Source organism: Hemibagrus wyckioides, linkage group LG04 (assembly GCF_019097595.1).
Source record: "Hemibagrus wyckioides isolate EC202008001 linkage group LG04, SWU_Hwy_1.0, whole genome shotgun sequence".
Lineage (NCBI taxonomy): Eukaryota > Metazoa > Chordata > Actinopteri > Siluriformes > Bagridae > Hemibagrus > Hemibagrus wyckioides.
Genome location: NC_080713.1, coordinates 15069601 through 15141689, shown reverse-complemented (window position 1 = coordinate 15141689; position 72089 = coordinate 15069601). Strand labels below are relative to the sequence as shown.

Below are 72089 nucleotides of genomic sequence, written 5' to 3'. Positions count from 1 at the left end.
ATCCATTAGTAAAATGCGTTTTTTAACCAACAAGTTACATGACAATATGATGAAAAATAGAGACTCATACTATTGAATTTGAAATTTGTGTTTTAAAGGTGATGTTTTCCAAAGAATCCTTTATGGAGACTTGTGGCCTTATGACTGTCAGGGCACTATAATTAGGGCCACTAAAGTAGGGGTGTCAAGCTCAGAAAAAAAAGTCTATTATAAGAACTTGTGCCACTCAAATGAGAGGGCTATCCTAAAATGTTTAAAGCCTTTTTCTAGCATTAACAACAACAACAAAAAAACTTCCCTGCTTAACCCCCCCTACCCCCACCACCATCACCAACACACCCCTGCCCACAAGTAGCTGAAATTAAGTAGATTACCTTTATATGTAATTTATTTTGTGGATCTATTCTCAAACATGAGATTTGTGTGTATATATATGTTTGTTTGTTTGTTTGTTTTATTCAACTTCTTTGGAGTTTTGAACTGTTGGTTGGTTGTTTGGACAAAACAAACCTTGCAATTAAACAAACCTTTCCTTAAATTGTTTTGACAGACCAAACAATAAAAAATCATGACAATAATCAGAAAATTACTAATGTATAAAAAGAATCGGTAATTTTAAGTCCAATACAAATCAGTCATATAATATATAACATTCACATGATGACAGTCATCTTACCTGTTTTTGCTGGAGTCTTCTATATTTTGTTGTTCTAGGAATTGGTTCTGGGTCATCATCATTCAAATGATTTTTCAGCTTTCGTTTTGATGCTATGACTCTAAATTAAATTTAAACTTTTGAATTGCTCGGTCCTTCGACCAATCAAGTGTGTTCTGATTTTCCTTGTCTGCCAATCAGAGCTGGGGACGAAATTTATACCGCACGCGCTTGCTTGTTTCACTTGAATGCAGGTGCGCAGTGCTAGCAGTCGAAATGTTGTTCCAGTTCGCTATTTATTACCTCTTTAATAAAACGGTAAAGGTGGAAAGTACATCGCTCATTGTTTGTTATTCTGACCAACAAATTAACCAAGTGACGTCCGAGCAAGACCTTGACAGCGACGATAATTGGCTTGAAATAAAATGGCCCAGCAGAAAAGAACCTGAGAAGACAGTGCCAGCTAAAGTCCTGCTATTTGGGGGTTTGTGTTTTTTTAGCTAACCTATTAGCAATTTGTTTAATTGTATAAAAAGTTTGCATAAAGGTTGTTTTGCTCTTTTATATTAGATTATTTATATTAGAACTTGTCACAAAGAAGAATTTGTATATTCTGGGTAAAGATATTTGGACCGAGGAGGAAAGCAGAGGTGCACGCATGAAAAAACAAAAATAGACCAAGCGAACAACATGGTGGAGCCTAAAAAGCAAGACTGGTGAGTGGATATGAATAATTTTGAAAAACGCCATGTTTTCAACTTGACAGTCCAGTTTTAGACATGTTTTATGTACAATATGTGTGGTACATGCTAGCTAGCAAAAAGTTAATGCTTTCTTGTACTCTAGAAGTTGGAGTCCAGTATGAGTAAGGCGTTTTTCTCTATGGGACAAACACATAAGGATTTTGAATAATCACATCCACCAAGCACGCACGCCTCTCCAAAACGCATGAGGATTTCTTTCACATTGTGAATATATTCTTGTCCATATTCTCTCTCTTTTTGTAAACTATACACATTTTCTGGCAGGCAGTGCAAGCTTAAAGATTAAAGAGTTTGAGAATTTAAATTCTTTTTTACTTTATAAAATTTTTTATCCAGGCAATGCACGCAACAGCAGCTAGAAAAGTTGTTACCCGTGGCATCATCACCTGATCATCACCACAGTTCCGATGACACCACAAACATAAGGAGTCCACAACATCCTGACATTGTAAGTTATACTTCTGCATATCATAGCTGTTTGCTGTGTACTTTCTCAGACATGTTTTCTTTGTGTATTATTGTCATTCACAGCTCTGTGTCCTTTTCACTTTTCAAAATTTCAGGGAGATGTTAATATGGTTTAATGTGATTAATCTTATTCAAAAAAAAAAGCCTGGTATTCGATTGTTCTTTATGTTGCAGAAGTTATATGATAATACTGGTCATGGCATGCCACCACGAGTAGATGAGATCATGGCATCCCTTCATGGTAGGTGTTCAGATGGGCATGGTTTGGTGACAAAATACATTGTGTTTATTTAACTATTTAGGGTTTTTTCACATTATACACAAACTCAAGTACCATTATCCCTCTACCACTGGCCAGCTTACGTTTGATCCATTTGTGCCATGCAACAGACACACTAATAAAATCAACAAGTTTGCTCTTTCCCCTTTTTACATTAACTTAGAACTACCAGAAATGATGAAATTAATGAAGGAGTGTATAGAGTGTGTTCTGACACTGATGCCTTCACCCAGTGGGACCCCCTATCATGGGACCACCCCATGTCATCTTTCTCAGAGAACTATGAAACTGAAATGGTACGTTACAATTAACTGGTGAAAGCATCTATTTATTAGTAGTCATTGTTCATTCATGTATGTATAGAATGCTGAATTTGCACCACTTTGGCCTCATAGCTTGGTGCTTTGCATGGTAAAATGGTAAAGCTTGTGGCAAGCTCATAGAGACTTATCCAAAGTGACTTGCAGCTGTAATTGCCACAAAAGGTGGCTCTATAAAGTACTGACTTTAGGGGGGTGAATAGTTATGCACGCTGAAGTTTTCTGTTATTTTGTCCTATTTGTTGTTTGCTTCCCTAAAAAAAAAAATCACATCTTCAAAGTTGTAGGCATGTTCTGTAAATGAAATGATGCAAACCTTCAAACAATCCATTTTATTTCCAGGTTGTGAGGCAACAAAACATGAAAAATGCCAAGGGGGGGGTGAATGCTTTTGCAAGGCACTGTAGGTCAGTATTAAAGTTATATGGTTTAATAGGTTATGTGTATCATATCTTGCATTCATCTTACACCCATATCCCACCACTGTAAATTTAGCACATTGTTTTTATATTTGGATAATGTCCATTTCTCATAGGTAGGTGGAAAGCACCCATATTCATATGAATTTAATTGACTCTCGCTCTCTCTCTCTCTTTCTCTCTTATCTGACTCTCTCATATTCATCACCCATTGGCTGGCAGCACAGTTGGAGTTCCTAAGAGGGCCTTTTTGTAGCTGAACTGCACACGCATGACCATTTTTGCCCAAGCGCTATCTGTGTTGGTGTTCACAAAGGAGGTCCTTGACTGGCAAATCTGGGAAGGGGGGAACGCCAAAAAGACAGCTGGACATTGCCAAAGTGCAGGCCATAACAGGTAGGTACTTGTTATCAGTTGCATTTTGTCTACTTAAAAAGCCCCTGTGGTTTTAATAGCAGTACGATTACATACACATGGAAAACAAATGACCAGCAATTGTCATAATTCCTATAATTCTGACAGTTTAAAAAATAAGTGCAATGCATTTAAATGAACATAATTTTTTTAAGTTTCTATATTGTAAATACTTTATTATTGATCATAAGAAATCCATGAGTTTTTCATGAGCTGTGAGTTGTAATCATTGAAATGTTTTGTTTTTTTAAAGGCTTGAAATATTTCACTGTACATCCAATGAATCTAGAATATGCAGGAAAGTTTTTACTTTTTAAATTAAATTAAAAAAGAAAATGAACATTTTCACAATGTTTTAATTTTTGAGAGCACTCTACTGGTTAACTCTAGTACTTCCCTGACAGTCGGTTCTTAAAATATAACTTCTATTTATTAATTAATGGTATTTTCAACAATCCCCATTGACAGTGAAACCAACAATGATCTCCTTGTAGTCACAGTTTGAAGTCTGTCAGTCTGCAACCTGGATTAGCTTATGTGGGAAATATTAAGACAGATTCGATTCAGGTTTAATCATTAAAACATAACCAAAGAGATGTTACTAGGTAAATCGTTTAATCATAAATAATGATTAATGATAAATTCTTTAATCATTACTCACTCACTTATGTTTAATCATATGATGATTTTAATTTTGACAACTAAGTTACGTTAATCAGTACTTACACTCATTGTTATACACATGTTGCCTATCTAATTATCGTCTCTAATTTACTGATTATTTGATCATCAATAAATTATTTGATAATCCTTTCAGTATTAAGCACCTGTCATAATCATTAGTCAACAGCTAAACTTATGATAAATAGATGAAATTTGCACAAACATAGACATAGAATCTGAGTAGGGAACCAGTTGGTTCGTTATAGGGGACCCAAAAAAATATATAAAATCACAAAAATAGAGATGAGCAAAACTGGCTGAGTCATCGTTAGTGGGCTATTATTCTAGAACTTTCTGGCTTTGGCGTAAACATCACAAGGGCATAGGCTAGCACATCGTACCATATCATGGAGTTGGCTCCACTGAGACTGAAAAAACGTTGATGAAATTCAGAATCCTTGAGCTTAGGGGCGAGAACACTATAACAGTCTTATTTGACCTGACTCTGATGCAAACGTTTAATTTAGAAAAAATAAAGTTAAATCCACCTTTATATAATGTATAGGTATTATATTACACCACCTATGCAAATAAGAAGTAGAGGGTGTTTGGAGAAGATGTTATTGAAGCGCCAGCAAAATATTATTGCAGTGACGGATGTTAATGTAAACGTAGGGACACAACACACCGAGTAAATGTAATGGAAAAACACAGACCTTGAAGCAATAGAGAGGATTTAGGAATTTTAATTAAACTAAAACTAAAGTAAACTGACTACTTCTAGCCTAAATAAATAAATAAACTCAACATAAATCAAACTAAACTACACTTTACTAAACACAGCCATTTTATCCCTTTTACTTTTACCATATTATCATCACATAGGCAATGAGTGAAAACTGAAGTAAAATAAGGGTAGCATCCATTCCCTAAATAGTGGCAAAGAAGTGATGATAAAAGTGGTAAATTCCTCAGGATTCTAAGTAAATGCCAGGCAGTCACCATGAACCACACAGGAACAACAAACAAATACACAAACATATGGAACATGTGGGTTATGTAGGTTAAATTATAAGTGTTGAATTAAAGGTGTAATGGGTGTAATGAAATAAATGTGGTTTTGGGCTAAATAAGTTTAGAAGGTTAGACAGATCAACAACTAATACGTGTCAGTATTAAAACTTGTGACCCATAGGCTGTATGAAGGCAACAGAAAGGTGGGGTTTTCTAAAAAAATCATCCAATCATTTCTCATCCAAGCCTGGAGGAGTTCTTTATTTCTTTGTTTCTCCTGCAATTTTTGATATGAACTGTAAGACTTTTGATAATATTGGTAATTGAAGAAGGCTCTAGGACCACCCTGAAGTATCCACCCGGAGAGGGGCTCTGGGTTCCGACACTTATCCATCTGTGCCATAGACCTCCACTGTTCCCAGATGCACTGCTCCACTGGGTGACATGTTCCTTCATTCCAAAGCAGGATGGTTAAGAAGATTTTTTTTTAAATATTGATCAAAAAGACAAATGACCTGATTCAGGTTGCAGGCTTACAGACTTCCAGTTGTAAGTAGAAGAAAATCATTGCTGTCTTTAGCATGTGTATGAAAATAAGATGCATTTAGAAAATGACCACAGTTTTCCTTTAATGTAGTTAAAACAGAAGAAAGTGTTGCATAAATATGCCCTGTGACATGATCTCTTATGCATTTTGTTAACAGATGCTGTTCTTCAGGAGTTTCCACGGACAAGTGCCTCTGATGTAGCCTAAAAAAGGCTGCTAATGTGTAGTGTCTGTGTCTGGGGCCTAGGTGTTCATTGCAGCAAATCATCGTGTAAGAAATGTTATTTATGTTCATTCATGTGCAACAGTTTTCAAGTTCTTCTTTTGTTTAGAAACATCGTCAGCTTGCTTTTTTTTTAAACCATGTGAATTAAAATTTTTGAACTCCAATGTAATCTGCTTTGTCACTATTAATGTAATGTTTCAAAATACATTCAGCATATGTAAAAGGTTGTAAAACCCTTTAGTGTACCAGTAGCACATTTGCAATACAGTAGTTGTATAGAAGGTTGTGTGTACTACATATAACAAATGATATAACAAAGTATATTTTTATTAACCAAAAAGTGTATTTGGAATTGGCCAGAAGTATTACAGCATGCTACTTCTGCAATAAGAATATATTAGTGGTATATTACTTGTGTATTTGTAACACAGTAAAAAGTCGCACTAATGTCCTTATAATACATTAAAGATATACTTTAATTTCATTAATTACTGTGTCAGGTATGTACATTAGTACATACACAGCCATATACTTTAAGTGTACTAAGTATACTTGAAGTTGTTCCACTTTAGCACATAAATGTATACTTAATAAACTTAAAATTGTGCTTTTGTACAATTTAATTACAACTTATACACTTAGTACAAAATTAGTTGTTGCAAAATCGCAAACTTTAAGTATACTAGTCATTAGTCTGGCTGCTTGGCATGCTTGGATTTAATATATACTGAACAAAATTATAAACGCAACACTTGTTTTTGCCCCCATTTTTCATGAGCTGAACTCAAAGATCTAAGATTTTTTCTATGTACACAAAAGGCCTATTTCTCTCAAATATTGTTCACAATCTGTCTAAATTTGTGTTAGTGAGCACATCTCCTTTGCCGAGATAATTCATCCACCTCACAGGTGTGGCATATCAAGATGCTGATTAGACAGCATGATTATTGCACAGGTGTGCCTTAGGCTGGCCACAATAAAAGGCCACTCTAAAATGTGCAGTTTTATCACACAGCACAATGCCGCAGATTGCAATTGGCATGATGACTGCAGGAATGTCCACCAGAGCTGTTGCCCGTGATTTGAATGTTCATTTCTCTACCATAAGCCATCTCCAAAGGCGTTTCAGAGAATTTGGCAGTACATCCAACCGGCCTCACAACCGCAGACCACGTGTAACCACACCAGCCCAGGACTTCCACATCCAGCATCTTCACCTCCAAGATCGTCTGAGACCAGCCACCCGGACAGCTGCTGCAATCAGTTTGCATAACCAAAGAATTTCTGCACAAACTGTCAGAAACCGTCTCGGGGAAGCTCATCTGCATGCTCGTCGTCCTCATCGGGGTCTCGACCTGACTGCAGTTCGTCGTCGTAACCGTCTAATTCTGATCCTAACCCTAAAACCAAGCATTAACCCACAAAAAACCCTTTGAAGATGTAAGGACCTCACCTCACAAAAGAGTCTTCACTTTGTTAGGAAAATATTTCATAAAACACACACACAAAAAAATGCTGGGCTTAAGCCAAACTTGTATGCTACAACCAAACACCAAGTACGATGTAACAAAATGCCAGAGGCAGATGAAATAGGGTCCATGAGCAGATTTTTTAAATAATCCAAAATGCAAGGCAAACTCAGAAATGGGGACAGGTGAAAGAAATCAAATACTTGGCGAGGATTTAGTCTCTTGGTTGCGTAGATATTCAAGATTCCTGTGGACTGTTAATACGGGCCCCCTTCTAGCCAGTGGTGCCACTCCTCCAGAGCTTCCTTAATAGACAGCAACTCGTGATTCCCGATGTCATAATTGGCTTCAGCCAGGGTCAACTTTTGCGAAATGTAAGCACATAGATATATATTGCTGGGGTCCCCTAGCATTGTCACAGTACTGCCCCAATTCCGCAACTGGATTGGGGCTGTGGTTAGGCTAGCCTTCAGGTGAGTGAAAGTGGCGCAAGCCTGTTCGGTCCAGCGTAGCAGTCTTGGTTTGCCCCGAAATAGAGATGTCAGTGGACTGGCTATGCTGCTGTATTCACATATAAATCGCCAGTAAAAGTTGGCAAACCCCAAGAATCACTGCAGTTCTTTGATAGTAGTTGTTTCTGGCCAGTCCACGAATGCCTTTACTTTACTAGCATCCATCTCTCCTCCTCGTCATGAGATAATGTACCCCAGCAACATGGTCATGTCTCAGTGTAACTCACACTTTTCTGCCTTAACATAAAGGTTGTGTTGTCGCAGGTGGGTGAGAACTGTTTGGACATGGCGGATGTGGTCGTCATAAGAGGAAGAGTAGATGAGGATGTCGTCAATGTACGTATTTCCATAGTGGTTGAGAAGATTTCGAAATATTTCATTGTATTTGGATTGGAATGCTGCTGGGGCATTGGTCAGACCGTAGGCCATTACCAGGTACTCATAGTACCCTCGCATGGTGTGGAAGGCCGTTTTCCACTCGTCATCCTCCTTGATCCGCACCAAGTTGTATGCGCTGCGCAGATCGAGTTTGGTGAAGATCCGGGCCTCCCTCAGCTGTTCCAGTGCTGACGGGACGAGTGGTAAGGGGTAGTGGTAACGTATGGTGATGCCGTTCAACCCCCGATAGTCAATACATGGCCGGAGGACCCCATCCTTTTTCTCCACAAAGAAGAATCCAGCAGCAGCTGGGGATGTAGAGGGACGAATATAACCCATAGGCTAGAGCCTTCTCTACAAATTCCTCCATGGCTTTAGTTTCAGGAAGTGAGTGCAGGTACACTCTACACCGTGGTGGCATGGCATTGGAAGTAGTTAAATGGCACAGTCCCATGGTCAATGTGGAGGCAGCTGTGCCGCACTTTCTATGCTGAATGCCTGAATGATCACCTCTCAGAGTCAGTGGCATAGACAGTGTGGTGACCACCGAACCGGATCATGGTGATGCAGCCACGGGCAAAGCCCAGGATGATCAGGTTAGTAGGGGAGGAGATGATGAAGAAGCAAATCTCCTCAAAGTGCAGTAATCCAAATTTGACAAATTGGCTGGTTTGTCATGAAATGAGGCCCTTCCCAACAGGGCAGTTGTCGACATAAGTCCTCGGCGAGCTGGTGATTGATCAGGTTGATAGCCACCCTTGAGTAGTGGCAGAAGAGCGGTGGCCAAATGTGGCAGCTCAGTATCTGGAGGGAGAGATGAAGTATGAAGAGATGGGGAAGGCACCAGAACCTAGAAACCAGAAGAGAAATGAAATTCTAATCCAACCACAGATGCCAGACCCAGAACTGGAGCAACCTGTATTGTCATCCCAGCAAATAGGGCCATTCACCATTCATGCATGATGATCAGTGCCAGTGGAATGTGACAAGGGAAGGGCTGATAAGAACGACATCTGATCCGGAAGACAAATCTGAAATGGTAGATAACAGAAGAAGCGAGAGGTCCAGTTAGAAGTAAGGATCTTCCCACTGCTTCCAGAAGAGAAGGAGAGAAGGAAAAGCTACAGGAAGAGATGCGTCAAGTGCTTGAGAACAGTCAAGGAGTGGTGGATCGAAAGCAGTCAGCGAGTGGTGGATCAGGTGCAAGCAATGGCAGAAGTGGCTAAAAATGCAGCAGAAATTATCACTGTGTTGGGTGAGAAACAAGCAAAATGCAGAGGAAATGATGGATAAAATGGAGCAGAGCTGTAATTCACAGATTGAGTTCCTGGAGCAAGCTGAACAGAGGATACAGGGTATGAAAGGACAGGCAGAGGCATCAGATGTTGAACAAAGTCATGATGACATTGCTATGGAGTTCACTAGAGTAGATGTACTCAGCAGAGAATTAGGTTGATGGAGTGGGACAGAGCAGAACCAGACCGGGACTGCATAACAGGAATTCACTCAAACCTCTTGTTCGCTATGGAAAAGACAGTGTGAGGACCAAGACAGATACTCCAATGCCCATGCAGGGTGCAGGGAATGGAAGAGGAAGGCAAAAACAAGCTGAACATGTACTTCAGTGCCCCTTGTCAGTAAAAGGGAAAGAGCTACATTATGTATCGTGAACGTTTATGGACCTCAAGGGGTTGGTCAAGCGACTGCCTAACCTCTGTGATGGAGGACAAAGATGGAAAACGAAGTCTGAGGAAAAGATGGCTGGACAACAGCTGGTTATAGGAGACATAAAGGTGATTTTGACAAAGGTCACGAAAAAAGCATAAAAATGAGTGAGGTAATAGAATGTCATATGAGCGATGACCCTCATTTGGGCCATGTCAAAATGCAATGTGGAGAGCATTGAGAGAAATGTACCCAACAAAGATGGTTCCCAAGAAGCTGGAAGTAGTGAAGTAAAAGGAGGATGAGAATGTGACTACATTTGTGCAAGAGTTCCAGGATAAGTGCATAAGACCAGCAGAACTTGGGATGAATCTCACACAAGTAAAGGTCTTTTTACGATGATGGTGAAGAAGGCTCTTCCTGATGGAGTCCAGGGGAAACTGGAAGAGATGCTAGCACTGGGTACAATAGAGTTGGGCATAATTTTGGCCCATGTGACACACCATGTGTGGAATATAGGAAAAAGAAAAAAGCAGCATAGGAAGCAGCTGAAGCTTTGTTGACCCTGCTTTATAAACTAGGGTAGATAGAACAGCTAAAACAGGATGAACAGGAGAAGAAAAAGGAAAAGAACGAAGCAGCTAAGCAGGCTGCCCTGATTATAGCACTGCAAACCACTCAGATATAAGAGCCTCCAGCAGCACCTTAAATGCACTGGTACAGATACCATCAATATAGCTGGCACTCGTAGAATATATGAATACAGGAGGACTGTAGGGTTCTGAGAATCATCATATTCTTGGACAACCATTCCAAAACAGAGGTCATGGAAGAAGAGTCCCAAGAGGAGGTCCAGTGCTGGGTATAAGTGGGTAAAACCAGCTGGCCAGTGGATGTTGGAAATGTGGGGATCCTAACCATCTTAGAAGGAACAGGCCCACAGGCCCAGGTCAAATACACATTGGGAGACGGTGTGGACAGAGCTGAGATGAGAGGCCAGGTTTTGGGGCTGAGGGGACCCATGCCTGACCAAGGAGCCAATGTATGGGACAACAACAGTGGCAACCCTGGATTCCACCTGAAGGACAGTTGAGTGGTCCTCCGATGGGGCCAGCCTTCAATCAAAGTTGAAGATGCCCAGAGAAGCCAGAGGGGGAACTGATGTCACCTCACTGCACTCAGAACAAGATCCAACCTTCATGTTGTCAGATGGTCGGGACTTGGAGGTTCCCTTCATGATCGACACTGAGGCTATATATTCGAGTATTGGAAAGGAAGATTCATAGGTTCCCATCACCCGTAAGGCAATACAAACAATTGGGATCTCAGGGAAAGTACCTTATGATTTACAGAGCCTCAAGAACTTACACTAGATGGACTAACAATTGAGGAAATGTAAGGAATGGAAAATGTGGCTAAAATACATGCATCTCAACTGCCAAGAAAAAGACGTGTCAGAGTGCCTCTCTGAGTGGACACATAACAGGGTGATCCAGGGTCTTTTCCAATTACCTATTATTTACTAAACAAACTGATAAATAATAAAACTTCTTCAGGCTTGGATGAGTAGGCCAAAGTTCTAACACAAAATGTACTTAATTGCAATTTACTTTTATATGTTATCTAATCTAATTGATTAATACCCAAAAAGTGTGATAGAGCTTCATGACTTATGAAAATTTCTGCTTCTGTGATTCTCTTTTGCTCCATGTACATAAAATCTTTTTTTTTATTTGGCTTCGAATCTTTTATTCAGCCTCTGCTAAAAAAAACGTCCATATATACACCTTATTTCCTTAGTCTTTGCACATTCACAAAAATATATACATTTTCCCCTTACGATAACTTATACTCTTAAGCTTCAGCCCATGCTTAATTTTGCTTGCTAATTAATGCCATTTATACGCCATGCCCTTTTGACTAACATCTGCATCTGTTGCTATGGTTATTTATAGCATAAATTCTTCCTATTTTCGCATCTGCTGGCTACTGCAGTTAGGGCCCTTAACATACCCTCAAGGCTGCTTTGGTTAAAGTTCCCGGCATGCTGCTGCTGTAACAATCTTCTGCACTTTCTTCTATTTAGCATTTTTGCAAGGACTCAAAAAGAACAGAATGTGAATGAGGCAGGATACGCAGTGGTTGAAGCCAAGGGGGATCCAGTTTCATTTGATACAATAGCAGGGGTCTCACTTGCTCAGCCGTGCTTTGCTCAGTTAGCTGAGATTAAAGCTTTAACAGCTGCATGAAACTTAGGGATGAGTAAAAACTGTACAATTTATACTGATCGGCTTACGCTTATAGGGTATGCCATGTGTTCGGCCCAATATGGGCACAGAGGGGATTTCAAAGGGCAGATGGTTCAAGAATCATTCATGGGACAGCTATCTCAGATTTGTTACATGCAATGATTTTACCTGCCAAGCTAGCTATTGTGAAGGGTCAGGATGCATAAAACTGTGCTTTTGTCACTAGGGGCAACACTGTAGTAAACAAGGATCAGGTGTGCCAGGACTAATCACTCAAAACACTTCATGATTATGGGTGTAAGTGCTACAGGGCAGTAGACATTCAGGCACTCTGGCTTGGACTGCTGAGGCATCGGTAGGTGGTTTTGAAGCAAGTTGGTACATTTGCTTGGGATAGAGACAGATTGAAGATACCAGTAAAAACCTCAGACAGCTGTCCAGCACTGGCCATGAGTACACATCTGGGTATGCCAGCAGCTTGGTATACATTGATCTGACTCAGAGTGGCACAGACCTAGGTGGTGGAAAGTGTAAGGTGCTAGTAGTTTGCAGTGTGTTTTGGTGGTTATCTCCTGGTTGTCATTTAGCTCATTAAAGAAGGAGACATCAGTGGATGGGGGAGCAGAGTAGGTGAGCTTGTAATCACTGATGGTCTGGATGCCCTGTCATGTGCACCGGGGATTGGAGTTGGAGAAATGATCCTCAGTCTTTATCTTGTAGCTTTGCATTGCCTTCTTGCCTTCCCAAGTCATACATTAACAAAATATTAAAATGTTTTCTTAATCTTTACAGAAGTCTTTTAATTAGGGCTGGGCAAGTTAATGCATTGTTATCGCATTAACTCATGAATTAATTAATGTCAACAATTATTTTATAACGCATTAACACAGTTTTTTTTTTATTATTATTATTTTGAAAGTCTGTTGCTCACTAGTTCTGAATACACATACAGACAAACCGTGGGTGATGGGAGGGGTGGCATCTTGATCTGTATTGGCTTGGGATGAACGTCATCACGCGTCTCAACCAATGAGAGCATTTGGGATGACCGCAAGACTGCTGCGGTGCTCACAGGAACCAGAGAAGAAAATAACTGGCAGATAAACAAACATGGAGAAAGGCAGAGAACTTTTACAAGGACATTTTCATTTTAAAGTTCTTCCAGATGGCGGATGGATGGATGGATGGATGGATGGAGTTGAAGTTGTCCTGTAGTTGGTGATCGTCTGGGCGTGCGCACGCTTCGCCTCTCTGATGGCTCGGGACAGTTTGGCCCTTGCTATTTTTAAGGCCGCCCTGTCCCCTGATCTGAAGGCAGAGTCTCTCGACTTCAGGAGAGCACGCACATTCGCAATCATCCACGGCTTCTGATTGGAGCGTGTGGTGATGGTCTTGGAGACGGTCATGTCATCAATGTATTTCCCGATGTAGCCGGTCATTGATGCCATGTACTCCTCCAAGTCAATAGAGTCGCAGATGGTTTTAACCTGTTTCAGAACCGGTTTAGAGCGTCTGACGAGTGGCCTGTATGCTAGAATCAACATAACAGAGATGTGGTCTGAGTAGCTGAGGTGGGGGTGGGCTCCGCATGATACGCGCCGGGAATGTTTGTGTAAACAAGATCCAGCGTGTTCGCCCCTCTTGTAGCAAAGTCCACATACTGATGGAATTTAGGGAGCACTGTTCTGAGATTTGCATGAATGAAATCTCCAGCGATGATAAACAGTCTGTCAGGGTGAGCATTCTGCAGCTCACTAATAGCTCCGTACAGCTCACACAGAGCCTCCTTAGCATTAACGCTGGGTGGAATGTACACTCCAATAATGAAAGTGGTGGTGAATTCCCGGGGTAAATAAAAAGGTCTGCATCTAACAGTCACAAACTCCACTAGCGATGAGCAATAATTAGACACAAGCACAGAGTCCTTACACCATTCCGTGTTGATGTAAACACACACGCCACCACCGCGAGTCTTACCGCACAGATCTGCATTCCTGTCGGAAACACGGTTAGCCCGGCTAGCTGAATGGCGGCGTCCGGAACTCTGTCGCTGAGCCACGTCTCTGTGAAAACAAAGACGCAGCAGTCTCTGAACTCACGCCGTGTAGTTCGCTGGAGTCAGTTGTAGTCCAGTTTATTATCCAGGGAGCAGACGTTGGACAAGATGATGGAAGGGAGTGCCGGCCGGCTAGGGTTTGTTGTTAGCCTAGCACGGACACCCGCCCGTTTTCCGCACTTCCGCTTCCTCGAACACCGCCATCAGGCAACACCGAGGACTGAAGGCCTGGTCTTCTCAGCAAGCCGAGGTCACGAAGTTGCAGAGTACATCATCATGCAAGTTAGTAACTGCATGAGTTCTGTACTGTAATATCGTCTGGCGGTCGAGGGTTTTGGTTCCGGAATGGCCACTGCGTGCTACTGCCACGCCGCCATCTTCAAAAATAGCAGATAGATAGATCTGCTACCTGTTCAATTTTGTGTCTAACAATGCGATTAATCGCGATTAAAAATTTTAATCGTTGCCCAGCCCTACTTTTAATCTTTTGTTTTTGGCGATACAAAGTCAAAGTTCATCCATTTTGTTCAGCAAAGACGACACATTCACAAGAAAAATAAGGATAACCGGTGTGGTCTTAGCCTTAGCTTAGCTCTCAACCCCCCGTCTTTGTTGATGGTCTCATCACTGTCTGTGAGCACTTCCTCCATGCCAGGAAGAGCTCAGCAGGGATGAGTCGAATGTCGACAATGTCACTGTTGGTGTGTTTTAATTGGAAGTTCCTGCTGAATGAATGAAATGAATGAAAATGAAACAGCCTTTATTTGTCACATATACATTACAGCACAGTGAAATTCTTTCTTCGCATATCCCATCCTTGGAGGTTGGGGTCAGAGCGCAGGGTCAGCCATGATACGGCACCCCTGGAGCAGAGAGGGTTAAGGGCCTTGCTCAAGGGCCCAACAGTGGCAACTTGACAGTGCTGGGGCTTGAACCCATGATCTTCTGGTCAATGACCCAGAGCCTTAACCACTTGAGCCACCACTGCCCCCATCATATAGCCAACTGCCCCTTGTTGGCTATATGATGTTAAACTTAGACTGTTCTGTATGAACAGATAATAATAATAATAATCTGCAGATTCTGGGTAGACGCTGAGCTTCGATTGTGCATGTACTGCCACAATATGTTATCAGTAAAATTATCAAAATGTTATCAATCTGAATGTTAGAATAAGATCAAGAATGGGACCTCCATTTTGAGTGGGCCCGATTACATTCTGATTAACACCTACTGAATCTAAGATGGACACATCTGCTGTTCTCAGAGTATCTTTTGACTTATCTAAATGAATATTAATGTCTCCCACAGATGCTTTGTGGCAGACATTAATGTCTAAAGTAACAACTAGATTTTAAATGATATCAGCATATTTCACAGAGCAGTTCAGAATATGTGCTTATTAGAGAAAATATGGGGAAGAGAGGGACAATAAGATATTTAGGAAAACTATTGGCAATAGTTTAACTAATTATTCAATTGTATCAATAATTATGGTAACACATTGGTATGTCTGCCAAGCATTTACCAATTGGTGTCTGATGAGGATAGGGTTTGTAAGGCAATGTTTGAGTAGAGTGAGGCTTCTAAAGCCTCAAAGAGGGTAATGTGGTAATTTAATGTGGAAAATTGAAATAAAACACACTCAGCACAGGATTTAGGTGCCTAGGTCCCAGCTGAGGCTGACTAGATTTAACCTGAGGCTGATGGTTAAAGTGAGGAGGTGTGACAGGACAGCCAGGATTGTATCAGTGGGACTGGCACAAGGCTGTAGTAGGCTGTAGTCAGATGCGGTAGAATGGAGGTGGGGGAAAGTCTGGAGGAACTGGAGAAGCACAGAGCTGTTCCAGCAGGGTCATTGGGTTGACCAAGTGAGCTAGCTGGTGGCATAAAAGGCATCCCAGATTAGAATGATTGAGCCTGTGAGGTGATGACTTAGTGAAAGAAGCTGAAAGCAGACAAACAATGGGACATTTTAATAACTCACAAAGAATGAATGGGGTGCGGGGGTTGTCACAGACTGCAGGACAGTTCCCTGCCAATACACCAGAGGGTGATCATGCAGGGCTTTCTTTATTGTTGTTATGTTCCGCTTAGTTACATTTTGTGTTTGTGCATGTGTTTGCCCCACCCAATCCTTTTACTCCTTCTCACCTCTGCACACCTGTTCCATATGTCTCACTATATCCCTCCCTATGTAGTCCTGCTGTCTTGTGCTTTTTTTTTGCTGAATCCTTGTGTTGGTACCTGGTACAAGGTTTATGTTACGGGGATAGAAGGACTCTGTACTAAAGAAGTGTGGAGTCCCAAGCCTTGCCTGTTATCCAGATAGATGGAGGATGGCAAAAGGGTTTAATCAGGGAGTCGGGTGGAATAACTGGCAGAATTAGGCGAAAAGGAACACAACCTTAAGAAACTGTCTGGATTTTCCGACGCGCTAACCCATGCAACGTATACGTAGAAGAGCACACAAATGTGGCTAGAAACATGTCGGGATGCATACAAACACCGTGAGGTGAGGGGAAGAGCCCTGCTTGACATAAGCAAGCCTTTGGTGGCTCGAACAATACCCTCTCTGAGTCAGGATCAAAGTTTTTTATGATAAATTCAATTCAATTTATTTAGCACAGACTCTATGTCCGCACGCCGACTGATAAAAACCTATGGTTTATATAGCGATGTGCACAGGTGCCGCGCATCAGCTCTAATTGCCTGTGCTGGGCTGAACACTATAAAGAGACATGTCAGTAACTGCAGATTTACCTAAGCAGGCACCCGCAATGTTACAGTACCCCCGCCCGAAGGATTGGCCCCTGACATTCCAGGACTCACACCCCGACTCCTATGATAATCCCTGATGAGATGGTTTATGATGTGCCACACCGGCATACCCCTCCCAGTTGACCAAATACTGTACACCCCAGCGGTGGCGACAGGAGTCCAAGATCCAACGTACTGTAAAGGCCAGACACCCATCAAAGATGTGTGGGGGTGAGGGAGCTGGCTCAGTGGTAGGTGCCAGGGAACTACAGAGAACCAGCTTCAGCCTAGACACGTGAAAACTGGGGTTAATCCTCATGGAGCAAGGAATCTCCAGGCGGAAGGCCACCGGATTTATCCGCCTCAGGACCTTAAATGGACCAATATAGCGAGGGGCCAATTTCTTGGACTCCACTCGCAGTGGCAGATTTCTAGTTGCCAGCCAGACCCGCTGGCCAGGACAGAATGTGGGGGCCATGCATCTCTTGCAGTTGGCCGCATGGGTGCTTCTCTGGACAGCAGCTTGCTGTGCTGCCCTGGACCTCTGCCAGATCCTGCGACACTGGCCCACCAGTTCTTCTGTTGCCTGGACCCCCAGTTCCTCTTCCTGCTCGTCAAACATGGCTGGAGGATAGCCAAACTGGCACTCAAATAGCTGTGTGCCAAGTGCCAGAGTGTGTTTTGGGCATACTCCACCCACATTAAGTGTTTAGCCCAGGTGGAAGGAATGGAGGAGGCCAAGCACCAGAGGGACCATTCCAGGTCCTGGTTGACCCTCTCAGTTTGGCCATTCAATTCGGGATGAAACCCCGATGACACGCTGGCTGTGGCACCCACCAGACGGCAAAAGGCTTTCCAAAAGCAAGCTGGGAGCCACGATCCGAGACCAAGTCAGAAGGGAAGCCATGGGTCCTGACGACATGCTGCAGGATGAGCTCCACGGTCTCTATGGCTGAGGGAAGTTTGGGAAGGTGAATAAATTTACTGGCCTTCGAGAATCAGTCCACCACCACAAGGATAACTGTCCTTTCTTGAGACACTGGCAGGCCGGTGACAAAGTCCAAAGAGAGGTGAGACCAAGGCCAAGATGGTAAAGGAGAGGGTGAAGCAGGCCCTGTGGACAGGTCCAAGGCTCTGTATTATGCCCGCAGGTTTGGCAGGCTGCCACATAGGCCCAGACATCCCTGTCCATAACAGGCCACCAGAACCGAGGCCGTCCAGACTGCCCCCAGGTGCCCCACAGAGGGAAAGATATGACCCCAGGAGAAAACATGCAGCCGAGCAGACCGAGGAACATAAAGCTTGCCAGATGGGCCTACCCCTGGATCTGGCTCCTGTTGGGGCACCCGGCGGACCACCTACCTCCAAACCCCACCATAAAGTTGAACCTATCTTGTAAGATGGAATTATGGGCTGGGGGGGTGGGGTCAGGGGATGGAGGGTTCCACTGATGTGAAAGTGCATCTGGCAAAAGATTCTTCAACCCTGGTTTAAAAGACAATTAGAAGTCAAAGCGGGTGAAGAACAAGGACCATCTGGCCTGTCGCAGATTCAGACACTTGGCCTGTTGGATGTAGGTCAGGTTTTTGTGATCAGTGAGGATGAGGAATGGCTGCCTAGCCTCCTCCAGCCAGTGTCTCCATTCCTCCAAGGCCAATTTAATGGCCAGGAGCTCACGGTCCCCCACACCATAGTTTCTCTCAGGGGCAGTCAGCCAGAGGGAGAAGTATGCACAGGGATGCAGTTCTCCTTTAGGGCCTTAGCATTGGGACAGGACTGCTCCCACCCCAATGTTAGAGGTATAATAAACTGGGTTCCAGATGTCATCTAGGTAGATGAACATGTAGTGGTTCAAGGTCTTGTGGAGGGCTTCGTTTATGAAGCGTTGGAAGACCGCCAGGGCATTCATGAGGGTGTAATAAATGCGTTCTTCCATTCATCCCCTGCCCTGATTCAGATAAGATGATAGACAAACCTTGGCTTGTTAAAGGAGGTCAAATGCTAAGTTCATCAAGGGCAGGGGGTATCTGTCCTTTTGAGTGATGGAATTTAAGCCACGATAATCAATGCAGGAATGCAGGCTGCCATCTTTCTTCTTGATGAAGAAGCCTGCGCCTGCTGGTGCGGTGGATGGGTGGATTAACCCTAAGGATAGGGCCTCCTGGATATTTTCATCCATAGCTTTTTGCTCTGGAGGAGAAAGGGAAAACATCAAAGGGCCTATGAGGTGGCATGGTTTGGGCCCATTGCATGGAAAAGACCATTTGAAGGTTCCAATAATCTTCCAGTAGCCTGGCCAGGTCCTCTGATTCCTCTGTGGTGGGAGGTGAGGTTCAGAAACCCCTGAGGCAGTTCTGAGGGCATTGAGGCCCCCAAATGGACCCCGTGGACCAATCTATATGGGGGTTATGTAACTGCAGCCAGGGGAAACCTAGGACAAGACTGAGCTCTGGAACCTTAGTGACAAATAGGGTAATGAGCTCTGTGTGATGCCCAATATGCAGGGATCGTGGGGCTGTCTGGGAGATTACTGGTCCAGATGTCAGGGGCCGCCCTTCCAGGGCGGAAACCAGCAATGGATGTGATAGACCCTCTAGTGGAAAGCCCAGCCAGCAGGCCAGTTCTTTGGTAAAGAAATTACCTGCAGCCCCCGATTCAATAAAGACTTGGAGGCCAGCTTGTCTGCCCTTGCCCCAACAAAGGGTGGCCTATAGAAACAGGCCTGATGTGTGAGGGGCTGCATTTAGGGCCAACCCAAACTCGTCTATTTGGGTGGACCCTTGCCTTTTAACGAATTGTGTGGGTGGCCAGCCTGCCTCTGGCTTGAGCCCTGGGGCCAGAGTGGTTCTTGGTTAGCAGACCTCTCATGCCCTGGTAAGCTGGTGGCCCCTAACTTCATAGGTTCTAAAGGGGTATCTGGTGGTTCAAGAATCCCAGAGGAGGCTAGGCATCGCCGCCTGTAGGCATGCCTATGTTGAGCTTCCCTGCGTGTCTGTTGCTCTTACCTTCTCTCTTGAAGACGATTGTCCAAGCATATTACGAGCTCATACAGGGCTTCCAGGTCATTGGTAGGGTCCCAAGCTGCCAGCTCGTCTTTTAACTCCTCTGAATGTCCCTGTACATAAGCTGCCTGGAGGGCTTTCTCATTCCAATCCAAGCTAGCTGTCACAGTCCGAAACTCGATGGTATATGCAGCCATGGAGTGGATGCCTTGACGCATCTGGGCTGCGATAAAAGTGTGTGTACGGGGATAGAAGGACTTGGTACCAAAGAAGTGTGGAGCACCAAGCCTGGCCCTTTATCCAGATAGATGGAGGATGATAAAAGAGTTTAATCAGGGAGTCAGGTGGAATAATGGGCAGAATTAGGCAAAAAGGAACACAATCTTAGGAAACTGTCTGAAGCAGGGCACAAACCAGGGAGGTTAGGCACTGTGTTGGATTTTCTGACACGTTAACCACTGTGCTATCAACCCATGTAATGTATATGGAGAAGAACACACAAATGTGGCATCAGGATGCACACAAACACTGTGAGGTGAAGGGAAGGGCCCCGCTTGACACAAGCAGGCCTTTGGTGGCTCAAACAATACTCTCCCCAAGTCGGGATCAAAGTTCTCTATGATAAATGCAGAGGAGCTGATCCTCAGTCTACCATGCCAGTAAATAACTTTCTCAAGACTCTTTAGACATAAAGCCTTTTAAAAAGTAAACCTAATACCAAATTCTATGTCCCCACGCCGACTGACAAAAACCTAAAGTATATATAACGGCATGCACAGGTGCCGCACATCAGCCCTAATTGCCTGTGCTAGGCTGAGCACTATAAAGAGTCATGCCAGTAACCACAGATTTAGAACAGTTTAGTTCTCTGTTTTATCTTTTTGGTTTCTGTTTCCCTGGTTTGTATTTTTGTTGCTTGTTTGATCTTCAATGTAAATACACTTAATAAAACCAGTTTATTTCTTTACATTCTCTTTTATGATGTATTATTATTTTTTTATACATTATTTGTTATTTATAAAGTACATTTTTCTTATTTAAAAAAACGTAACAAAAAAAATTGGTGTGGTTTTTGTGGGTCTGGAACGGATTAATAGCATTTCAATTCATTTTAATGGAGAAATTTAATTTGATATACGAGCAAATTGAGTTACGAGCTCGGTCACAGAATGAATTAAACTCGTAAGTCAAGGTATTATTGTACTTTGATCTAAACCATTCCATTCTAGCTTTGGCTGTGTGTTTAGAGTCATTGTCTTGCTGGAAGGTGAACCTCTGCCCCAGTCTCAAGTCTTTTGCAAACTCTACAGTTTTGTTCTAAGATTGCCCTGTCTTGCCTTGGCTCCATCCATCTTCCTATTAACTCTGACTGGCTTTCCTGTCCCTGCTGAAGAAAGGCAACCCCACAACATGATTCTTCCACCACCATATTTCATGGTGGGGATGGTGTGTACAGGGTAATGTGCACTGTTAGTTTTCCACCAGACATCATGTTTTGCATTTAGGCCAAAAAGTTTAATTTTGGTCTTATCTGAGCACAGGACCTTCTTTTAAGCTTTCCATTTTTAGATGATGGATTGAACAGTGCTTTGTGAGATGTTCAAAGCTTCTGATCTTTTATTTATAACCTAACCCTTCTTTAAACTTCACAACTTTATCCCTGACCTGTATGGCGTGTTCCTTGGGCTTCATGATGCCATTTCTTCACTAATGTTCTCTAACAAACTTCTGAGGGCTTCACAGAACAGCTATATTTATACTGACTACACAAAGACTCTACTAGATAGGTGACTTCTGAAAGAAATTGGATCTACTGGATTTTAGTTAGGTTTAGTTTAGCATCAGATTAAAGGAGGCTTAATACAAATGCACACCACACTTTTCAAAATTTTGAAAACCATTTATCATTTTCCTTTCACTTCAGAATTATGTGCCACTTTGTGTTGGTCTATCACATAAAATCCCAATTTACATTGATTGATAATGAGTCTGAAGCTCTATGTAAAATCACACCCATCTATTTGCTAAGGAGGTCATGTGACCAGCAAGACCAGGAAGGTTGTCGGCATAGGTCATGGAGATTGCAGGTTGAGTTAGCAGAAATGGAATGAGAGAAGGATGAGTCACTTCTTTCATCCTCTCCGCTGACTCTAATACTTCTGCTATGGCTCTGGGAGTTCGCTTTGTGATTTCTCCTGACCCAAATGAGGTATTATTATTATTGTCAACATCAGACTCTGAGGAGCTCGATGTGGGTAACGAGGATCAAGCAGCAGCCGAATTGCCACTGCATTCTGTAGTGTTCAAAAAGCTCCTAGAGGGGATTACATATGATTTTGTAAAGCTTAGCTTAGATTTGCCTGATAAAAGGTTAGCATTGTTAACTCTGAGCTTGAGACTGCTACCTGATGACATGCCACCTTCCAGCTTCATGCAGGTGTCTCGCATTTTTCACAGAAATCCACACTGAGGTGTCGAGCTTGTGGAATAATCCTTAATCTGCCAGTTTGTTTTCCTCAGCCACTGCTAACTATTCAGCCTAACTATTGGGCCTAGATGAACATGTTTATGTGGTGATGCCTCGGGATAAAGAAACACTTGTGAGCTGTTTCTCCTCTTCATCGGCTGCATGGAGAAAGTCTGCACTCTCATTGAAGCCCTGTCAGGCCAGGTCAACCCTTATAGGCCTACATGGCCACAGGTTAAGCCGGCAGCACACAATAGTGGTTTTACAGGTCTACCAGGCTGACCTGCTAAAGGAGCTTGTCTGCTGTGAGGGGCTCACTAATAAGATTCAAACTATGCCAAGCCACAGATTTAGCCCTCCATGCCACAAAGCAGACAGCCCACACCTTTCCATGGCTGCATTGGTTGCCAGCGAGGCGCTAGGGCTGTCAACCAGTAGCCAGTGGAACCAGCTTGGCCTGCTGAGGCACGAAAAAAGGTGAACATTGCAGTCTGAACCACCCAGTGTAAAATCTTGATGGCCGGCCAGCACTTAGGGGCAGGTCCGCCAGGCAAGAGAGAACTTGATCTGCCATAAAGGTCATCTGGCTAGGTTAATGCCTCTCGGAAGTGGCATCTTTCATCTCTGAAGAGTTGTCCCACTGTCCCCTCTGGGACTGAATGTCATGGTGCAAATATAGCCGAGGCTTCATCTGTACGTTTTCCACAATAGCTCTGCTCACGGTAGTCCTAGCCAGGGTATGCCATGTGTCCACCTGTTACTGATGGCTCCTCATCCTAAGTCTGGCTTGTGGAATATTACTTCTGGATGGTGCTTCTTGGTAAATTCCTGTGAGGAGGAGCCTGCTCTCTCAGATGCAGGGGGTGATTCTTCACACCTGCCTTGAGATTTGGAACCTCTTTGTCTAGTTTCTGAGGGGGACCAGATCCTTGACTCTGGTCTCTCAACCAAGGTTGTGGAGAGTGTTGGTCTTTCAGGTCTGGTGTAATTGGCATCATCAGAATCTAGTTCACTGCACTGTTAATACAGTTCCTGCAGAAATGCCTCTTTGAGGGCCTATCACCCTCTACATTAAGATATATGTGGCAGCCATTGTTATGAGTCACATGCCTGTTCTGTGGTCTCTCATTTTTTGCATGTTGTCAGGTGCCTGAGGCTTTTCTGCAGACCACATCTCCCTTCCTGAGAACTCTCAGTGGTCCTATAGGGGCTGCTCTAAACCCCCTTTGAGCCAGTGGTGTCAGCCTCAAAGGGGTTTCTGACCCTGGAAATGGCTTGGCTATTAGCCTTGGTCACCCTAAGAATGGTAGGAGTTCTGCAGGCCCTATCATTCACCCCCCATCTTGTCTGCTCCTAGCATGGTCATGGCTGCCCTGCATCTCAGGATGGAGGCCTTCATGGTGTATTGCCTTGTCCAGCACTCTGGCTAGGGGCATAATTCCTCCTCCAGGATATTTGCACTGCAGCGTGTTTGGTCCTCTCTGTACACTATGGAAAAATATTCTGTTCAGCACAAAAAGCTCTCTATCTAACACTACTCTGCTAACACTCTGTAATTATCTGACTCCAACTCCACATTGATCTGACAGCTCAGTTTGAGCAAGACTCTAACTAAAGAAGACGAATCATGCAGACTGGATGAATGCAGATACAAGGTTTTATTTGCAATCAGCGCTGTTTACAAGAATTGAGTTGCTCGCGAATAAACATCCCAACAACCTCTAACAAAACATCTCAAAACACAGGCCTTTTATTCATTTTTCTTATCTTTTCATACATTTCAAGCCAACACCTCTTTGCTGAGAAAGTCCCACCTATTTTCTTTTTGGAACATCAGGTTCTTTTTGGATTCAAGATTCAAGATTCAAGATTCAAGAAGCTTTATTGTCATTTCAACCACATATAGCTGACGCAGTACATAGTGAAATGAAACAACGTTTCTCCAGGACCTGGTGCTACATAAACATACAACAACAAAGAGGTCAACACAAAAAAACAACACCACAGAGCTCGGACAGAAGTCTGTCTTAGCCACATAAAGTGCACAGTGTGCAGCTAGATGCAAACAGAGCATAGACAAGACAGTGCAAAAGACAATAAATACAAGAAAGACAACACAAAAAACACAGGACACTTAGCGCCGAAAAAGAAAGAAAAGAATATGTGTAATGGAATGTATGTGAAATAAAATAAGATAAATAAGATTGTGCAAAAATACAACAGCAGCGGTTGAGGTAGTACAAATAGAAATAAACATAAATACAACTATAGCAGCAGATGACAGGTTGAGGTAGTGCAAATAGAAATAACATAAATATAACTATAGCAGCAGATGACAGGTTGAGGTAGTGCAATAAGTAATGAACAATATAAATTGTGTGTGTGTGTGCGTCCACACAGTCAAGAGAGAGAGTGTGTGTGTGTATATGTGTGTGAGAGAGACAGAGAATTGTATACAGTTGGATACCATTATCTTTTACTTTGTAACTTTTTCGAATACTATTATAATCAAATTTTCGAGAATTATTATATAAAAAATATGGGCATTTTCACCCTTATCAGTTGGACTTTGTCCAGCTCACTTTCATCAAGTAGCCTATTTGAACACAGAGGACAGCATGAGTAAGTTCTCAGGGCCACGGCTCCATCTTTTGTTGCTTAATTTTAATTATCACTATTCTTTCTATTAGATTTTGTACTAACTGTTCTCTTATGTATCTTTCTGCATATTTTAATCCCAGCTATCTCCCCTGCAACTATCACTTCCATTCGGCACGCTCTATTTGCACTCAGGGACGAGCTCTATTCTTCTCGAGGTAACTGTCTGTAGCTGGGCACGATGGCCTTGGGCACAGCTCCAACCCTGGCTGTACCAAATTTGGCACTTCTGTCCGAGTTTCACCTACTGCTGAGAAGGCCTGTCAGACTGACGTCACTACCACAGTCACTCGCTCTACACAGGTCTTTCAGACTCAGTACAAAGTTAATAAACTTTGGAAGGGACAGAGATGCTGCATTGATGGCCACACTCCAGGCATCCACTCACACTTCCTTAAGATAAGTAGAACCTGGAGTGACTTAAATGCCTTTTATGGTGTTGCTGGTGAGCTTCACTTTGTCACATGACCTCCGTAGCCAATATATTTCACACAGAGATTCACACACCGCTTCTGCCATTATGCAGAGTCTCATTCCCATCTCAGGGAACTGGGTTACATACAGTATATAACATGGTGTACATTTTTGCTTCACTGTGTTATTTCTATAACCACAATGTTATATGATAATTCTATAAGTGAGAGTATGTGTGCAGAGTGGTTGCATAAGATGATAGGAAATCACCCTCTTAAGCTGTCATTACAGCTTAAGTAGAAGTAAAATATTGTATATGCTCTGTTTTTCCAATCACTGGCTTACTTCTGTGGTATAACTGATGTGAAGGTCTGAAGGTCTGCTTCTCCTGCAAAAACTTGTTTTGTAGGAAAGTTGTTTAACTCTGATCTATATTATTGTCTGCTGATTTTATGTGGGGAATAAGGAATAGGGAATTTCCGTTTTCTTCCCAAAGAGACACCTTTATCTTAAATGGCTCTACTAACCATTTTCAGTTTTTGTTTTAAAACAGTACCTGCCTACAAAGTGGTCATGTAACCATGTGACACCATAATGAGAGTGCACATATCATTTAGAAGAAACTGTCGCAATGAATTTAAATATAGAGGATTACTTTTAAAGAAAACTCATGCTCTGTAATTCTGTCCAGTATTCTTTATATATTCATCAAGTATGACTTATTAATAAATTAATTGGTTAAGAGGAGCTTCTTAATAGAAATCATGTAATAATGTCAAAGCCCTTATGGCTGTAGTATTTATAATATTTAAGCAACACAGCATTTACACTCTCCTTTTTCCCATCTACAATCAAAGTAACATTACAATGGGAACTATGTTGTAGCACAGCATTTAAAAAATACAATAATGAGGATTACATACAATAATGAGCAGCACAGTTCAATCCATCTGAGACTTTATTTAGCCCTTTTGTCCTGTCCAAGTTTTGTCTGAGTTTAGATCAGTCTGTGCTCCTCCCTAGGGATGACAGTAATGTCACACTGCCTCAGGGAACATAGATTTCAGCAGCAGGCCTAAATCTATTATGGGTGAGTAGTTACCATGAAAAAGATGTGTCCTTCACATGGTCAACCTTATCATATTTTCTGCATGTGTTTCTCTGAGCACAGATACAGAGATAATATAAAAGGTAGCATATGGTGGAAAACAAAAGGAAACTAAATTATTATTGTGTGTGCTTTTTTGCCTATCAGCATGTTGCAAATGTCTTGTGTAATCTTTTATAGCACACGTGTTGGAGGATGATTCATTGTGGTTCCATGAACTCCACCAAGTTACCAGCCTGAATTTAACTAACTTTTGTTGGTGTGGATGGCCAAAGAACAGTTTATGTCCAAGTGCAACCTTTATTTCAAGTGGAAAATCTCATCTTTGTATTTGAACTGTACATACTGAACTGCGCGGCAGTGGCACAGAGAAGACGGAGTACATGGAGTGCGGCCCCCAAACCAACAGAATCATCTGCATCGGCGGAGCGGACCTGAAGAAAGTGCAGCAATTCAAGTACCTTGGCTCTGTCATCTGCAGTGACGGCGAGTCCCTTCCTGCAGCCCGTGCCAACACCACCTGGGCAAAATGGTGCCAAGTAACTGGTGTCATGTGCGACTGCCGGATGTCTCAAGTCAAAGATTTACCAGACCATAGTCCACCTAGTCGCCTTGTATGGATCCAAATGCTGGCCAGAGACAGCGAAGCACGAGCAAGCTCTCCATGTCATGGAAATGCGAATGCTTCATTGGAGTCTTCAGCTAACACGACTCAACCATGCCATGAATGAAGATGTATGACAACAATTGGGCATCGGTCCAATCACAGCCAAGATGATGGAAGAATGGTGCCGATGGCACGGCCATGTCATGTGCAGAGACGAAAATTCGGTAGTGCAGACTGCCATGCGTTTCGAGACTGATGGCCAGAGGCCAGAGACAAATTAACCTTGTCCCAGAAGACACCTTGGATCATGCCAGATGGAGACAGGCGTGCCGACAAGTGGACCCTGCCATTGCGCGGGACAAATGCTAGGATGAAGAAGAAGAAGAGGATCTGAACTGTACATCATTTAATCCAGAACTCTTATTCACAGTATGCTCATGCTCATACATCTGTTCAAAACACTTACTGTGATTTGCATTTAATCTTCTACAATTGTATATTGATCTTTTTAATAATATCATTATCTGGTGTCAGCAGGAACAGGATGGGTTCCCTTATTAAGTGTGGTTCCTCGAGGTTGAAGGACTCTTGAGAGTTCTTCTACATTTTGTATTAATTTTTACCTGGCATGCTCATTAGGAAACTAAAATTAAATCTATATTTAACCAACTTTAATAGGTCATGCACAGATTAAAACCAGTGCTAACATGTCAGAGTAGTTGGCCTTTATTGGGGAAGAAGACATAAAAGATAGAAGAGAGAATGTAGAGGTGGTAAGATTCTCACAAGTCCTGACATACGTGGAAGACAGGATTGAGTAGGTTAGTAATACAGAATCTATGCATGAAAAGGGTTGGAGTTGCTTTTACATCCTAAAATGTTAATATGATGCCCCTGCAGGTCTTCTACCAGTTTGTTATTTTCAGAGCATAATCTATCCAGCATTGTGCTTGTAAACTCAAGGGGACGTTCCCATGCTATTTTGACTCACAAGCACATTTTTAACCCAAGAATAACAACTGTAAAGCCATGAACTTTAACAAATCTCATCCACCTGCACACATGAATATTTCAAGTTAATATGTAATCTGTTTGTGTGTTTATATAACCAGTGAGAATCCATGAAGTATATAAGACATTCCAGAATTAGAGGACAATTTAGGCACCAGAACAATTTAAATTTGTAACCTTTATTTTATCATTTCTGTTATGTATTAAAGAAAAACAAGTAACAATCTGTCAAATAATTTGATTCGTCCTGCTCAAACATCAAAGGCACACTTTTTATGAGATATTTAATTTGTTGTGTGCTCTGCTTGGCGCAACCCTTTTACAAATACTCAGGAACCTGAAAAAAGTATATTTTAAAATATTGCTTAATAAATCTTTTACCCTTAAGTAAAGAAAGTCACAATTTTTGGTAATCACACATTTATTTTTACTCATTTAATTATTTATTTTCAAATATTTGCTCAAACACAATATGCATGTAATCATTGAAACATTGAAACATTGAAACCCTAACAAGCTTAGAAAAGCATTTAAGATTATTTTATGAAAACATTATATGATAACAGGGTTGAAATTAAAGTAAATGGTAAATGTATTGAATGGATACATTTCTTTTGATTTTAGATCATGACATAAATATGACAAAGAACGGATGTTATTTAATAATATTCAAGAGAATGAATTCTGTATGAATGAATGATAACAATCAACAAGACCACAAACTGGATCTGATCAAATATTCTGACATATGGACATACATAAAAAATAGCCATGTTACACTAGGCTTACAACCTAGCATTAAAATGAATTATCAAAAACAGGACTGAACAGTACGAACTGATCCGTATTTTAGAAAGCATATGTTAAAATATTCATGTTTAATTTTTGTGGCTGGCCAGCGTATCCCATATCTCTCTTGCGATGGCCATATGGCGTGAGGTAACATTCTCTGGGGGAGGAATGAGGGTCAGCACATCCTCAAAGGGATACCAAAGAAGATCGTCCCTTAAAGGCCAGAAAAAACGGTTTACCCCCACTCTGTGCATACATTTCACCTGACAGTGGGTCTCATTCTCCTCTTGGATGATCCCTGGGTAGATAGTGTGGTCATATACCAGGGCACACCATTTCCCCACAACCTCTGGACTGTGCCATTGCACTTCTTCTGTTGTGCTGTACATGGGGCCTTGTGTGTGGTCATCTGTCAGTTTAAAACTGAAGCAGTTGTTTCTTTCTTTCACTGCATGCTCCACTGCTTGCTCCTGAATGTAAAACAATTTCACCTTCGATTGTCCCTCACTAAGAGCTTGGTACAGTGACAGTGGCGTGGGGATATCAACTCCTTGGCTGACAAGTCTGTCGGCCCTCCTTTTCAATGTGCCACCCACACCATCTGGGGCACCTTTACCATGGTTGGCTTCGAAGTAGTTCCAGGTTCCTTGTATAAACCCCTTCTTGAAAAGTTCAGTACAAAAGAGGTAAAAATTACCACGCTGCTTGTACTGCGTGCAGGGGCCATCGCTAAAAAATGGACAGTTGTCACATTTGGGAATTTCTCTCTGATTTGAGGATGGGTTCCAGGTGTTCCCATATGGCAGATGGCCCCTTCAGTCTGGATGCCGATACAGTGCAGAAGGAGGTAGGGGCAGATGCCCCCCCAAATAGTAAACCCCAGTGTGTAATGTGGCCTGTTGGTGTGATGCACCAAAATGAACAGCTTGTACTTCAGCGCTATACTTGCAGTTGTAGTTCTCCAAGAAGTCAATATGGACTGCATATTAATTTGCAGGGAGATTTAGCTTCAGGGCTCGTGAGAAAGCATATTGATGTCTGATGTTATAGAGATGGTGTCTGAACTTCTGGAGCAAAATGTTAAACTTTTTCACCAGCTCTTCTTGGGAGCATTCAAATTCTTTTTTCAAAGTTATCTTTGAGGCTGCTCCAGGATTGTTTTTGTGCTCTTTGTCCACAGTGGCTCACTGAAGGTAGGAGACATGATCAGTGGCGCTGTAGTGGCTTGTGAGTATATAGGTATTATTGCTGCATTCCTCACATTCCCCATACATACATTGCTTGTTTGTGGTGTCACATGTGATGGTTTGTGTCAGGCTCTCCAAATTGGATGTGTTGATGATGTGCATCTGGTGAAGCTTTTTGGCAATAAAGCTTAGATTTTCATGTTGTTTGCAAATGCATGTTTCACGATCTGCCAATGTTGGATGCACAACCCAGTAGGGGCGAAGTGTGTAGAACAGTGAATATGATAGACGAAGTAATCTTTTCTTCATTTTCTTCTTTTCTTTTGTTACAGTTTGCTTTTTTCCAGTTGTGATCCTGCTGACATCATCACGTAAAAAGAATAATCTCACCGATGATCTCAGTGTGGCAGCAATACCATTGCATTTCTTCCTCTGGTACCTTCAGACATTTTCATTTCCTAGTTTTGTCCACCTCCTCCTTGAAAATCCAAAAACCTCCTCAGCCAATCGCTGCAGCCTGTACTTCTTCAGGATTTTTCTGGTGACCATTCCTGCAATGACTTGTCTGTCACTCTCTCTCTTTGCTTGTGCATACTTGGTACATACATCCTCAGCTACTGCCGTATGGAACAACAGGGTTCTCCTTAGGGATGTTCCTGAGATTTTCTGAACCAACTTGTTGACTTTGGATCTTGGAGATGGATTGTCCTTTTTCAACCGCTAGAGACGCTTTCTGTATTTTTCTGCTCGCTGTTCAACTTTCCTCAAATGATCCTGTAGTTTCTGCAACTCTCTTTTTAATTTTGCTTTGGCAGCCCTCCTTTTTCTTCTCCCAAGTGCATGTTGCTTAAAAGAAACATATAAACATAATTATATTGTCACTTAACTATTTCATCTGCATCAAAATAGACATTCAATCCATCAACTGTAACCATATAATTACTTTTGTTGTACAGACACAGTTCCTTTACCTTTCTTTACATAAATATGTAATCAGTAATATGATCAGTACTCATACTAACTTTCATTCCTCAAGAACCTAAACTTCTGTTCTGATCTTGAAGTCCCTGTTTGAGAGCTGACTGGAGAATCAGGGCTGACTGGAGGGGTGTTTAATCCTTCAAGTACATTTTTCCTGGCCTTATTCCTCTTATGAGCCTCTGACTCTTTTCGCTGGGCACGCTGCTCACTCCGGTCTTTTTGCCTTTTCTTCTTCCCTGTTTCTACATCTTTCCTCCACTTCTCTCTCTCTCTTTTTCTAAATATTGCTGTCTCCTCTGTTCATCAGCATCACATCTGGTACGGTAGCGCATCTGCTTTTCAGCAGCACACAGTGGTGTGCCAGACAACTAGAGAAATCAATTAATTTTTTTAAAAACCATGAGTTAACAGTTGAGTTAATTTTGAATTAATAATAACATCCAGGTAATTGTTGTAACCTTATCATGCAACTGGTGGAAACAGAAGGGAAAAAAGGCAAATTATATTCATGAAAATACCGTAATAAATTTAAAACGTAGATCATGCCAAATGAAATTACACATCTTACACATCTCACATTTTACTATAGAAAATACATTTCCCTTTCTGAATGAACTCAGTAACATTCAACCCTGTTACTGTAGTGCAACCCTGTTACTCTAATTACAGTAACAGGGTTGCAAGTAACAGGGTTGCAAATCAATGCTAATTTTAATTGCAAGAGATGTATATCAACAAAATCATACAAAAAAAGGAGATTTAAAATTTATTTTAACTGTTATATTTGAAATGCAATTTGGTTATCAGGAAGTTGGGACAAAAGAAAAAAGCCATTTTAGGGGGTGCTTGAAGGCTATTTGATATTTTATATACTATTTTGGAAACAAAAATTGTGTACAATTTACACAAGGGCATGATTTAATATTTTATTCATGGATTATTTGAAATTTCACAGCTGGGACTGAAAATGTCCTCCATTTCTGGAATGTCTCATATACATTGCAGACGAGATTCTAGATGAGACATGCTGTCAAATGGAAATCTACTTTCATATCAAGCTTAAATTATATATATATATATATATAATTTAAGCTTGATATGAAAGTAGATTTCCATTTGACAGCATGTCTCATCTAGAATCTCGTCTAGACACAGAACACTAGAGGGAGCCCTCTCCCGAGTTTTGAAACTCACTTCCGGGTTTCCACACGGACATATAAGCACTGCGCAGTGCGCACACAGCAGACCGCGAGAAGTATCGTTTCGCTTTTGCTAAATGTACCAAACCTTGCTATATGATTCGTGTTCAATTTATTGTGTATGACCTGTTTCTCTGATTCTCGTTCTCGTTTTGTGCCTTCGGTTTTGGTTTATTGAGTGTGTTTTTTCCGGTTTTCTGATCCTCGCTACGTTTTCTGACCACGTCCTTTGCCTGCTGTTTTTGTAAATAAACTGCTTATGGATCCTACATAGTCTCATTACACAGCACCTTTTATAATTTAATATACTGCAGGCAGTTATGAACCTTTCTAGGAACAACACAGAGCATGAACATTGTTAGAACTAGAAAGTCATTAGACACTTAAAGTCATCAGGCCATTTATAGTCAAGAACAATTTTTTTATGATTAATGACTAATCACTGTTTATTTCTCTTGAACTGTACAACAGAACTGTTCAACCTTGACCACTCTATAAAATGAAGGACCAAAGTGATCCATTGAGGCAGAGAAATAAGGCAAAAGGTCTGTTTCCACAATAACATGCTTTCTTTTAGCCCGAATGGATCACAATATCCAGCTAAGGCACAGAGGTGCCGAATGCACTGGTGTCTGATTATGTATTTCTCTCTATCTCTCTCTGTCTCTCACTCTTTTCTTTATGCTATTCATAGAACATAGATTCATCATTTAAATTTGTCAAAGCAGCAGAGTTTTATTATGTTGAAGGGGAAGAAGACAGTGGGCTGTGTTAGGCTTTTCTGTTATGCCACATCCAAGTCCCCATTTACACACCTCAAAATAAAGAGGTATCGGAAAGATGCCTGGGCACACCAGTAATTAATTTGATAAATTAATTTCTTCACCAGTGCAAACAGTGGCAAGCACATGTCTCTCATCAAACTGTGGCTCGATGCTAATCCGTGAGGAGATGGAGTCTTGGATGCCATTGGATGTCCTTGCATAGTAAGTCAGTTCTTCAAACTGCTGCCATGTTGGCTAGGAGGAGGGGGTTCCCTACATTTCTTATCAGCACTGTCTTTTCTAACAAGCAGTTCAGCTCCACATGGTGCTCACTTCTTAGACATTGTGCCCTGAACTGGCTAATAGGAGGCCATTCGAACACCTTATTTGACTCAGCAGACAGATTAGTGAGACAATTTTTGGCAGGTAAGACCAAGCATAGCGACATGTAGAAGTGATGGGAAGGCTAAAGGCATCCCTTTAAAGATAGGTAAATGCAAATGATGGATCAGTTGGCAGCTGTTTGCCCAAATTGGTGGAAGGTGCACCAGTAACACTGACAGTAACCCCCCCCCCCCCCCCCCCCCACCCATCTTCCCCATGTCACTGCTGTGTTTTAGGAAAGCAGGTAATAATGTGCTGTAAAGACCAATATAATTAGTTAATTAGTTATTTTATAGCTAGTTATACAATAGAATAAAATAAAATAGAATAGAATTGTATTATTTTTTGCCACAAATTCCTTTATTGCTACAACAAAATCTGATGCAACTATCTCAGAGGTGCTAAGTAAAAAAAATAACAAAAATATTATGAACAATAAAAAAATATAAGAACACACACACACACACAGGAGTATACCCATGCGTGCGGACATCTACATCTACTTTATTGCACAGTTATTACACTTGATTTAATGAATTGCACATGTAATTACTGAGAGAATTGTTTTGTTTTTTATACATAAAATGGCTTTTATTTTGTATGAATGCCAACATTCTGACAGCAGATTCAGCAGTGACAGATTTTATTTTTGTTTCTCTTCATTTCTGATGCTGTCTCCTTTGTAATGTAGTTGGTGAAATAAGAAGTGTAGAAAAAAGGGATATGAGGCGGATGGGAAAAGATGGAACTAGACAAGAGAAAATGTCACAACAGGAAAAGTCAGTGAGGCATAAAACTGTGCCTGGGTGAGTGTAAGGTCAGTGGCTCCTCACTCCCCTCTCTATGCCCTAATTAAAATGATCAGAGAGTGAGAGGGAGGGAGGTTTTGTTTTAATAACAATGTTTTTGTTTCATAGTGTGTCTTGGTATGTCAAAAGACAATTTCTTCATTTCCAGAGTAATCCAGATGATGATGCAAGGGTAAAGGTTAAAATTATATTGTTCTGGACAAACTACATTCAGAGAAATGACTGCAAGGCAACGTATCAAAGGAATATTTTCACCTGCAAGCCCCAGTCCTAAGTGGTTTTGTTTGGTTGCTGAATGCAAGATATCTGAATTCAGTGACCGATCAGTCCATAATTTAATTTGCTAATATTGTTCTTCTTTTCTTTGTCTGCTTTTGGTTTGGGTCACAGCGGGCTGAAAATACCTTTTTTCCGTGATTCTTTTATGTCGCTATGAGTAACAACGTTATAAAAATTGGATTGTGTAGATACACTGTTGTGAATTTGACCCAATAATTAAAATAATGTAAGAAACCAAAATCCATAGTATTTTTGCAGGATGGATATAGAAAAAAAAGAGAGATAACAGGCAGAGAGGTTGGAAGAAATTTACTGGCAGGCTTATCACAGTGCATGGTAATAAGGTCAATGTGAAAAAACAACCCAGGGGCACATTTCCAAATAAATGCACACACACACACATACTACAGTCCCAGCCTTATGCTACAGAACCAAAACCAATTGAGTCACTTGCCAGAAAACATGACATGACCTTTCAGATTTAGTGAACATCAAGCTTGAGAAGGATTGGTGTGCTTTTCATCTCTTCATCCTTTCTTCTGACACTTCAGCCCCCTCAGGGACCTGAGCTCACCGCAAGTAACTACTCCCCATCAACTACAGCTCCTTTATTGTGCAAGACTATGGGCAAGACTATGTTATGGATTTAATATATAGTGTTACTAGAGTCTAGGCAGATTATATAAAACTGGAAGCATCCTCAGTAGGTATGTAAAACATGCTAAATTTGACTTGTCATGTCTTGTATTGCATTACTTGTTGTAAAAAGGTCATATTAGCATCCTTATATCTTTGTCCACATGATTCTTTAGCTGGCATTAATCAATTAATTAGATTGATAGATTAATTAGATTTTTTTTATTGATTAGCTGGTTTAGCACATTTGATACACTTTCCCTTTAACATTCACAGGGAAAAAAATGAAGAGATAGGGTTAAATCCATATTTGTGGTGAAGGGATGGCATTTCTCCCCAAAGCACATTTCTTCTGTATGCATGGTGCACACTAATGTAATGTGACTACCATCTACTGGTGGAAAAACAGACCCCAGGCTCAATGTCCCTTGTGCTTCACGCAGCTGTCACCTGCACTTAGTTGTGGGCAAAGTGCACATGTCCTGTACTTGACTGAAAGTAGAGATATCCTAGTTAGAATATTACTCCAGTGAAAGTAGAAGTCCTCAATTTGAATTTCTACTTGAGTTAAAGTACAAAAGTACTTGTATCCAAATGTACTTAAGTAAAAATTTACTACATTTATCCTAGCTCTGCTGTCATTTTTTTATAATTAACTGTTCATTTTATGTGAGAAGAATTGGTCACTCTACTCACACGTGCCTTTTAATACAAGGTGTTAGAAATGAACATGATACAGATGTCAGTTAACATTATTCTGAGCAACCAAGGTGTGCAAGGGGTATATGGGGGGCTGTAGAATTAAGTTCTTCTGAACAATTACGTTTTTGTTAAGATTTATGTTATACTTGAGATAGTAACAAATTAAAACCCAATAAAACATGTTGAAATGACACATGTTGGTGTTTGTTCGTGTGTGTGTCAGTGTTTGCAGGGCACAGGTATTTGTGCATGGGCACTACATTACACAAGAAAAAGGACCATTATATAAATACATGGTCTGTGGCTTGTAAATTGTTTCATAAAGTGCTTAAAAATGAAAATATACATTATGGCAGAAGAAAATAGTAAATATTAGTAAATATATTCTGACTTGGTAACTTGTACAGAATAACTGACGTGCTGGGCATGCCTCTGTTCTAGGGAATCAGTTTTAAACAAATGGACAAGCAAGGATCTAAGCAAATTCACTTTAACAGAAACTTACAGATTTAGAAGAAAAAAGTTCATATTCAGCACAGTCAATATTTCAGTATTTAAAGGACTAAAAGTTGAGCTATTTGGTTGTTGGGTTGCTGTATAACATGAGTAATGTTAATACAGATCTCAGAGCTCAAGAGTTACTGATTACTTTAGCTTACTTAGCTTACTAATGTGCATATAGCCATGCACAAATTTTCGGCAGTTGCCGTAAACAAGCATGTAAAACATTACTAGTCCTAAACGGTAATAGCTAGAAACATGGTTCCAGCGCTAAAATGTTGCCCATGTTGTGCTTAAGTTTGCTATTACTTTTCATGCTGATACGCATTGTAGTTCATTTTATATTAATTTGTAAATGCATTTTTCACGGACTTCACTTCCTGGTTTCCGTACAGTTCGGTTTTTCTCGGAGATTTTCGGTGGCTGCCGTAAACATGCCGTAAAGGTGCAGGCAAAGCGGTGTTGGTAAATACTACTACTCATACTACTCATACTACATTAAACTTTAGCTATGCTTCACTTCCTGGGTTTCATACGGATATTCAAGCAGAATGCACACGCTAGTTCGTTTAGACTTCATATTTTAACTGTGACTTTAGTTTGTATTTATTATTTGAGAATGTCTTGCAATAGTTTAAGCAACATATCGCTTAAACGGTAATAGCTAGAAACATGGTTCCAACGCTAAAATGCTGCTCCTGTTGTGCTTACGTGTGCTATTACGTTTCATGCTTGTTTGTGTTTATTATTCGATAATTTTTTGCAATAGTTTAAGCATGTATAGTTTTTATACAGTATATGTAACGGAGGCTTGCGCTAGATGCCGTGCAGCGAGTTGTATAAAGCATGTTTCAACTTGCTTATAAGTCACCTTGCTTTTACTACCTTTACTCCACTAATCTCAGTAGTATTATAAGCTGCACTTTAGCCTATTTGTTAGCGCGCCCATGCTTACGTGTGCTATTACTTTTCATGCTAAGTATTGTAGTTTATTTTATATTAATATTTAAATGCTTTTTTTTACGGACTTCACTTCCTGTACACACTAGAAACATGGTTCCAACGTTAAAATGTTGCTCATGTTGTGGTTAAGTGTGCTATTACGTTTCATGCTGATAAGTATTATAGTTTATTTTATATGAATTATTAAATGCAATACGCTCTTCAGACCGCTACTGTGTGTGTGACGTCAGCTAGAGTGGAGGGAAGAGGTTGGACGCATTGTCTTTAAACTACTGTTCCTGAAGAACGATAGTCTGGGTCAACTGGCCAATCACAGCTCACCCTGGAATCTTTGTCGGCCAATCACATCGGCCCGTTACATATTTCTACATCTTTCTTCCCCAATCCCTGCGCTGCAAAGATGGACAGACAATGATGGCCGCGCCCATAGCGAGCCTATCGAATCTCTCGCAATTTTATCGTTCTCCGCTAATCCCGTTCGTTCGCGGCGCTGGGCCCGCCCACGGAAACGGATGAATTCGCCCATCAAATCGCGCGCGCCCAGTGACGTGTCATTCAAGTTACGTGTGTCGCTTGCAGTGTGTGTTTTCGTATATCGCGTATTTACCTGTTTACTTTAATATCTTTTGGACTATTATAATCGTGTGCTTTGATTAACCTTTATTTTAGGAGGTTTTGGAACATTATACCGCCCCAGGTAAGAGCTGTGTTTTGTTTAAATCGATATTTATCATGTATTGATATGCGTTATAAATACATCATAGTGTACTGTTATTATACATTATAGTGTACTGTTATTATACATCACAGTGTACTATTATTATTCATTATAATGTACTTTTATTATTCATTATAGTGTACTGTTATTATACATTATGGTGTACTGTTATTATTCATTATAGTGTATTATTAATATAGCGTGCATTATTATGTACAATTTACAATATAAGAGGTCTGGTAACTGTATGGAATTGCATGTTGTTCGTTTTTATTTATTTAATTATTGTATATTATGATTTAGTATTATTCAATTCAACATGTTGAATTTAACTTACACAGATTTTTGACTACTAAAGCCTCAAAAATCAAAAAGGCCATGGCAGTTTTCCAGCACAGGTGTGGGGCCCTCTGCAGCTGGGGACAGACCTGCTCCTCACCAGATTGTATGTATAGAAAAGACATAAAGCCATACCATGTAATCTATAAGTTGCGTGCCAACTGACAGTGTTTTTTGTTTTTTTTTAATGTTACAGACCAGTAAATGTCCAGTGCAGGCAGAAGAGAATTTGGTATGTAAATATCTCAGTATATTATATCTGAAATCTCACCTAAACTCTTTACCCACTGCTTAAATTTTACTGCCATATATGTAGTCTGTTAATGTATATTTTTTTCATCATGTTGTTTTAGGCATAATGGCGCTTGTGCTGTTTCCATCGGGCCCAGCACTTTTATCAAGCACGGTCCCCACACCCATGACCCTGGAGCCTCAGCAACCAGCACTCCCCAGCCCAGCAGCACTCCACCCTACGTGATGGTCCATCAGCCAAGACGTGTTCCTCTAACAGCATTTCAACCACCTGTGCCACGTCAACCACGTACATACATTAGGTGAGTGGAAGGCTGACACGTGCAGAAAGTGTGGTCATTCTAGGACATCAGCAACTGGACATAGCCAGGACATGGCCAGAATTTATTGTCCAGTGATAGACGATGACAAAAGAGCAGTTGCTCAAAAAAATGAAGAAAATATAGATATGTTGCATATAGTGCTTGTATTCTTACAAAGTTACATGTATATTTTATATTTAAATATTTGATGTTTAAATCTGTTTTTTTTAATAGTTTGATATATTGCTATTTTATAATTTGTCAATTGTATTTATTATTAGGGGACATGTCATGTATTATTTGAATTGTATTTGCATATTATTCAACTGCTGCTATACATACTGTATGTCTCTTTGCACTGTCTTTTGTCTTGCACTGTTTGCACCAAGTTGCACCCGATGTACTTTATGTAGCAAGGACAACTTACCTCCTGTCCTTAGCTCTGTGTTTTGTAATTATGTTATGTTGTTTATGTAGCACCAGGGTCCTGGAGAAACATCTCATTTCACTGTAAACTGCATCAGCTATATGTGGTCAAAAGGACAATAAAAGCTTCTTGACTTGACTTGAATGTATTCTTTGTTTTATTATTATTTATGAGTTTATTTAGGTGTGTGCTTCAACATATATATTTAATAATATAAATATTTGTAGTTTTTTGTTTATAAATTTCTATACTTTGTTAGTATTTTATAATAATTTATCACTTGTGTATATTGTTATGGTGTGTGTCTTGTACTGTATTATTCTTATCTATGTAAAAAAAAAAAAAAGAAGACAATATTTCTAACAGTAGGTTGTTCTGAGAAGCCATATTTTGCAGATAATTAAATAATCAAAGTCAGCTAACTACAAAGTCAACTAACTACACTGTTGTTCATTTTGACAACAGGAAGGTTTCTGTAGACTAACAATTGCCATTTCTAAACTGAATTAAATTATATTAATTAATTTAATCCTTGACTGAGGTGGGATTCCGAACTGGATAAGTGTGGATTAATCCTTGTCTGAGGTGGGATTCCAACGGGGTCAGTGTGGATGGGAGGGGGACTTGAATTATTTGTGATTTTTTGTAAAAAAAAAAAAAAAATATTACGAAAAAGGCGCATATAAATCACACGTGGCATTCTGTCTCTCCTTTGCATTCTTCCTTTCTTTAATTTCTTCTCTTTTCTTCTCTTTTTTCTTCCTTCCCCTCCTTCCCCATTTTTTTCCTTTCTTCCCCACCCGAAGCAGACTATTGTTCCCCAGCTTGTTCAGCTGCACACAGGCGTTTGTCTGAAAAACCACTTTGCCTTGCTCGTAGAGCGCTGAGACTTGAGAAATCGCATTTTCAGCACCAGAGAAGCACAATGCAGAGAGCACACTGCGCCGAGGCAGGAAACGAGCCAGTTGGATGAAAAATGATGTCTATTCTCCTTCTCCAACCCAATCAAAACCCAAAACCAGACCAGAGAACACTTTATCTTAGCCAAAAGGCCAAGAAGCAATAAACTTTTGTCTCCTCTGCTTAACGGACAGCCTCAGCATCTATACAAGCATGCATAAAGTCACATAACGAAATAAGACCCAAGTACTGGAAACTACCCATTTAACATTGAAGCATACACAGCTTTGCCAGAGCAAAGCTCATGAAAATACTTCAAACTCATTGATGTTTCTCTCCACAGAAATTTTTATTAAAAAGCGAAAGATTTTTGCGTGACTTAAGAGAAACCAGAGCTATGAAGAAAAAAAGGCGAGCAGCACCAGGAAACCCTTGTCGGAGAAACACAATGCTCGATGATGGTAAGGCCGGCCCCTTTTTTTTTTTGTTCTTTTTTCTTTTCTTTTCTTTTTTTTTATATCCTTTCCGTCACACTCGCCTTCTCAAAGGCAGACTAAGAAGTGCAATGTGAATACAGTCACAGCCCAAAGCCAGACCAGAGAACACTTTATCTCTTCTGCTTAACGGACAGTTTCAGGCCACACCTATACAGGCATGCATAAAGTCACATAACCAAATAAGACCCAAGTACTGGAAACTACCCATTTAACATTGAAGCATACACAGCTTTGCCAGAGCAAAGCTCACAAAAATACATCAAACTCATTGATGTTGTGTAGGATCGCTTCTCAGGCTTTTAAGCTACGATCTATTGGGTTCACTGGTCTGGCTTTTTTGCCTTAGTCTGGCCTTGAGAAGGTGAATGGTTAGGTATGGATATGGGTAGGATTTGGATTGTACAAAGAAATCTGTTCTTATCAGCTTAATATCTCATACGTCCTCTATATTAAACAGATTTTTAGAGCTGGAAGCTGGAAAAGGGGATTGCTACGCCCACTCCGCAGATCAGCCTGGTATTGCAGTACGTCCAGGCTTGGTGCACCGTTTTCTGATGTAAAGTGAAGGAGAAAAAATTACTAACTTACTTACTTACTTACCAAATTATGTCTGCATTCAACCCGCCCTGTTCCCTAGCCTATCTTCGCCTCCTTCTGCTCACCACTGTCAGTTGTTGCTCGTCAACCTTTCCCCACCCTTTCTCCACTCAACCAACCCAAGGGGCCGGCCTTACCCTCATCGTGCATTGTGTTTCTCCGACAAGGGTTTCCTGGTGCTGCTCGCCTTTTTTTCCTTATAACTCTGGTTTCTCTTAAGTCACGCTTAAATCTTTTGCCTTTTACTAAAGATTTCTGTGGAGAGGAACATCCCTGAGTTTGATGTATGTTTATGAGCTTTGCTCTAGCAAAGCTGTGTATGCTTCAATGTTAAATGGGTAATTTCCAGGAGTTGAGTCTTATTTGGTTATGTGACTTTATGCATGCCTGCAGAGGTGTGGCCTGAGGCTGTCCGTTAAGCAGAGGAGATAAATGTTTATATCTTCCTGGTCTTTTGGATAATATCATGTGTTCTCTAGTCTGGTTTTGGGCTATGACTGGGTTTGAGAAGGAGAATAGAGGGAATGGGGTTTGTGTAGGATTGTTCTCAGGCTTTTTAGCTATTGTGTTCACTGGTTTGGCTTTGTGGCCTTGGTCTGGGTTCACGTTACAATCCTTAGTCTGGCCTTGAGAAGACTAAAAATGCCAAAATTCATATTTTTATAACTTTCCTATGTTTCTCATGAATTTTGGTATTTTAAAATAATCAATCACATTTCATTTCATAGTTGACCACAAACGTGAAAAAAGTCAAAGAAAACTGCCCCATTCAGCTGAAAAACCGCTTTCCGTTGCTCGTAGAGCGCTGAGACTCGCGGAATCGCATTTTCAAGCCCCAGAGAGGCACAATGTAGAGAGCACTCTGCGCCGAGGCAGGAAACGAGCCAGTTCGATGAAAAATGTTGAAAGATGACTTTGTTAAATGAATTTTCATTGAATATCACTTTTTCCATGTTTCTTATGAATTTTTGCACTTTAATGAAAAAAATCATATTTTCATTGAATATCACTTTTTCAATGTTTCTTATGAATTTTTGCACTTAAATGAAAAAAATCATTTTTTCAATCAAAATTCATATTTTTTTTTACTTTAAAATGAATCTAATGAATATTATTATTTTGAACTAAACAATCACATTTTATATCATAGTTGACCCCAAACGTGAAAAGAGTCAAAGAAAACTGCCCTAGTCAGCTGCACACATGCGTTTGTCTGAAAAAGACTTGCGGAATCGCATTTTCAGCGCCAGAGAAGCACAATGCAGAGAGCACACAGCGCCGAGGCAGGAAACGAGCCAGTTGGATAAAAAATATTTAAAGTTGAGATTGTTAAGTGAATTTTCATGGAATATCACTTTTTCTATGAATTTTTACACATTGATGAAAAAAATCATATTTCATATGAAAATTCATATTTTTGATGACTTTCCTTTGTTTCTTATGAATTTTTGCATTTTAAAGTAAACAAGCACTTTTCATATCATAGTCGAGCCCAAACATGTGAAAAAAGTCAAAGAAAACTGCCCCTTTCAGCTGCACACATGCGTTTGTCTGAAAAACCGCTTTCCCTTGCTCGTAGAGCGCTGAGACTTGCGGAATCGCATTTTCAGCGCCAGAGAAGCACAATGCAGAGAGCACACCGCGCTGAGTCAGGAAACGAGCCAGAGCGATGAAAAATGATGAAAGTTGACTTTGTTAAGTGAATTTTCAAGGATAATCACTTTTTCCATGTTTCTTATGATTTTTTGAACTTTGATGAAAAAATTCATATTTCATATGAAAATTCATATTTTTGATGACTTTCCTTTGTTTCTTATGAATTTTTGCATTTTAAAGTAAACAAGCACTTTTCATGTCATAGTCGACCCCAAACATGTGAAAAAAGTCAAAGAAAACTGCCCCATTCAGCTGCACACATGCGTTTGTCTGAAAAACCGCTTTCCCTTGCTCGTAGAGCCTTGAGACTTGCGGAATCGCATTTTCAGCGCCAGAGAAGCACAATGCAGAGAGCACACCGCACTGAGGCAGGAAACGAGCCAGTTCGATGAAAAATGATGAGAGTTGAATTTGTTAAGTGAATTTTCAAGGATAATCACTTTTTCCATGTTTCTTATGATTTCTTGAACTTTGATGAAAAAAATCATATTTCATATGAAAATTCATATTTTTCATGACTTTCCTTTGTTTCTTATGAATTTTTGCATTTTAAAGTAAACAAGCACTTTTCATATCATAGTCGACCCCAAACGTGAAAAAAGTCAAAGAAAACTGCCCCATTCAGCTGCACACATGCGTTTGTCTGAAAAACCGCTTTCCCTTGCTCGTAGAGCGCTGAGACTTGCGGAATCGCATTTTCAGCGCCAGAGAAGCACAATGCAGAGAGCAAACCGCGCTGAGTCAGGAAACGAGCCTGTTCGATGAAAAATGATGAAAGTTGACTTTGTTAAGTGAATTTTCAAGGATAATCACTTTTTCCATGTTTCTTATGATTTTGTTGAACTTTGTTGAAAAAAATCATATTTCATATGAAAATTCATATTTTTGATGACTTTCCTTTGTTTCTTATGAATTTTTGCATTTTAAAGTAAACAAGCACTTTTCGTATCATAGTCGACCCCAAACGTGAAAAAAGTCAAAAAAAAACATCCCCATTCAGCTGCACACATGCGTTTGTCTGAAAAACCGCTTTCCCTTGCTCGTAGAGCGCTGAGACTTGCGGAATCGCATTTTCAGCGCCAGAGAAGCACAATGCAGAGAGCACACCGCGCTGAGTCAGGAAACGAGCCAGAGCGATGAAAAATGATGAAAGTTGACTTTAAGTGAATTTTCAAGGATAATCACTTTTTCCATGTTTCTTATGATTTTTTGAACTTTGATGAAAAAAATCATATTTCATATGAAAATTCATATTTTTGATGACTTTCCTTTGTTTCTTATGATTTTTTGAACTTTGATGAAAAAAATCATACTTCATATGAAAATTCATATTTTTGATGACTTTCCTTTGTTTCTTATGAATTTTTGCATTTTAAAGTAAACAAGCACTTTTCATGTCATAGTCGACCCCAAACATGTGAAAAAAGTCAAAGAAAACTGCCCCATTCAGCTGCACACATGCGTTTGTCTGAAAAACCGCTTTCCCTTGCTCGTAGAGCGCTGAGACTTGCGGAATCGCATTTTCAGCGCCAGAGAAGCACAATGCAGAGAGCAAACCGCGCTGAGTCAGGAAACGAGCCAGTTCGATGAAAAATGATGAAAGTTGACTTTGTTAAGTGAATTTTCATGGATAATCTTTTTTTCCATGTTTCTTATGAATGTTTGAACTGTGATGAAAAAAATCATATTTCATATGAAAATTCATATTTTTGATGACTTTCCTTTGTTTCTTATGGATTTTTGCATTTTAAAGTAAACAAGCACTTTTCATATCATAGTCGACCCCAAACATGTGAAAAAAGTCAAAGAAAACTGCCCCTTTCAGCTGCACACATGCGTTTGTCTGAAAAACCGCTTTCCCTTGCTCGTAGAGCGCTGAGACTTGCGGAATCGCATTTTCAGCGCCAGAGAAGCACAATGCAGAGAGCACACTGCGCTGAGTCAGGAAACGAGCCAGTTCGATGAAAAATGATGAAAGATGACATAAGTGAATTTTCAAGGATAATCACTTTTTCCATGTTTCTTATGATTTTTTGAACTTTGATGAAAAAAATCATATTTCATATGAAAATTCATATTTTTCATGACTTTCCTTTGTTTCTTATGAATTTTTGCATTTTAAAGTAAACAAGCACTTTTCATGTCATAGTCGACCCCAAACATGTGAAAAAAAGTCAAAGAAAACTGCCCCATTCAGCTGCACACATGCGTTTGTCTGAAAAACCGCTTTCCCTTGCTCGTAGAGCGCTGAGACGTGCGGAATCGCATTTTCAGCGCCAGAGAAGCACAATGCAGAGAGCACATCGCGCTGAGTCAGGAAACGAGCCAGATCGATGAAAAATGATGAAAGTTGACTTTGTTAAGTGAATTTTCAAGGATAATCACTTTTTCCATGTTTCTTATGATTTTTTTGAACTTTGATGAAAAAAATCATATTTCATATGAAAATTCATATTTTTCATGACTTTCCTTTGTTTCTTATGAATTTTTGCATTTTAAAGTAAATAAGCACTTTTCATGTCATAGTCGACCCCAAACATGTGAAAAATGTCAAAGAAAACTGCCCCATTCAGCTGCACACATGCGTTTGTCTGAAAAACCGCTTTCCCTTGCTCGTAGAGCCTTGAGACTTGCGGAATCGCATTTTCAGCGACAGAGAAGCACAATGCAGAGAGCACACCGCGCTGAGTCAGGAAACGAGCCAGAGCGATGAAAAATGATGAAAGTTGACTTTGTTAAGTGAATTTTCAAGGATAATCACTTTTTCCATATTTCTTATGATTTTTTGAACTTTGATGAAAAAAATCATATTTCATATGAAAATTCATATTTTTGATGACTTTCCTTTGTTTCTTATGAATTTTTGCATTTTAAAGTAAACAAGCACTTTTCATGTCATAGTCGACCCCAAACATGTGAAAAAAGTCAAAGAAAACTGCCCCATTCAGCTGCACACATGCGTTTGTCTGAAAAACCGCTTTCCCTTGCTCGTAGAGCGCTGAGACTTGCGGAATCGCATTTTCAGCGCCAGAGAAGCACAATGCAGAGAGCAAACCGCGCTGAGTCAGGAAACGAGCCAGTTCGATGAAAAATGATGAAAGTTGACATTGTTAAGTGAATTTTCAAGGATAATCACTTTTTCCATGTTTCTTATGAATGTTTGAACTGTGATGAAAAAAATCATATTTCATATGAAAATTCATATTTTTGATGACTTTCCTTTGTTTCTTATGAATTTTTGCATTTTAAAGTAAACAAGCACTTTTCATGTCATAGTCGACCCCAAACATGTGAAAAATGTCAAAGAAAACTGCCCCATTCAGCTGCACACATGCGTTTGTCTGAAAAACCGCTTTCCCTTGCTCGTAGAGCCTTGAGACTTGCGGAATCGCATTTTCAGCGCCAGAGAAGCACAATGCAGAGAGCACACCGCGCTGAGTCAGGAAACGAGCCAGAGCGATGAAAAATGATGAAAGTTGACTTTGTTAAGTGAATTTTCAAGGATAATCACTTTTTCCATATTTCTTATGATTTTTTGAACTTTGATGAAAAAAATCATATTTCATATGAAAATTCATATTTTTGATGACTTTCCTTTGTTTCTTATGATTTTTTGAGCTTTGATGAAAAAAAATCATACTTCATATGAAAATTCATATTTTTGATGACTTTCCTTTGTTTCTTATGAATTTTTGCATTTTAAAGTAATCAAGCACTTTTAATATCATAGTCGACCCCAAACATGTAAAAAAAGTCAAAGAAAACTGCCCCTTTCAGCTGCACACATGCGTTTGTCTGAAAAACCGCTTTCCCTTGCTCGTAGAGCGCTGAGACTTGCGGAATCGCATTTTCAGCGACAGAGAAGCACAATGCAGAGAGCACACCGCGCTGAGTCGGGAAACGAGCCAGAGCGATGAAAAATGATGAAAGTTGACTTTGTTAAGTGAATTTTCAAGGATAATCACTTTTTCCATGTTTCTTATGATTTTTTGAACTTTGATGAAAAAAATCATATTTCATATGAAAATTCATATTTTTGATGACTTTCCTTTGTTTCTTATGAATTTTTGCATTTTAAAGTAAACAAGCACTTTTCATGTCATAGTCGACCCCAAACATGTGAAAAAAGTCAAAGAAAACTGCCCCTTTCAGCTGCACACATGCGTTTGTCTGAAAAACCGCTTTCCCTTGCTCGTAGAGCGCTGAGACTTGCGGAATCGCATTTTCAGCGCCAGAGAAGCACAATGCAGAGAGCACACCGCGCTGAGTCAGGAAACGAGCCAGAGCGATGAAAAATGATGAAAGTTGACTTTGTTAAGTGAATTTTCAAGGATAATCACTTTTTCCATGTTTCTTATGATTTTTTGAACTTTGATGAAAAAAATCATATTTCATATGAAAATTCATATTTTTCATGACTTTCCTTTGTTTCTTATGAATTTTTGCATTTTAAAGTAAACAAGCACTTTTCATATCATAGTCGACCCCAAACATGTGAAAAAAGTCAAAGAAAACTTCCCCATTCAACTGCACACATGCGTTTGTCTGAAAAACCGCGTTCCCTTGCTCGTAGAGCCTTGAGACTTGCGGAATCGCATTTTCAGCGCCAGAGAAGCACAATGCAGAGAGCACACCGCGCTGAGTCAGGAAACGAGCCAGAGCGATGAAAAATGATGAAAGTTGACTTTGTTAAGTGAATTTTCAAGGATAATCACTTTTTCCATGTTTCTTATGATTTTTTGAACTTTGATGAAAAAAATCATATTTCATATGAAAATTCATATTTTTCATGACTTTCCTTTGTTTCTTATGAATTTTTGCATTTTAAAGTAAACAAGCACTTTTCATGTCATAGTCGACCCCAAACATGTGAAAAAAGTCAAAGAAAACTGCCCCTTTCAGCTGCACACATGCGTTTGTCTGAAAAACCGCTTTCCCTTGCTCGTAGAGCGCTGAGACTTGCGGAATCGCATTTTCAGCGCCAGAGAAGCACAATGCAGAGAGCACACCGCGCTGAGGCTGAAACGAGCCAGTTCGATGAAAAATGATGAAAGTTGACTTTGTTAAGTGAATTTTCAAGGATAATCACTTTTTCCATGTTTCTTATGATTTTTTGAACTTTGATGAAAAAAATCATATTTCATATGAAAATTCATATTTTTCATGACTTTCCTTTGTTTCTTATGAATTTTTGCATTTTAAAGTAAACAAGCACTTTTCATGTCATAGTCGACCCCAAACATGTGATAAAAGTCAAAGAAAACTGCCCCTTTCAGCTGCACACATGCGTTTGTCTGAAAAACCGCTTTCCCTTGCTCGTAGAGCCTTGAGACTTGCGGAATCGCATTTTCAGCGCCAGAGAAGCACAATGCAGAGAGCACACCGCACTGAGGCAGGAAACGAGCCAGATCGATGAAAAATGATGAGAGTTGAATTTGTTAAGTGAATTTTCAAGGATAATCACTTTTTCCATGTTTCTTATGATTTTTTGAACTTTGATGAAAAAAATCATATTTCATATGAAAATTCATATTTTTCATGACTTTCCTTTGTTTCTTATGAATTTTTGCATTTTAAAGTAAACAAGCACTTTTCATGTCATAGTCGACCCCAAACATGTGAAAAAAGTCAAAGAAAAATGCCCCATTCAGCTGCACACATGCGTTTGTCTGAAAAACCGCTTTCCCTTGCTCGTAGAGCGCTGAGACTTGCGGAAACGCATTTTCAGCGCCAGAGAAGCACAATGCAGAGAGCACATCGCGCTGAGTCAGGAAACGAGCCAGTTCGATGAAAAATGATGAAAGTTGACTTTGTTCAGTGAATTTTCAAGGATAATCACTTTTTCCACGTTTCTTATGATTTTTTGAACTTTGATGAAAAAAATCATATTTCATATGAAAATTCATATTTTTCATGACTTTCCTTTGTTTCTTATGAATTTTTGAGCTTTGATGAAAAAAAATCATACTTCATATGAAAATTCATATTTTTGATGACTTTCCTTTGTTTCTTATGAATTTTTCATTTTAAAGTAATCAAGCACTTTTAATATCATAGTCGACCCCAAACATGTGAAAAAAGTCAAAGAAAATTGCCCCTTTCAGCTGCACACATGCGTTTGTCTGAAAAACCGCTTTCCCTTGCTCGTAGAGCGCTGAGACTTGCGGAATCGCATTTTCAGCGCCAGAGAAGCACAATGCAGAGAGCACATCGCGCTGAGTCAGGAAACGAGCCAGATCGATGAAAAATGATGAAAGTTGACTTTGTTAAGTGAATTTTCAAGGATAATCACTTTTTCCATGTTTCTTATGATTTTTTGAACTTTGATGAAAAAAATCATATTTCATATGAAAATTCATATTTTTCATGACTTTCCTTTGTTTCTTATGAATTTTTGCATTTTAAAGTAAACAAGCACTTTTCATGTCATAGTCGACCCCAAACATGTGAAAAAAGTCAAAGAAAATTGCCCCTTTCAGCTGCACACATCCGTTTGTCTGAAAAACCGCTTTCCCTTGCTCGTAGAGCGCTGAGACTTGCGGAAACGCATTTTCAGCGCCAGAGAAGCAGAATGCAGAGAGCACACCGCGCTGAAGCTGAAACGAGCCAGTTCGATGAAAAATGATGAAAGTTGACTTTGTTAAGTGAATTTTCAAGGATAATCACTTTTTCCATGTTTCTTATGATTTTTTGAACTTTGATGAAAAAAATCATATTTCATATGAAAATTCATATTTTTGATGACTTTCCTTTGTTTCTTATGAATTTTTGCATTTTAAAGTAAACAAGCACTTTTCATGTCATAGTCGACCCCAAACATGTGAAAAATGTCAAAGAAAACTGCCCCATTCAGCTGCACACATGCGTTTGTCTGAAAAACCGCTTTCCCTTGCTCGTAGAGCCTTGAGACTTGCGGAATCGCATTTTCAGCGCCAGAGAAGCACAATGCAGAGAGCACACCGCGCTGAGTCAGGAAACGAGCCAGAGCGATGAAAAATGATGAAAGTTGACTTTGTTAAGTGAATTTTCAAGGATAATCACTTTTTCCACGTTTCTTATGATTTTTTGAACTTTGATGAAAAAAATCATATTTCATATGAAAATTCATATTTTTCATGACTTTCCTTTGTTTCTTATGAATTTTTGCATTTTAAAGTAATCAAGCACTTTTAATATCATAGTCGACCCCAAACATGTGAAAAAAGTCAAAGAAAACTGCCCCTTTCAGCTGCACACATGCGTTTGTCTGAAAAACCGCTTTCCCTTGCTCGTAGAGCCTTGAGACTTGCGGAATCGCATTTTCAGCGCCAGAGAAGCACAATGCAGAGAGCACACCGCGCTGAGTCAGGAAACGAGCCAGAGCGATGAAAAATGATGAAAGTTGACTTTGTTAAGTGAATTTTCAAGGATAATCACTTTTTCCACGTTTCTTATGATTTTTTGAACTTTGATGAAAAAAATCATATTTCATATGAAAATTCATATTTTTCATGACTTTCCTTTGTTTCTTATGAATTTTTGCATTTTAAAGTAATCAAGCACTTTTAATATCATAGTCGACCCCAAACATGTGAAAAAAGTCAAAGAAAATTGCCCCTTTCAGCTGCACACATGCGTTTGTCTGAAAAACCGCTTTCCCTTGCTCGTAGAGCGCTGAGACTTGCGGAATCGCATTTTCAGCGCCAGAGAAGCACAATGCAGAGAGCACACCGCGCTGAGTCAGGAAACGAGCCAGAGCGATGAAAAATGATGAAAGTTGACTTTGTTAAGTGAATTTTCAAGGATAATCACTTTTTCCATGTTTCTTATGATTTTTTGAACTTTGATGAAAAAAATCATATTTCATATGAAAATTCATATTTTTCATGACTTTCCTTTGTTTCTTATGAATTTTTGCATTTTAAAGTAAACAAGCACTTTTCATGTCATAGTCGACCCCAAACATGTGATAAATGTCAAAGAAAACTGCCCCATTCAGCTGCACACATGCGTTTCTTTGATTAACCGCTTTCCCTTGCTCGTAGAGCCTTGAGACTTGCGGAATCGCATTTTCAGCGCCAGAGAAGCACAATGCAGAGAGCACACCGCGCTGAGTCAGGAAACGAGCCAGAGCGATGAAAAATGATGAAAGTTGACTTTGTTAAGTGAATTTTCAAGGATAATCACTTTTTCCATGTTTCTTATGATTTTTTGAACTTTGATGAAAAAAATCATATTTCATATGAAAATTCATATTTTTCATGACTTTCCTTTGTTTCTTATGATTTTTTGCATTTTAAAGTAAACAAGCACTTTTCATGTCATAGTCGACCCCAAACATGTGAAAAAAGTCAAAGAAAAATGCCCCATTCAACTGCACACATGCGTTTGTCTGAAAAACCGCTTTCCCTTGCCCGTAGAGCGCTGAGACTTGCGGAATCGCATTTTCAGCGCCAGAGAAGCACAATGCAGAGAGCACATCGCGCTGAGTGAGGAAACGAGCCAGATCGATGAAAAATGATGAAAGTTGACTTTGTTAAGTGAATTTTCAAGGATAATCACTTTTTCCATGTTTCTTATGATTTTTTGAACTTTGATGAAAAAAATCATATTTCATATGAAAATTCATATTTTTCATGACTTTCCTTTGTTTCTTATGAATTTTTGCATTTTAAAGTAAACAAGCACTTTTCATGTCATAGTCGACCCCAAACATGTGAAAAATGTCAAAGAAAACTGCCCCATTCAGCTGCACACATGCGTTTGTCTGAAAAACCGCTTTCCCTTGCTCGTAGAGCCTTGAGACTTGCGGAATCGCATTTTCAGCGCCAGAGAAGCACAATGCAGAGAGCACACCGCGCTGAGTCAGGAAACGAGCCAGAGCGATGAAAAATGATGAAAGTTGACTTTGTTAAGTGAATTTTCAAGGATAATCACTTTTTCCATGTTTCTTATGATTTTTTGAACTTTGATGAAAAAAATCATATTTCATATGAAAATTCATATTTTTGATGACTTTCCTTTGTTTCTTATGAATTTTTGCATTTTAAAGTAAACAAGCACTTTTCATGTCATAGTCGACCCCAAACATGTGAAAAATGTCAAAGAAAACTGCCCCATTCAGCTGCACACATGCGTTTGTCTGAAAAACCGCTTTCCCTTGCTCGTAGAGCGCTGAGACTTGCGGAATCGCATTTTCAGCGCCAGAGAAGCACAATGCAGAGAGCACACCGCGCTGAGTCAGGAAACGAGCCAGAGCGATGAAAAATGATGAAAGTTGACTTTGTTAAGTGAATTTTCAAGGATAATCACTTTTTCCACGTTTCTTATGATTTTTTGAACTTTGATGAAAAAAATCATATTTCATATGAAAATTCATATTTTTCATGACTTTCCATTGTTTCTTATGAATTTTTGAGCTTTGATGAAAAAAAATCATACTTCATATGAAAATTCATATTTTTGATGACTTTCCTTTGTTACTTATGAATTTTTGCATTTTAAAGTAATCAAGCACTTTTAATATCATAGTCGACCCCAAACATGTGAAAAAAGACAAAGAAACCTGCCCCTTTCAGCTGCACACATGCGTTTGTCTGAAAAACCGCTTTCCCTTGCTCGTAGAGCGCTGAGACTTGCGGAATCGCATTTTCAGCGCCAGAGAAGCACAATGCAGAGAGCAAACCGCGCTGAGTCAGGAAACGAGCCAGATCGATGAAAAATGATCAAAGTTGACTTTGTTAAGCGAATTTTCAAGGATAATCCCTTTTTCCATATTTCTTATGAATTTTTGAGCTTTGATGAAAAAAAATCATACTTCATATGAAAATTCATATTTTTGATGACTTTCCTTTGTTTCTTATGAATTTTTGCATTTTAAAGTAATCAAGCACTTTTAATATCATAGTCGACCCCAAACATGTGAAAAAAGTCAAAGAAAACTGCCCCTTTCAGGTGCACACATGCGTTTGTCTGAAAAACCGCTTTCCCTTGCTCGTAGAGCGCTGAGACTTGCGGAATCGCATTTTCAGCGCCAGAGAAGCACAATGAAGAGAGCACACCGCGCTGAGGCTGAAACGAGCCAGATCGATGAAAAATGATGAAAGTTGACTTTGTTAAGTGAATTTTCAAGGATAATCACTTTTTCCATGTTTCTTATGATTTTTTGAACTTTGATGAAAAAAATCATATTTCATATGAAAATTCATATTTTTCATGACTTTCCTTTGTTTCTTATGAATTTTTGCATTTTAAAGTAAACAAGCACTTTTCATGTCATAGTCGACCCCAAACATGTGAAAAAAGTCAAAGAAAAATGCCCCTTTCAGCTGCACACATGCGTTTGTCTGAAAAACCGCTTTCCCTTGCTCGTAGAGCGCTGAGACTTGCGGAATCGCATTTTCAGCGACAGAGAAGCACAATGCAGAGAGCACACCGCGCTGAGTCAGGAAACGAGCCAGATCGATGAAAAATGATGAGAGTTGAATTTGTTAAGTGAATTTTCAAGGATAATCACTTTTTCCATGTTTCTTATGATTTTTTGAACTTTGATGAAAAAAATCATATTTCATATGAAAATTCATATTTTTCATGACTTTCCTTTGTTTCTTATGAATTTTTGCATTTTAAAGTAAACAAGCACTTTCATATCATAGTCGACCCCAAACATGTGAAAAAAAGTCAAAGAAAACTGCCCCATTCAGCTGCACACATGCGTTTGTCTGAAAAACCGCTTTCCCTTGCTCGTAGAGCCTTGAGACTTGCGGAATCGCATTTTCAGCGCCTTAGAAGCACAATGCAGAGAGCACACCGCGCTGAGTCAGGAAACGAGCCAGAGCGATGAAAAATGATGAAAGTTGACTTTGTTAAGTGAATTTTCAAGGATAATCACTTTTTCCATGTTTCTTATGATTTTTTGAACTTTGATGAAAAAAATCATATTTCATATGAAAATTCATATTTTTGATGACTTTCCTTTCTTTCTTATGAATTTTTGCATTTTAAAGTAAACAAGCACTTTTCATATCATAGTCGACCCCAAACATGTGAAAAATGTCAAAGAAAACTGCCCCATTCAGCTGCACACATGCGTTTGTCTGAAAAACCGCTTTCCCTTGCTCGTAGAGCGCTGAGATTTGCGGAAACGCATTTTCAGCGCCAGAGAAGCACAATGCAGAGAGCACACCGCGCTGAGGCTGAAACGAGCCAGTTCGATGAAAAATGATGAAAGTTGACTTTGTTAAGTGAATTTTCAAGGATAATCACTTTTTCTACATTACTTATGATTTTCTGAACTTTGATGAAAAAAATCATACTTCATATGAAAATTCATATTTTTGATGACTTTCCTTTGTTTCTTATGAATTTTTGCATTTTAAAGTAAACAAGCACTTTTCATGTCATAGTCGACCCCAAACATGTGAAAAATGTCAAAGAAAACTGCCCCATTCAGCTGCACACATGCGTTTGTCTGAAAAACCGCTTTCCCTTGCTCGTAGAGCCTTGAGACTTGCGGAATCGCATTTTCAGCGCCAGAGAAGCACAATGCAGAGAGCACACCGCGCTGAGTCAGGAAACGAGCCAGAGCGATGAAAAATGATGAAAGTTGACTTTGTTAAGTGAATTTTCAAGGATAATCACTTTTTCCATGTTTCTTATGATTTTTTGAACTTTGATGAAAAAAATCATATTTCATATGAAAATTCATATTTTTCATGACTTTCCTTTGTTTCTTATGAATTTTTGCATTTTAAAGTAAACAAGCACTTTTCATGTCATAGTCGACCCCAAACATGTGAAAAAAAGTCAAAGAAAACTGCCCCATTCAGCTGCACACATGCGTTTGTCTGAAAAACCGCTTTCCCTTGCTCGTAGAGCCTTGAGACTTGCGGAATCGCATTTTCAGCGCCAGAGAAGCACAATGCAGAGAGCACATCGCGCTGAGTCAGGAAACGAGCCAGATCGATGAAAAATGATGAAAGTTGACTTTGTTAAGTGAATTTTCAAGGATAATCACTTTTTCCATGTTTCTTATGATTTTTTGAACTTTGATGAAAAAAATCATATTTCATATGAAAATTCATATTTTTCATGACTTTCCTTTGTTTCTTATGAATTTTTGCATTTTAAAGTAAACAAGCACTTTTCATGTCATAGTCGACCCCAAACATGTGAAAAAAGTCAAAGAAAACTGCCCCTTTCAGCTGCACACATGCGTTTGTCTGAAAAACCGCTTTCCCTTGCTCGTAGAGCGCTGAGACTTGCGGAAACGCATTTTCAGCGCCAGAGAAGCACAATGCAGAGAGCACACCGCGCTGAGGCTGAAACGAGCCAGTTCGATGAAAAATGATGAAAGTTGACTTTGTTAAGTGAATTTTCAAGGATAATCACTTTTTCTACATTACTTATGATTTTCTGAACTTTGATGAAAAAAATCATATTTCATATGAAAATTCATATTTTTGATGACTTTCCTTTGTTTCTTATGAATTTTTGCATTTTAAAGTAAACAAGCACTTTTCATGTCATAGTCGACCCCAAACATGTGAAAAATGTCAAAGAAAACTGCCCCATTCAGCTGCACACATGCGTTTGTCTGAAAAACCGCTTTCCCTTGCTCGTAGAGCGCTGAGACTTGCGGAATCGCATTTTCAGCGCCAGAGAAGCACAATGCAGAGAGCACACCGCGCTGAGTCAGGAAACGAGCCAGAGCGATGAAAAATGATGAAAGTTGACTTTGTTAAGTGAATTTTCAAGGATAATCACTTTTTCCATGTTTCTTATGATTTTTTGAACTTTGATGAAAAAAATCATATTTCATATGAAAATTCATATTTTTCATGACTTTCCTTTGTTTCTTATGAATTTTTGCATTTTAAAGTAAACAAGCACTTTTCATGTCATAGTCGACCCCAAACATGTGAAAAAAATGTCAAAGAAAACTGCCCCATTCAGCTGCACACATGCGTTTGTCTGAAAAACCGCTTTCCCTTGCTCGTAGAGCCTTGAGACTTGCGGAATCGCATTTTCAGCGCCAGAGAAGCACAATGCAGAGAGCACACCGCGCTGAGTCAGGAAACGAGCCAGATCGATGAAAAATGATGAAAGTTGACTTTGTTAAGTGAATTTTCAAGGATAATCACTTTTTCCATGTTTCTTATGATTTTTTGAACTTTGATGAAAAAAATCATATTTCATATGAAAATTCATATTTTTGATGACTTTCCTTTGTTTCTTATGAATTTTTGCATTTTAAAGTAAACAAGCACTTTTCATGTCATAGTCGACCCCAAACATGTGAAAAAAGTCAAAGAAAACTGCCCCTTTCAGCTGCACACATGCGTTTGTCTGAAAAACCGCTTTCCCTTGCTCGTAGAGCGCTGAGACTTGCGGAATCGCATTTTCAGCGCCAGAGAAGCACAATGCAGAGAGCACATCGCGCTGAGTCAGGAAACGAGCCAGATCGATGAAAAATGATGAAAGTTGACTTTGTTAAGTGAATTTTCAAGGATAATCACTTTTTCCATGTTTCTTATGATTTTTTGAACTTTGATGAAAAAAATCATATTTCATATGAAAATTCATATTTTTGATGACTTTCCTTTGTTTCTTATGAATTTTTGAGCTTTGATGAAAAAAATCATACTTCATATGAAAATTCATATTTTTGATGACTTTCCTTTGTTTCTTATGAATTTTTGCATTTTAAAGTAAACAAGCACTTTTCATGTCATAGTCGACCCCAAACATGTGAAAAATGTCAAAGAAAACTGCCCCATTCAGCTGCACACATGCGTTTGTCTGAAAAACCGCTTTCCCTTGCTCGTAGAGCCTTGAGACTTGCGGAATCGCATTTTCAGCGCCAGAGAAGCACAATGCAGAGAGCACACCGCGCTGAGTCAGGAAACGAGCCAGAGCGATGAAAAATGATGAAAGTTGACTTTGTTAAGTGAATTTTCAAGGATAATCACTTTTTCCACGTTTCTTATGATTTTTTGAACTTTGATGAAAAAAATCATATTTCATATGAAAATTCATATTTTTCATGACTTTCCTTTGTTTCTTATGAATTTTTGAGCTTTGATGAAAAAAAAATCATACTTCATATGAAAATTCATATTTTTGATGACTTTCCTTTGTTTCTTATGAATTTTTCATTTTAAAGTAATCAAGCACTTTTAATATCATAGTCGACCCCAAACATGTGAAAAAAGTCAAAGAAAATTGCCCCTTTCAGCTGCACACATCCGTTTGTCTGAAAAACCGCTTTCCCTTGCTCGTAGAGCGCTGAGACCTGCGGAATCGCATTTCAGCGCCAGAGAAGCACAATGCAGAGAGCACATCGCGCTGAGTCAGGAAACGAGCCAGATCGATGAAAAATGATGAAAGTTGACTTTGTTAAGTGAATTTTCAAGGATAATCATTTTTTCCATGTTTTTTATGATTTTTTGAACTTTGATGAAAAAAATCATATTTCATATGAAAATTCATATTTTTGATGACTTTTCTTTGTTTCTTATGAATTTTTGCATTTTAAAGTAAACAAGCACTTTTCATGTCATAGTCGACCCCAAACATGTGAAAAAAGTCAAAGAAAACTGCCCCTTTCAGCTGCACACATGCGTTTGTCTGAAAAACCGCTTTCCCTTGCTCGTAGAGCGCTGAGACTTGCGGAAACGCATTTTCAGCGCCAGAGAAGCACAATGCAGAGAGCACACCGCGCTGAGGCTGAAACGAGCCAGTTCGATGAAAAATGATGAAAGTTGAATTTGTTAAGTGAATTTTCAAGGATAATCACTTTTTCTATATTACTTATGATTTTTTGAACTTTGATGAAAAAAATCATATTTCATATGAAAATTCATATTTTTGATGACTTTCCTTTGTTTCTTATGAATTTTTGAGCTTTGATGAAAAAAATCATACTTCATATGAAAATTCATATTTTTGATGACTTTCCTTTGTTTCTTATGAATTTTTGCATTTTAAAGTAAACAAGCACTTTTCATGTCATAGTCGACCCCAAACATGTGAAAAATGTCAAAGAAAACTGCCCCATTCAGCTGCACACATGCGTTTGTCTGAAAAACCGCTTTCCCTTGCTCGTAGAGCCTTGAGACTTGCGGAATCGCATTTTCAGCGCCAGAGAAGCACAATGCAGAGAGCACACCGCGCTGAGTCAGGAAACGAGCCAGAGCGATGAAAAATGATGAAAGTTGACTTTGTTAAGTGAATTTTCAAGGATAATCACTTTTTCCACGTTTCTTATGATTTTTTGAACTTTGATGAAAAAAATCATATTTCATATGAAAATTCATATTTTTCATGACTTTCCTTTGTTTCTTATGAATTTTTGCATTTTAAAGTAAACAAGCACTTTTAATATCATAGTCGACCACAAACATGTGAAAAAAGTCAAAGAAAATTGCCCCTTTCAGCTGCACACATGCGTTTGTCTGAAAAACCGCTTTCCCTTGCTCGTAGAGCGCTGAGACTTGCGGAATCGCATTTTCAGCGCCAGAGAAGCACAATGCAGAGAGCACACCGCGCTGAGTCAGGAAACGAGCCAGAGCGATGAAAAATGATGAAAGTTGACTTTGTTAAGTGAATTTTCAAGGATAATCACTTTTTCCATGTTTCTTATGATTTTTTGAACTTTGATGAAAAAAATCATATTTCATATGAAAATTCATATTTTTCATGACTTTCCTTTGTTTCTTATGAATTTTTGAGCTTTGATGAAAAAAATCATACTTCATATGAAAATTCATATTTTTGATGACTTTCCTTTGTTTCTTATGAATTTTTCATTTTAAAGTAATCAAGCACTTTTAATATCATAGTCGACCCCAAACATGTGAAAAAAGTCAAAGAAAATTGCCCCTTTCAGCTGCACACATGCGTTTGTCTGAAAAACCGCTTTCCCTTGCTCGTAGAGCGCTGAGACTTGCGGAATCGCATTTTCAGCGCCAGAGAAGCACAATGCAGAGAGCAAACCGCGCTGAGTCAGGAAACGAGCCAGATCGATGAAAAATGATGAAAGTTGACTTTGTTAAGTGAATTTTCAAGGATAATCACTTTTTCCATATTTCTTATGATTTTTTGAACTTTGATGAAAAAAATCATATTTCATATGAAAATTCATATTTTTGATGACTTTCCTTTGTTTCTTATGAATTTTTGCATTTTAACGTAAACAAGCACTTTTCATGTCATAGTCGACCCTAAACATGTGAAAAAAGTCAAAGAAAACTGCCCCTTTCAGCTGCACACATGCGTTTGTCTGAAAAACCGCTTTCCCTTGCTCGTAGAGCGCTGAGACTTGCGGAATCGCATTTTCAGCGCCAGAGAAGCACAATGCAGAGAGCACACTGCGCTGAGTCAGGAAACGAGCCAGTTCGATGAAAAATGATGAAAGTTGACTTTGTTAAGTGAATTTTCAAGGATAATCACTTTTTCCATGTTTCTTATGATTTTTTGAACTTTGATGAAAAAAATCATATTTCATATGAAAATTCATATTTTTCATGACTTTCCTTTGTTTCTTATGAATTTTTGAGCTTTGATGAAAAAAAATCATACTTCATATGAAAATTCATATTTTTGATGACTTTCCTTTGTTTCTTATGAATTTTTGCATTTTAAAGTAATCAAGCACTTTTAATATCATAGTCGACCCCAAACATGTGAAAAAAGACAAAGAAACCTGCCCCTTTCAGCTGCACACATGCGTTTGTCTGAAAAACCGCTTTCCCTTGCTCGTAGAGCGCTGAGACTTGCGGAATCGCATTTTCAGCGCCAGAGAAGCACAATGCAGAGAGCACATCGCGCTGAGTCAGGAAACGAGCCAGATCGATGAAAAATGATGAAAGTTGACTTTGTTAAGTGAATTTTCAAGGATAATCACTTTTTCCATGTTTCTTATGATTTTTTGAACTTTGATGAAAAAAATCATATTTCATATGAAAATTCATATTTTTGATGACTTTCCTTTGTTTCTTATGAATTTTTGCATTTTAAAGTAATCAAGCACTTTTAATATCATAGTCGACCCCAAACATGTGAAAAAAGACAAAGAAAACTGACTCTTTCAGCTGCACACATGCGTTTGTCTGAAAAACCGCTTTCCCTTGCTCGTAGAGCGCTGAGACTTGCGGAATCGCATTTTCAGCGCCAGAGAAGCACAATGCAGAGAGCAAACCGCGCTGAGTCAGGAAACGAGCCAGTTCGATGAAAAATGATGAAAGTTGACATTGTTAAGTGAATTTTCAAGGATAATCACTTTTTCCATGTTTCTTATGATTTTTTGAACTTTGATGAAAAAAATCATATTTCATATGAAAATTCATATTTTTCATGACTTTCCTTTGTTTCTTATGAATTTTTGCATTTTAAAGTAAACAAGCACTTTTCATGTCATAGTCGACCCCAAACATGTGAGAAAAGTCAAAGAAAACTGCCCCATTCAGCTGCACACATGCGTTTGTCTGAAAAACCGCTTTCCCTTGCTCGTAGAGCGCTGAGACTTGCGGAATCGCATTTTCAGCGCCAGAGAAGCACAATGCAGAGAGCAAACCGCGCTGAGTCAGGAAACGAGCCAGTTCGATGAAAAATGATGAAAGTTGACATTGTTAAGTGAATTTTCAAGGATAATCACTTTTTCCATGTTTCTTATGATTTTTTTGAACTTTGTTGAAAAAAATCAGATTTCATATGAAAATTCATATTTTTCATGACTTTCCTTTGTTTCTTATGAATTTTTGCATTTTAAAGTAAACAAGCACTTTTCATATCATAGTCGACCCCAAACATGTGAAAAATGTCAAAGAAAACTGCCCCATTCAGCTGCACACATGCGTTTGTCTGAAAAACCGCTTTCCCTTGCTCGTAGAGCGCTGAGACTTGCGGAATCGCATTTTCAGCGCCAGAGAAGCACAATGCAGAGAGCACACCGCGCTGAGTCAGGAAACGAGCCAGATCGATGAAAAATGATGAAAGTTGACTTTGTTAAGTGAATTTTCAAGGATAATCACTTTTTCCATGTTTCTTATGATTTTTTGAACTTTGATGAAAAAAATCATATTTCATATGAAAATTCATATTTTTGATGACTTTCCTTTGTTTCTTATGAATTTTTGCATTTTAAAGTAAACAAGCACTTTTCATGTCATAGTCGACCCCAAACATGTGAAAAATGTCAAAGAAAACTGCCCCATTCAGCTGCACACATGCGTTTGTCTGAAAAACCGCTTTCCCTTGCTCGTAGAGCGCTGAGACTTGCGGAATCGCATTTTCAGCGCCAGAGAAGCACAATGCAGAGAGCAAACCGCGCTGAGTCAGGAAACGAGCCAGTTCGATGAAAAATGATGAAAGTTGACATTGTTAAGTGAATTTTCAAGGATAATCACTTTTTCCATGTTTCTTATGATTTTTTTGAACTTTGTTGAAAAAAATCAGATTTCATATGAAAATTCATATTTTTCATGACTTTCCTTTGTTTCTTATGAATTTTTGCATTTTAAAGTAAACAAGCACTTTCATATCATAGCCGACCCCAAACATGTGAAAAAAAGTCAAAGAAAACTGCCCCATTCAGCTGCACACATGCGTTTGTCTGAAAAACCGCTTTCCCTTGCTCGTAGAGCCTTGAGACTTGCGGAATCGCATTTTCAGCGCCTTAGAAGCACAATGCAGAGAGCACACCGCGCTGAGTCAGGAAACGAGCCAGAGCGATGAAAAATGATGAAAGTTGACTTTGTTAAGTGAATTTTCAAGGATAATCACTTTTTCCATGTTTCTTATGATTTTTTGAACTTTGATGAAAAAAATCATATTTCATATGAAAATTCATATTTTTGATGACTTTCCTTTGTTTCTTATGAATTTTTGCATTTTAAAGTAAACAAGCACTTTTCATGTCATAGTCGACCCCAAACATGTGAAAAATGTCAAAGAAAACTGCCCCATTCAGCTGCACACATGCGTTTGTCTGAAAAACCGCTTTCCCTTGCTCGTAGAGCCTTGAGACTTGCGGAATCGCATTTTCAGCGCCAGAGAAGCACAATGCAGAGAGCACACCGCGCTGAGTCAGGAAACGAGCCAGAGAGATGAAAAATGATGAAAGTTGACTTTGTTAAGTGAATTTTCAAGGATAATCACCTTTTCCATGTTTCTTATGATTTTTTGAACTTTGATGAAAAAAATCATATTTCATATGAAAATTCATATTTTTGATGACTTTCCTTTGTTTCTTATGAATTGTTGCATTATAAAGTAAACAAGCACTTTTCATGTCATAGTCGACCCCAAACATGTGATAAATGTCAAAGAAAACTGCCCCATTCAGCTGCACACATGCGTTTCTTTGATTAACCGCTTTCCCTTGCTCGTGGAGCCTTGAGACTTGCGGAATCGCATTTTCAGCGCCAGAGAAGCACAATGCAGAGAGCACACCGCGCTGAGTCAGGAAACGAGCCAGATCGATGAAAAATGAAGAAAGTTGACTTTGTTAAGTGAATTTTCAAGGATAATCACCTTTTCCATGTTTCTTATGATTTTTTGAGCTTTGATGAAAAAAATAATACTTCATATGAAAATTCATATTTTTGATGACTTTCCTTTGTTTCTTATGAATTTTTGCATTTCAAAGTAAACAAGCACTTTTCATGTCATAGTCGACCCCAAACATGTGAGAAAAGTCAAAGAAAACTGCCCCATTCAGCTGCACACATGCGTTTGTCTGAAAAACCGCTTTCCCTTGCTCGTAGAGCCTTGAGACTTGCGGAATCGCATTTTCAGCGCCAGAGAAGCACAATGCAGAGAGCACACCGCGCTGAGTCAGGAAACGAGCCAGAGCGATGAAAAATGATGAAAGTTGACTTTGTTAAGTGAATTTTCAAGGATAATCACTTTTTCCATGTTTCTTATGATTTTTTGAACTTTGATGAAAAAAATCATATTTCATATGAAAATTCATATTTTTCATGACTTTCCTTTGTTTCTTATGAATTTTTGAGCTTTGATGAAAAAAATCATACTTCATATGAAAATTCATGTTTTTGATGACTTTCCTTTGTTTCTTATGAATTTTTGCATTTTAAAGTAAACAAGCACTTTTAATATCATAGTCGACCCCAAACATGTGAAAAATGTCAAAGAAAACTGCCCCATTCAGCTGCACACATGCGTTTGTCTGAAAAACCGCTTTCCCTTGCTCGTAGAGCGCTGAGACTTGCGGAATCGCATTTTCAGCGCCAGAGAAGCACAATGCAGAGAGCACACCGCGCTGAGTCAGGAAACGAGCCAGAGCGATGAAAAATGATGAAAGTTGACTTTGTTAAGTGAATTTTCAAGGATAATCACTTTTTCCATGTTTCTTATGATTTTTTGAACTTTGATGAAAAAAATCATATTTCATATGAAAATTCATATTTTTCATGACTTTCCTTTGTTTCTTATGAATTTTTGAGCTTTGATGAAAAAAAATCATACTTCATATGAAAATTCATATTTTTGATGACTTTCCTTTGTTTCTTATGAATTTTTGCATTTTAAAGTAATCAAGCACTTTTAATATCATAGTCGACCCCAAACATGTGAAAAAAGTCAAAGAAAATTGCCCCTTTCAGCTGCACACATCCGTTTGTCTGAAAAACCGCTTTCCCTTGCTCGTAGAGCGCTGAGACCTGCGGAATCGCATTTTCAGCGCCAGAGAAGCACAATGCAGAGAGCACATCGCGCTGAGTCAGGAAACGAGCCAGATCGATGAAAAATGATGAAAGTTGACTTTGTTAAGTGAATTTTCAAGGATAATCATTTTTTCCATGTTTTTTATGATTTTTTGAACTTTGATGAAAAAAATCATATTTCATATGAAAATTCATATTTTTGATGACTTTTCTTTGTTTCTTATGAATTTTTGCATTTTAAAGTAAACAAGCACTTTTCATGTCATAGTCGACCCCAAACATGTGAAAAAAGTCAAAGAAAACTGCCCCTTTCAGCTGCACACATGCGTTTGTCTGAAAAACCGCTTTCCCTTGCTCGTAGAGCGCTGAGACTTGCGGAAACGCATTTTCAGCGCCAGAGAAGCACAATGCAGAGAGCACACCGCGCTGAGGCTGAAACGAGCCAGTACGATGAAAAATGATGAAAGTTGAATTTGTTAAGTGAATTTTCAAGGATAATCACTTTTTCTATATTACTTATGATTTTTTGAACTTTGATGAAAAAAATCATATTTCATATGAAAATTCATATTTTTGATGACTTTCCTTTGTTTCTTATGAATTTTTGAGCTTTGATGAAAAAAATCATACTTCATATGAAAATTCATATTTTTGATGACTTTCCTTTGTTTCTTATGAATTTTTGCATTTTAAAGTAAACAAGCACTTTTCATGTCATAGTCGACCCCAAACATGTGAAAAATGTCAAAGAAAACTGCCCCATTCAGCTGCACACATGCGTTTGTCTGAAAAACCGCTTTCCCTTGCTCGTAGAGCCTTGAGACTTGCGGAATCGCATTTTCAGCGCCAGAGAAGCACAATGCAGAGAGCACACCGCGCTGAGTCAGGAAACGAGCCAGAGCGATGAAAAATGATGAAAGTTGACTTTGTTAAGTGAATTTTCAAGGATAATCACTTTTTCCACGTTTCTTATGATTTTTTGAACTTTGATGAAAAAAATCATATTTCATATGAAAATTCATATTTTTCATGACTTTCCTTTGTTTCTTATGAATTTTTCATTTTAAAGTAATCAAGCACTTTTAATATCATAGTCGACCCCAAACATGTGAGAAAAGTCAAAGAAAATTGCCCCTTTCAGCTGCACACATCCGTTTGTCTGAAAAACCGCTTTCCCTTGCTCGTAGAGCGCTGAGACTTGCGGAATCGCATTTTCAGCGCCAGAGAAGCACAATGAAAAGAGCACACCGCGCTGAGTCAGGAAACGAGCCAGAGCGATGAAAAATGATGAAAGTTGACTTTGTTAAGTGAATTTTCAAGGATAATCACTTTTTCCACGTTTCTTATGATTTTTTGAGCTTTGATGAAAAAAATCATATTTCATATGAAAATTCATATTTTTCATGACTTTCCTTTGTTTCTTATGAATTTTTGCATTTTAAAGTAAACAAGCACTTTTCATGTCATAGTCGACCCCAAACATGTGAAAAATGTCAAAGAAAACTGCCCCATTCAGCTGCACACATGCGTTTGTCTGAAAAACCGCTTTCCCTTGCTCGTAGAGCCTTGAGACTTGCGGAATCGCATTTTCAGCGCCAGAGAAGCACAATGCAGAGAGCACACCGCGCTGAGTCAGGAAACGAGCCAGATCGATGAAAAATGATGAAAGTTGACTTTGTTAAGTGAATTTTCAAGGATAATCACTTTTTCCATGTTTCTTATGATTTTTTGAACTTTGATGAAAAAAATCATATTTCATATGAAAATTCATATTTTTGATGACTTTCCTTTGTTTCTTATGAATTTTTGAGCTTTGATGAAAAAAATCATACTTCATATGAAAATTCATATTTTTGATGACTTTCCTTTGTTTCTTATGAATTTTTGCATTTTAAAGTAAACAAGCACTTTTCATGTCATAGTCGACCCCAAACATGTGATAAATGTCAAAGAAAACTGCCCCATTCAGCTGCACACATGCGTTTCTTTGATTAACCGCTTTCCCTTGCTCGTAGAGCCTTGAGACTTGCGGAATCGCATTTTCAGCGCCAGAGAAGCACAATGCAGAGAGCACACCGCGCTGAGTCAGGAAACGAGCCAGAGCGATGAAAAATGATGAAAGTTGACTTTGTTAAGTGAATTTTCAAGGATAATCACTTTTTCCATGTTTCTTATGATTTTTTGAACTTTGATGAAAAAAATCATATTTCATATGAAAATTCATATTTTTCATGACTTTCCTTTGTTTCTTATGAATTTTTCATTTTAAAGTAATCAAGCACTTTTAATATCATAGTCGACCCCAAACATGTGAAAAAAGTCAAAGAAAATTGCCCCTTTCAGCTGCACACATCCGTTTGTCTGAAAAACCGCTTTCCCTTGCTCGTAGAGCGCTGAGACTTGCGGAATCGCATTTTCAGCGCCAGAGAAGCACAATGCAGAGAGCACATCGCGCTGAGTCAGGAAACGAGCCAGATCGATGAAAAATGATGAAAGTTGACTTTGTTAAGTGAATTTTCAAGGATAATCACTTTTTCCATGTTTCTTATGATTTTTTGAACTTTGATGAAAAAAATCATATTTCATATGAAAATTCATATTTTTGATGACTTTCCTTTGTTTCTTATGAATTTTTGCATTTTAAAGTAAACAAGCACTTTTCATGTCATAGTCGACCCCAAACATGTGAAAAAAGTCAAAGAAAACTGCCCCTTTCAGCTGCACACATGCGTTTGTCTGAAAAACCGCTTTCCCTTACTCGTAGAGCGCTGAGACTTGCGGAAACGCATTTTCAGCGCCAGAGAAGCACAATGCAGAGAGCACACCGCGCTGAGGCTGAATCGAGCCAGTTCGATGAAAAATGATGAAAGTTGACTTTGTTAAGTGAATTTTCAAGGATCATCACTTTTTCTATATTACTTATGATTTTTTGAACTTTGATGAAAAAAATCATATTTCATATGAAAATTCATATTTTTGATGACTTTCCTTTGTTTCTTATGAATTTTTGAGCTTTGATGAAAAAAATCATACTTCATATGAAAATTCATATTTTTGATGACTTTCCTTTGTTTCTTATGAATTTTTGCATTTTAAAGTAAACAAGCACTTTTCATGTCATAGTCGACCCCAAACATGTGAAAAATGTCAAAGAAAACTGCCCCATTCAGCTGCACACATGCGTTTGTCTGAAAAACCGCTTTCCCTTGCTCGTAGAGCCTTGAGACTTGCGGAATCGCATTTTCAGCGCCAGAGAAGCACAATGCAGAGAGCACACCGCGCTGAGTCAGGAAACGAGCCAGAGCGATGAAAAATGATGAAAGTTGACTTTGTTAAGTGAATTTTCAAGGATAATCACTTTTTCCACGTTTCTTATGATTTTTTGAACTTTGATGAAAAAAATCATATTTCATATGAATATTCATATTTTTCATGACTTTCCTTTGTTTCTTATGAATTTTTCATTTTAAAGTAATCAAGCACTTTTAATATCATAGTCGACCCCAAACATGTGAAAAAAGTCAAAGAAAATTGCCCCTTTCAGCTGCACACATCCGTTTGTCTGAAAAACCGCTTTCCCTTGCTCGTAGAGCGCTGAGACTTGCGGAATCGCATTTTCAGCGCCAGAGAAGCACAATGAAAAGAGAACACAGCGCTGAGTCAGGAAACGAGCCAGAGCGATGAAAAATGATGAAAGTTGACTTTGTTAAGTGAATTTTCAAGGATAATCACTTTTTCCATGTTTCTTATGATTTTTTGAACTTTGATGAAAAAAATCATATTTCATATGAAAATTCATATTTTTGATGACTTTCCTTTGTTTCTTATGAATTTTTGCATTTTAAAGTAATCAAGCACTTTTAATATCATAGTCGACCCCAAACATGTGAAAAAAGTCAAAGAAAACTGCCCCTTTCAGCTGCACACATGCGTTTGTCTGAAAAACCGCTTTCCCTTGCTCGTAGAGCGCTGAGACTTGCGGAATCGCATTTTCAGCGCCAGAGAAGCACAATGCAGAGAGCAAACCGCGCTGAGTCAGGAAACGAGCCAGATCGATGAAAAATGATGAAAGTTGACTTTGTTAAGTGAATTTTCAAGGATAATCACTTTTTCCATGTTTCTTATGATTTTTTGAACTTTGATGAAAAAAATCATATTTCATATGAAAATTCATATTTTTGATGACTTTCCTTTGTTTCTTATGAATTTTTGCATTTTAAAGTAAACAAGCACTTTTCATGTCATAGTCGACCCCAAACATGTGAGAAAAGTCAAAGAAAACTGCCCCATTCAGCTGCACACATGCGTTTGTCTGAAAAACCGCTTTCCCTTGCTCGTAGAGCGCTGAGACTTGCGGAAACGCATTTTCAGCGCCAGAGAAGCAGAATGCAGAGAGCACACCGCGCTGAGGCTGAAACGAGCCAGATCGATGAAAAATGATGAAAGTTGACTTTGTTAAGTGAATTTTCAAGGATAATCACTTTTTCCATGTTTCTTATGATTTTTTGAACTTTGATGAAAAAAATCATATTTCATATGAAAATTCATATTTTTGATGACTTTCCTTTGTTTCTTATGAATTTTTGCATTTTAAAGTAAACAAGCACTTTTCATGTCATAGTCGACCCCAAACATGTGAAAAATGTCAAAGAAAACTGCCCCATTCAGCTGCACACATGCGTTTGTCTGAAAAACCGCTTTCCCTTGCTCGTAGAGCGCTGAGACTTGCGGAATCGCATTTTCAGCGCCAGAGAAGCACAATGCAGAGAGCAAACCGCGCTGAGTCAGGAAACGAGCCAGTTCGATGAAAAATGATGAAAGTTGACATTGTTAAGTGAATTTTCAAGGATAATCACTTTTTCCATGTTTCTTATGATTTTTTGAACTTTGATGAAAAAAATCATATTTCATATGAAAATTCATATTTTTCATGACTTTCCTTTGTTTCTTATGAATTTTTGCATTTTAAAGTAAACAAGCACTTTTCATGTCATAGTCGACCCCAAACATGTGAAAAATGTCAAAGAAAACTGCCCCATTCAGCTGCACACATGCGTTTGTCTGAAAAACCGCTTTCCCTTGCTCGTAGAGCCTTGAGACTTGCGGAATCGCATTTTCAGCGCCAGAGAAGCACAATGCAGAGAGCACACCGCGCTGAGTCAGGAAACGAGCCAGAGCGATGAAAAATGATGAAAGTTGACTTTGTTAAGTGAATTTTCAAGGATAATCACTTTTTCCATGTTTCTTATGATTTTTTGAACTTTGATGAAAAAAATCATATTTCATATGAAAATTCATATTTTTCATGACTTTCCTTTGTTTCTTATGAATTTTTGAGCTTTGATGAAAAAAATCATACTTCATATGAAAATTCATGTTTTTGATGACTTTCCTTTGTTTCTTATGAATTTTTGCATTTTAAAGTAAACAAGCACTTTTCATGTCATAGTCGACCCCAAACATGTGAGAAAAGTCAAAGAAAACTGCCCCATTCAGCTGCACACATGCGTTTGTCTGAAAAACCGCTTTCCCTTGCTCGTAGAGCGCTGAGACTTGCGGAATCGCATTTTCAGCGCCAGAGAAGCACAATGCAGAGAGCACACCGCGCTGAGTCAGGAAACGAGCCAGAGCGATGAAAAATGATGAAAGTTGACTTTGTTAAGTGAATTTTCAAGGATAATCACTTTTTCCATGTTTCTTATGATTTTTTGAACTTTGATGAAAAAAATCATATTTCATATGAAAATTCATATTTTTCATGACTTTCCTTTGTTTCTTATGAATTTTTGAGCTTTGATGAAAAAAAATCATACTTCATATGAAAATTCATATTTTTGATGACTTTCCTTTGTTTCTTATGAATTTTTCATTTTAAAGTAATCAAGCACTTTTAATATCATAGTCGACCCCAAACATGTGAAAAAAGTCAAAGAAAATTGCCCCTTTCAGCTGCACACATGCGTTTGTCTGAAAAACCGCTTTCCCTTGCTCGTAGAGCGCTGAGACTTGCGGAATCGCATTTTCAGCGCCAGAGAAGCACAATGCAGAGAGCACATCGCGCTGAGTCAGGAAACGAGCCAGATCGATGAAAAATGATGAAAGTTGACTTTGTTAAGTGAATTTTCAAGGATAATCACTTTTTCCATGTTTCTTATGATTTTTTGAACTTTGATGAAAAAAATCATATTTCATATGAAAATTCATATTTTTGATGACTTTCCTTTGTTTCTTATGAATTTTTGCATTTTAAAGTAAACAAGCACTTTTCATGTCATAGTCGACCCCAAACATGTGAAAAAAGTCAAAGAAAACTGCCCCTTTCAGCTGCACACATGCGTTTGTCTGAAAAACCGCTTTCCCTTGCTCGTAGAGCGCTGAGACTTGCGGAAACGCATTTTCAGCGCCAGAGAAGCACAATGCAGAGAGCACACCGCGCTGAGGCTGAAACGAGCCAGTTCGATGAAAAATGATGAAAGTTGAATTTGTTAAGTGAATTTTCAAGGATAATCACTTTTTCTATATTACTTATGATTTTTTGAACTTTGATGAAAAAAATCATATTTCATATGAAAATTCATATTTTTGATGACTTTCCTTTGTTTCTTATGAATTTTTGCATTTTAAAGTAAACAAGCACTTTTCATGTCATAGTCGACCCCAAACATGTGAAAAATGTCAAAGAAAACTGCCCCATTCAGCTGCACACATGCGTTTGTCTGAAAAACCGCTTTCCCTTGCTCGTAGAGCCTTGAGACTTGCGGAATCGCATTTTCAGCGCCAGAGAAGCACAATGCAGAGAGCACACCGCGCTGAGTCAGGAAACGAGCCAGAGCGATGAAAAATGATGAAAGTTGACTTTGTTAAGTGAATTTTCAAGGATAATCACTTTTTCCATGTTTCTTATGATTTTTTGAACTTTGATGAAAAAAATCATATTTCATATGAAAATTCATATTTTTCATGACTTTCCTTTGTTTCTTATGAATTTTTGCATTTTAAAGTAAACAAGCACTTTTCATGTCATAGTCGACCCCAAACATGTGAAAAAAGTCAAAGAAAAATGCCCCATTCAGCTGCACACATGCGTTTGTCTGAAAAACCGCTTTCCCTTGCTCGTAGAGCGCTGAGACTTGCGGAATCGCATTTTCAGCGCCAGAGAAGCACAATGCAGAGAGCACACCGCGCTGAGTCAGGAAACGAGCCAGAGCGATGAAAAATGATGAAAGTTGACTTTGTTAAGTGAATTTTCAAGGATAATCACTTTTTCCATATTTCTTATGAATTTTTGAGCTTTGATGAAAAAAATCATACTTCATATGAAAATTCATATTTTTGATGACTTTCCTTTGTTTCTTATGAATTTTTGCATTTTAAAGTAATCAAGCACTTTTAATATCATAGTCGACCCCAAACATGTGAAAAAAGTCAAAGAAACCTGCCCCTTTCAGCTGCACACATGCGTTTGTCTGAAAAACCGCTTTCCCTTGCTTGTAGAGCGCTGAGACTTGCGGAATCGCATTTTCAGCGCCAGAGAAGCACAATGCAGAGAGCAAACCGCGCTGAGTCAGGAAACGAGCCAGATCGATGAAAAATGATGAAAGTTGACTTTGTTAAGTGAATTTTCAAGGATAATCACTTTTTCCATATTTCTTATGAATTTTTGAGCTTTGATGAAAAAAATCATACTTCATATGAAAATTCATATTTTTGATGACTTTCCTTTGTTTCTTATGAATTTTTGCATTTTAAAGTAAACAAGCACTTTTCATGTCATAGTCGACCCCAAACATGTGAAAAAAGTCAAAGAAAACTGCCCCTTTCAGGTGCACACATGCGTTTGTCTGAAAAACCGCTTTCCCTTGCTCGTAGAGCGCTGAGACTTGCGGAATCGCATTTTCAGCGCCAGAGAAGCACAATGAAGAGAGCACACCGCGCTGAGGCTGAAACGAGCCAGATCGATGAAAAATGATGAAAGTTGACTTTGTTAAGTGAATTTTCAAGGATAATCACTTTTTCCATGTTTCTTATGATTTTTTGAACTTTGATGAAAAAAATCATATTTCATATGAAAATTCATATTTTTGATGACTTTCCTTTGTTTCTTATGAATTTTTGCATTTTAAAGTAAACAAGCACTTTTCATGTCATAGTCGACCCCAAACATGTGAAAAATGTCAAAGAAAACTGCCCCATTCAGCTGCACACATGCGTTTGTCTGAAAAACCGCTTTCCCTTGCTCGTAGAGCGCTGAGACTTGCGGAATCGCATTTTCAGCGCCAGAGAAGCACAATGCAGAGAGCACACTGCGCTGAGTCAGGAAACGAGCCAGTTCGATGAAAAATGATGAAAGTTGACTTTGTTAAGTGAATTTTCAAGGATAATCACTTTTTCCATGTTTCTTATGATTTTTTG

At 39.1% G+C, this 72089-nt stretch overlaps 2 long non-coding RNA genes, 2 other non-coding genes and 1 pseudogene across 4 annotated transcripts; 4 read left to right on the top strand and 1 right to left on the bottom strand.

The window, feature by feature from the left end:
• Positions 1 to 926: 926 nt before the first annotated feature.
• Positions 927 to 2130, top strand: LOC131351740 (uncharacterized). Its single transcript, XR_009204432.1, has 3 exons — positions 927 to 1371; positions 1756 to 1867; positions 2062 to 2130. It is a non-coding gene; the product is annotated as an uncharacterized LOC131351740 (long non-coding RNA).
• A 36218-nt stretch (positions 2131 to 38348) lies between these two features.
• LOC131351725 (uncharacterized) lies at positions 38349 to 39177 on the top strand. Its single transcript, XR_009204429.1, has 3 exons — positions 38349 to 38486; positions 38577 to 38612; positions 38734 to 39177. It is a non-coding gene; the product is annotated as an uncharacterized LOC131351725 (long non-coding RNA).
• Positions 39178 to 40544: 1367 nt separating this feature from the next.
• Positions 40545 to 40659, bottom strand: LOC131352452 (U5 spliceosomal RNA). The gene has a single exon (XR_009204510.1). It is a non-coding gene; the product is annotated as a U5 spliceosomal RNA (small nuclear RNA).
• A 427-nt stretch (positions 40660 to 41086) lies between these two features.
• LOC131352450 (U2 spliceosomal RNA) lies at positions 41087 to 41308 on the top strand (annotated as a pseudogene).
• Positions 41309 to 41555: 247 nt separating this feature from the next.
• Positions 41556 to 41670, top strand: LOC131352451 (U5 spliceosomal RNA). The gene has a single exon (XR_009204509.1). It is a non-coding gene; the product is annotated as a U5 spliceosomal RNA (small nuclear RNA).
• Positions 41671 to 72089: the final 30419 nt, after the last annotated feature.